Source organism: Sminthopsis crassicaudata, chromosome 6, assembly GCF_048593235.1.
Source record: "Sminthopsis crassicaudata isolate SCR6 chromosome 6, ASM4859323v1, whole genome shotgun sequence".
Taxonomy (NCBI): Eukaryota; Metazoa; Chordata; class Mammalia; order Dasyuromorphia; family Dasyuridae; genus Sminthopsis; species Sminthopsis crassicaudata.
The window spans coordinates 160,947,497-161,012,594 of NC_133622.1; the positions used below are offsets into that span (position 1 = coordinate 160,947,497).

Sequence of the window (65,098 nt, forward strand, 5' to 3'; positions counted from 1 at the left end):
TGGTATATGAATTAATGGAATATTATTGTTCTAAATAAAATTATGAGCAGGCTGATTTCAGAAAAGCCTGGAAAGAGTTATTATATGAACTGATGCTGAGTAAAGTGAACAGAACCAAGAAAACTTTTTTATATAATAACAACAAGATTATGTGATGATCAACTGTGATGGACTTGGCACTTCTCAACAAGAAGGTGATTCAAAGCAATTTCAATAGATTTAGATGGAAAATACCATCCTCACTCAGAGAAGAATGGAGACTGAATTTGGATTATTGTTTAGCCATTCTCCAATTGATAGGTATCTACTTGCAACTATGAAAATTAGTGTTATAAATAATTTGGTATATATGGAACCTTTCTTATCATCACTGACCTCTGTGCACTATCTAGGTCAAAATGTATAGATATTTTCTTCACTTTTTAAGCATAATTCCAAATTGCTTTCCAGAATTATTGAACTAATTCTCAGCTCTACCAGCAGTGTATCAGTGTGTTCATCTTTCTAAATAATCTCCCCAGCATTCCTATCTTTTATCATCTTTTCCAGTTTGATATGCATATAAAGTAAAACCCCAGAGTCATTATGATTACATTTATTATTAGTTATTTGGAACCTTGAGTATCTTAAGGATGCACCTTTCCCTCCTGTCTTAGGTTATCCAGACCCCATCTTCTTTTCAATGCTTCCCTGCCCCTTTCCATTCCTGGATGGCCATAAATATTCCTCCTGCTCCCCACCCCCACCCTTCTTCACTATCTATACACTTGTTAAATAGAAACTAGTGTCACCATTCTGTTATGATTCGAATGTTCATTCTCCCATTTTCAATGGTGATGGGCCAGTCCCATCCAGCTTTCTTGCCCTGAAGGACAGACATTTTAATGCATTCTATGGATTATCCAAATTGCAGCTGAACCTGTATAACTTTAGACTGTTTCTTCTGTTTCTTTCAATATGTATTATTTCCTTTAATTAGATTGTGAATTTTTTTGAAAAGACTGTAATGTAATGTAACCTTAGAACTCTTCATACATACTTTTCTTTCATCCTATCTTTCACTGAGTTTTTAAAGTTCTATTCCATTCTGTTTTTCAGGAAGTTTATAATTTGGCTACAGTTTCTATAGTCTGTTTTAATCTGCTTCTTGTCCTGAGAGCTATAATTTTTTTTTTTTTTTTTTTTTAATCTCATTCTGTTGGGATACAGGAGCCACCTGCCAGTGGCTGCTGGAGGTTTTACCTGACAAAACCAAGATAAATAGGTAGAAGTTGTAGAGAAGTTAGTCGAGGCTCCATGCCAAGAGAAACTTCCTAATACTGAATGCTATCTAAAAGGAGAAATGGGCTGCCTTGGAAGTCTGCAAGTAGACCCTGGATGACTTTTTCTCAGGGGATTCCTTTTGGATATGGGTTGTACTACGTGGCCATGAAGGTCCTATCTCATTCTCAGATTCTATGACCTGCATTCTTTCCCTTACAACCCCATCCAGAATGGTGAAAAGAAATAGAATGCAAATAACAGGATTCATGTAGATGCATTTCATCTAGGAATAAAGCAAAGATGAATGCCTGGTTCTTCTTATCCTCTCAATCTGAGACTGTCAAAGGGAGAAAGTCCCAGGGGGGGGGGCAGCTAGGTGGTGCAGTGAATAAAGCACCAGCCTTGAATTCAGGAGGACCCAGTTCAAATTTGATCTCAGACACTTAACACTTCCTAGCTGTGTGACCTTGGGCAAGTCACTTAACCCCAGCCTCAGGGGGGGAGGGGAATGGATAAAGGGAGAAAGTCCCAACAAATCTTCAAACACTTAGATAGCACTTAGACTCTGGTATCATTCTTTTTTTAAAAAAAAAAATAGTAGCTTTTTATTTTCAAAATAACATGCAAAGATAGTTTTCAGTATTCACCCTTGCAAAACCTTGTGTTCCAATTTTTTCTCCCTTCCTCCCCTAGACAGCAAATAATCCAATATATGTTAAATGTGCAGTTGTTCTATTCATATTTCCACAATTATCATGCTGCACATGAAAAATTAGATCAAAAAGGGTTATATGAGAAAGAAAAAAAAAAGCAAGCAAACACCAATAAAAAAGGTGAAAATTCCTTGTTATGATCCATATTCAGTTCCCATTGAATCTCTAGATGCAGATGGTTCTCTCCATCACAAGTCCATTGGAAATGGATTAAATCACCTCATTGTTGAAAAGAGCCATATCCATCACATTTGATTATCACATAATTTTCTTGTTAATGTGGACAATTTCCTGGTTCTGCTCATTTCACTCAGCATCAGTTCATGTAAGTCTCTCCAGGCCTTTCTGAAATTATCCAGCTGATCGTTTCTTATAGAACAATAATATTTCATTGGTATCATTCTTTCAACTTGTATTCACAGTGGTAGACTGCCCAGAGAAAAGCTGCTAAAAATACTTCTTCATTATACTAGGAGTAACCCTGAAGCATTCTGACACAGCCAAAGCTTGGAGATGTCGCAGGTTTGGTTTCAGGCCTCTGTAATAAAAGGAGTAACATGATTTTTTTGATTTTCCAGTCCATATAAAAGTTATAGTTACACTGTGCTATTAAGTATAGAGTAGCATTGTATCTTAAAAAAAAGAAACTGTATATAAATTAATTAAAAACACTCTATTGCTAAAAATGCTAACTAGCATTTGAGTTCTCATTCTTTTTACTGAGTCTTGTCTTCATGTTGATACTACTGACTGATCAGGGTAGTAGGTGCTGAAGATAGGGATGGCTATGATAATTTCTTAAAATAATAAAAAAAATAGTTTATCTTATCAATTGACTTGATATACTTAGAGGCCATTATAGAGTTATCAGTAAACTTAATCTCTTTTTAAAAAATTTTAAAGCTTTTTATTTTCAAAACATATGCACAGATAAATTTTCAACATTGACCCTTGCATAGTCTTGTGTTTCAGATTTTCTCCCCCTTCCCCTCACCTTCTCCCCTAGATGGCAAGCAATCCAATATATGTTAAGTATGTTAAAATATGTTAAATCCAATTATGTATAGGCATATTTATACAATTCTTTTGCTGCACAAGAAAAATAAGATAAAAAAGTAAATAAATAAGAAAACAAAATGCAAGTTAACAACAACAAAAAGAGTGAGAATATTATGTTGTGATCCACATTCAGTTCCCACAGTCCTCTCTCTGAATATAAATGGCTCTCTTTGTCACAAAATCATTAGAACTGGCCTGAACCATCTCATTGTTGGAAAGAGTCATGTCCATCAGAATTGATCATTGTATAGTCTTCTTGTTGTTGCCGTGTACAATGATCCCTTGTTTCTGGTCATTTCACTTAGCATCAGTTCATGTCAGTCTCTCCAGACTATTTGATCCTGATCATTTCTTATAGAACAATAATATTCCATAACATTCATATACCATAATTTATTCAGCCATTCTCCAATTGATGGACATTCACTCAGTTTCCAGTTTCTGGCCACCACAAAGAGGGCTGCCACAAACATTTTATGCACATGTGGATCTCTTTCGCTCCTTTAAAACCTCTTTGGGATATAAGCCCAGCAGCAACACTGCTGGATCAAAGGGTATGCCATTTGGACACAATTTGTGGCACTCCAAAACAATCATAATAGTGACAGCAAAGATCATAAGTCACAGATCACAATAACAATATAATAAGGAAAAAAATTTAAATATATGCCACCAAAATGTGGCATAGAGACTTATGAGCACATGCTATTAGCAATATGGCACTGATAGATTTGCTTGAAGCTTGAAACCTTGGAGTTGTAAAAAAAAATGCTGTATTCATGAAACACAATAAAATGAGGTATACCTGTATTGTTGCTTTGTGCCCCCAAACAATTAAAATTGCTTTTAATATCAATCACTGGCTAATATCTCCCAATATCAATTTGACAAGGTGATTTCTTGTTTTATTTTGGAGAAGATAAGAGGATTTAATTTTTATTTTAAAGAGTAACTGAAAATTATGTTGAGGTGACCTTATAATTGTGGTAAATCTAGTACATAATAAACTTTTTGACAACGGAAATTTAAAAATCAATGAGACTATTTCACAATGCTTTTTAAAAATGTAGACTTTCTAGGCTTATTATTTAAAACATATACTCGCTGTTAGCTTCTACCCTGATCAAATTAATCAACTTAGTTATGCAAATGCTTATTGGCAAATGAACATAGATATAATTAGGAGTTTATCTATGGCTTTTGGTGGAGAATCTTATTTGTGTGTGTGTGTGTGTGTGTGTGTGTGTGTGTGTGTGAATGGACTTTTTTATTTTCTGCACTTAATCTTGGAGAAATGTACCCAGTAGTAGGATCTCTCAATCAATGGTTTTGAACAATTGAGAATCTTATTTTGTTTAATAATAAATAATTCTCCAGGACAACTGGAAATTTCAACTAGGTATAATTGCCACCAATTTTTCTCCATTAGAACTTCATCAACCATTGACTTTTTTTTAAGTTTCTCAATTTAATTTCTTTTTTCTTATATTTTAAGTTCTATAACAAACTCTCTCCTTCCCTCTGATCCCACATTAGAAAAGTACACCATTTAACAATGCAATCACATAATACACCACAATTTGTATTAGCCATTCTCCAGTTGGATAAGGATTCTTTCAATTTCCAGTTCCTGCCAAGTGCTTTCTTTTCAATATCAATTTGCTAATTATCATCAATTAGCTTTTAAAAAAGGATATTTGCCAAGAAAATATAGCAAGACCAGAAGTACAAAAATCTCCCAAACTGGGAGTATACACATCCTTTTCTAGGAAGAGTAGAATAAATTTGAAACAGTTGCTTTCAAACATTCCTCTTACCATGTTCACCAGGACAGGAGATGAGAGGTGGGGGACAGGACAGGGAGGGATGGTGTGGCCAGTAGACAAGCTATTCCTTGCCTTGCAGGGCAAAGTGTTTCAGCTGTTAGGTCTATTCACTGCCGGGCTGGTTTGAACAGGTGGCTCCTCATGGCTGGCTCCTTATCATCTACAATGTCATTCTGTTGTGACTCCTGGCAGATTCTACTGTGGACTCCATTTGCTGTTCTAAGGGCTTTTCTGACCTTTAATAGTCCACAAGGTCTTAATCTTTCATCTCTGTTACTTGTTCACCTAAAATCAGGAGTAACAAATGCAATAGGGACAAAAATAGTGGTATCAGATGTCCACTGCCACAGGGCAGCTCAGGTGGGAGATAAGACAGCTGAAGCAGGACCTGCTGATGTCACTGCTGCAACTTATCTTCCCATAGCATTTCTTTTTTCTCTCACAAGCAGAGAAAGGGAATATTTTCATCCATTCAAGCCTTTTGTCTGAAGGTACTCTCAGTTCTGGCGCAGTAGTGAATGAAAAGGCTTTTCATTACCAAGCCATAAGCAGACAGAAAATGGTCATAGGATATCTAAGAAGGGAGGGAGGAAAATGGTTCCTTGATCACATCATGCCTTTACAGAAGCAGGCTCACCCATCTTCCTGGAGAATATGCAGTAGGCAAAGAATATTTCTCATGTTTGAAGGCCTGGGTTCTCATTGGCCAGTCCTGTCTATTCTGCTTTAAGACACTTATTCCAAATGAAGTCCTTTCAGGACTTTTTCAAGTATTGGTTCAGATCTTGACGTGGGTCTTTGTAGTATGTCCCTTTATGGATAAGAAGTATCTCATTCCTATTCCTCCTAGCTTATCTCTCCTATTTAATGCTCTTCTATTTCATTTGGGGTATTTTCCTATTGTTCCTGGGATAGTTCTTGAAGCAGTCAGGTGTGGCTAAAATTTTTTACATAGCCAATTTCATTGGAAGACCTTACTCTACCATCTAACCCCAAATTAAAATAATATAAATTTTTGAAGATTCTAAATTGCACCTTAGAGAGAACATTGACATCAATAAAATTACAGATTTATTTTAATCTAGATGCATCCTGTTTAAAATATTTGTATTTTTTGGTCATTATGATCTAATAAGGAGACTTCTAAAAGAACAGAGATTCCTTCTAAATTAGTAGCTCATCCAAAGAGGAAAGTAAATGTGAGGGAAAACGTAATCAACTCCTCCATGAAGTTTCAACTATGCAGAGAAAGAGGGGAGAAGATGAGCATGGAATAGAGAAATATAAGGAAAGGAAGTTTAAAGGAGAGAATAATACAGAATTCAGAAATTGATTATTACAAAAACTGGTGTTAGTGTAATGGGGATAGGACACTATCTCCCACTAGGAAGCCCTATCTTCTGCACTCATACAGACCAGATTGGATCTTGGGAAGCTCTTGCCTCTAAAGAGGGTGCATTCAGGCTCTTCATGCCCTCTCTAGGTCTTTATGCCTATTCCAAAGCCCCAGGGAATTTTTTTTTAAAGCTTAACTTAGGTTCATGTCTAGGGTCTCCTTAAAATGTAGTAGAAAATTATTCCATGTACACTTTAGATTACCTGTGAACAGTTGTGTAGAAGAAATGCTTAAAACTCAAAAAATTCATAAGTGTACAATGACAAAGAATTAAAATATGAACCAGCAACCCATAATTTCATTATATTCTGCAGTGAGACTAATATATATATATATAAAACATAAGATACTTTATAAGACTGCTAAACAGTATTTTCACCTTCACCTAGGCTCTGAATTGTCCAAGCATCCCTTTAGGGTCTATCTATATCTCTTAGCCAGAGTACACTTTCATGTCTGTGATCATCTGTTCCTAGAAATATGTAATTAGGAAATCCTTTTATTCCATGTCAGTTCTGACTGAGAAATTCGTAACTTCTCAAACTCAGGATGGTTGCTATCAAGGCTGGGAGCATCCATCTCTAGATTATTGTTCCTTATTTAGGGAAAGAAATGCAGAGCCAGCACCTTGAGATCCAGTCTCCAACCAGTACATGTGCTTGATGCCAAATATGATCCACTATCGTAGCTATTCCCAAATTGTGAAAAATCTGAGGCTCTCAGACTTCCCAGATGCTAAGTAAAAGAGAAGAAACACTAGAATCTCCTTTTAAGTTTTACTGAGTGGTCTTCTCTGCCTGGCTCCGTGTCTAAATTCCTTTGATGCAAATTCCTATCCTGGAACAAAGAAAGGTGCATGTCCTTTGGTAAGAGGCCAAAATCACAGTAGGGCTAAAGTGTATGGAAAGTTAGATCAACTGATGAATTTAGAAAACTATTATATCACAATCCACATGTAAATCTATACTTCTCTGGAAACAGGGCTTAAGTGGACACCATTTCAGGATTTGTTTGTTTTTTGTGGGGCAGGAGAACTTTTGTTACTTACACTTTTGCAAGTATAACTTATAACACACCCATTAAACAGATTTTGGAAGAGATAAAAGAGTGGGAAGAATTCAATTGCATTGGATAGTTTGAGTTCGATGCTTAAGTTCAAACATTCTCTTCCATGGAGAGGCCATTTGGACATGCCAGAATAGGATTTTGAAATAGGTTCTGGGATTTGTTCTTTATATTACAAATACTTTGCCTGTCTGCTGCTGAGATTTTTCCTCAGCTGATACACTACTTCGACCTGTGATTCTCAATCCCCTAGTGGATTAGGAACAACATCTTTTAACTGCCCTTCTCCAGGATTTTGTCTCATTCTTTTCCACAATGAGAAGGAACTAGAAGCTGAAGATGATCTATCCTTACGCGAATATCCAATAAACCTTACCCTTTATCCATCTCTTTGTTGTTTGTCCATTGTTATTGCTCAATTTCCCCTCATTTTCATATAAAAGAAAATGGATTGTCCATATATCTTTGTTGCTTGATACAGTGCAGGTATGTGTGTAGGGAGGTGTAAATCAGAGAAAACCAGAAAGTTATTGTTTTTCCTTCCATCTGGAAGAGGACCAATGACATCATGAGAATGAGGTCTTGACTTGCAAGTGAATTGGATTTAAGTGAGACAGGGCTTAGTTTGGAGATGACCAGAAAGAGGTAGGTCTTCAGCATGGGAAGGTAAGATGGTCATGGTTAACTTTCTAGGTCTTGAACTCATTAGAGGGGGACACTGATATCATTCTCCTAAGTCTAGACAACAGGAATATAAATTCTTGAGGCAAAAGGAAGCCAAACAAAGAACTGAAAATTGAGGGAATGCCCATCAATTGGGAGATGCCTGAATAAGTTGTGGTACATGAATGTAATAGACTACTGTTGTGCTACAAAAAAATGATCAGCAGGCTGATTTCAGGAGAAGCTGGAAAAACTTACATGAACAGAACCAAGAAAACATTGTACATAGTAACAGCAACAATGTTGAAAATTATCTTTACATGTAACTGAAAAAAACCAAACAAACAAACCACTTTTTACCAAAAAAAGAAGAAAAAAAGAAGCTAAACAAACTGGAGAAGGGGATTCATTACCATGTATCCATCTATTATGCAAAGGTCTCCTTCATCTCCTTTACAGATGTTCACACATGATTGGTTGCTTGAGATATTTCACCAAAGAATAAGGCATTACCTAACTGCCTCAACTTGACCCAAAGTGACCATTTTCCTGTGGGCAAAGTCTAAGGCACAGGTCAGATATAGTCTGTTTGTGCAATCACAAATAAATTTACATGAGAATCCTTCTTTATTAACGTACATGCCTCTCACAGACAGCCCCAGTTCATATGACTGATGTTTGGAAGAGGAAATGAATGATTCCCTTCTACTCTCTGCAAACTAAACCTAACCTAATTCTTTTTGTGGGCAGACCAGTGGACACTATGCTTTGCCCATTACTTTCTGTCTTTTTCTTGTAATTCTATTGTAATCCATGTTGTCATGGAGATACTGTCCCAGAATCCACCATCTAATTACAACATGCATTTCCATAATGCTCTTGGGATTGCTTTGTGGGAATTTATGAAAGAAAGAATGGGAACTGTCTTCTGCCTTTCTTTGTATCCTCAGTGTTTAGCATAGTTCCTACAACATAGTAGGCACTTCGTAGGTCTTGTTAACTTGACTTGATTTGAAAATATCTAAAGGAATTGAATCAGTTCAAAGTTGAGTTTGCTCTCCCTCTTGAGACCATGTGTGAACTTTGTGAACTCCAAACTCTGCTCTTCTCTCTTGGCTCCATTTTTCATGGAAAATCCTTTAAAAAGCAGCCAAGGAGAAGCACTATTTTCAGTGTCACCAGTTCTGGGGTCCTATCTCTATGGTAACACAGGTTATATGGATTAGTGTATATATAAGCAGGGATTTATTCTTTCAGTTTCAAGCCTTAATAATTTATTGCAATAGCTAAAAGTAACTCTACATCCACTTTCTCTGCAAAATAAAGCACTTGCCCTCTTTGCTAGAAGGAAGTCTTATAGTTTTAAATAAAAGAGGGCAGGTCAATGGAAATGAAATTCCAAATGAAAAATATAACAGGGAGCAAAGGTTTTCCTAAGTGATATTACAAGATGATGAGACCTATCATCATTTCTACAAAATCCAGACAATGTACTGACAGAATAAAATCTTTTAACTGATATATTTGTTTATCTTTTAAAATAAACCAAATAAATAAAAAGTTTTGGTGCAGCCAATATACAGTACAATATATCACCACATTAGAGGAACATTCTCTCTATGGCCCATTTTCCTGCCTCCCCAAAGGTAAATTGAGATTTTCTCAGGAAAATAGCAACAACAGCTTACTCTTATTATCCTAGGGGGTATCATTCACTGATTATTCCTAATAACACTATAACTCATGAACCCTCAATGTTGTATCTTACATGACTAAAAAGTAACTAATACTTGATTAAACATTATCCAAAACATTTACTGAAAATGCAAAGAAAATATATAATACTTATATGATATATGTCCACCTAAAAACTGGATCATTCTCTCCCATCAATACACATAATGGTTATGGACAGGATAAACACACACTTTCAGTACCAAGATAATAAGGAATACGTACTGTTCTTACTATGTGGCCACTTACTATGTGGTGAAAGCAACTAACTCATAACTAATGGACTATATATAGACTTTAATATCCTCTTTTTCCTCAGGAAGTGTCCATAAAAGTACTTTGATTAACATAACTTCAAGTGAACAAGTAATTCCACTAATAAACCAAACTGATTTACACTCTCCTTAATTACCAACTCACCTGGCATGATATCTTAGATGAATGGGTCATCTACCAGGGAGACTTCAGTTGATGATTTAAACTAGTCAAAGACTAGGCTCAGTTGAACTTACTTCCTAGATAGCAACTCTAGTACCAGTCACTTGTAGATTTAAGCTTAGCTAACATCCTGTACTAAAGTAGATTTGTTTTCTTTTAGGAAAAGGTTACTTCAGTAAAAGGGATCAGCTCATCCTGAATCTAGACATGACAAATACTCTTTTAGCAGGATTTTTCTTCTTCTCTAACTCTTAGCCATAAGTGCAGTAGAAAAATAGCTTCTGTTTTTCCTCCTCCTTTTTCTCCTTTTTATCAGAAGCAAATCAGAGTTGAGAACAAAGTATAGGGTTTCTAAACTGTAATAAGCAAATCAACAACTTCTGTCTTAGAACTCTCAGGAAATAACTTTTCTTCCCAAAAAAGCTGACATGTTCCAGTGAAGCTATCAATGACCATTCGCCTGATATCTATCTATCTATCTATCTATCTATCTATCTATCTATCTATCTATCTATCTATCTATTTATCTATCTATCTAGGTATAGATATATAGATATAGATATAATAGCTTTTTATTTGCAAGATATATGCATGAGTAATTTTTCAGCACTGACAATCGCAAAACCTTTTGTTCCAACTTTTCCCCTCTTTCCCCCCCACTCCTTCCCCTAATGGCAAGTTGACCAATACATGTTAAATAAGCTAAAGTATAAGTTAAACACAATATACGTATACTTGTCCTTAGAGTTATTTTGCTGCACAAAAAGATTGATATATTTTTTAAAGGAATCAAATATAGTCCTAATGACTTTGATTAATCCATATATGACAGGTTAATGTGCAGGGTAAGAAGCCACTAAAAGCCACTAGAATCTAACCTGCTAAACGACTAGTGAAGAAATAAAGGTAAGAATCATTATCAACCAAGAAATAGATTTGGGTAATGGCTGAGACCCAATAATTAGTTGTTTGGAGCTTTTAGGGGATTTTTTTTCCCCTGAGGCAATTAGGGCATACAGCTAAGAAGTATTAAGTCTGAGACCTGATTTGAACTCAGGTTCTCCTGACTTCAGGGTTGGTGCTCTATCCACTGTGCCATCTAGCTGCCCTGTTTTTAGGAGATTCTCTAACTAATACTCTGCAACTTCAGGAAAGTGTATTCTGAAGCAAGTCTAAGTGAAGCAAGTGTGCAATATACAAAAATCCCTGACCCTAAATATAGGAGTAATTTTTAAGTTATAGGCCTATGAAATGAAGAACCAAGAACCAAGCTTCCCTTCCCCACAAAAAACAAAAACAAAAACAAAAAACAGTGTTTGTGGAAATTGGGAATATTGTATGCTGGAAATATATTTTTCATGACTGCACATATATAACTAAATCAAATTGATTGCCCGAAATGAGGTCCCAGAATTGGACCGCTCAATGACAACAATGGTTCTTGATTACTTTTAGGATGCAGTGTAAGCATAACATTTGACATTTAAAACCCCTGAAAATCTGGCCTAAATTTACCCTTCCAGCCATTTTACATACTTCTTCCCTTCATTTAAACTAAGGTCCAGTCAGACTGTTTTTACTATTTTTCATTCACAGAACTCCATCTTCTGCTTCTGGGTTTTTGCCTTAGCTATTCCCTTATGCTAATAACAACTTGCTTGTCCTGCATGGCTCTTAATCTCTGTGTTTTAGAATCCTTCATTTCCTTCAAGGTTCAGCACAAGTGCAAGAAGCAAAGGTTTCTATATGATAGCTTCCCTGATCTCTACTGGTGGTAGAATGTCTTTCCCCCCAAATTATCTTGTATTAATTTCTATACTTATCTAGGTATAAGGTAGCTACATGGCTAAGTGGATAGACTTCTGGATCTGAGGAAGACCTGAACTCAAATCACTTACTATTTGTGTGACTTTGGATAAGTCACTTAACCTTTTCCAATTTAATTCATTGGAGAAGGAAATGGCAAACCCCAGGCACTTGCTCAATACTTGGCAAAGAGTAGTTGCTGAGTAAATGCTTGTGGATTGATTAATTTCTCTATATATTTAATTTAGTTATTGTGAAAAAAAAAGCAAAAATTAGCCTTAGGAAAAAAACAAACTTAAACTATGAGTTATTATTATTATATTTGGTATCAGGTTATTGTTCTTTGCCCTTTGTTCTTGAAGAGGACCAAGGACATCAGGAGGGTGATGTCTTAGCTTGTGAGTGAATTGGATTTAAGTGAAACAGAGCTGTTCAAAGTCCTCAGCCCCACTCTTTCCTCCAGAGTCCAGTGGCAAGACAAGAGTTAAGATGGCTCATGATGGCCCCATTTGGCATCAAGACATAGTAGAAAGGGTCTTAGCCTTAGAGTCAGAAGAGATAGAATTCAATCCCATTGCAGATACTTACCAGCTCTGTAACTATTGGTCACCTAACCTCTTGTGAAATGGAAATAACACCACAAATTTATATAGCACAATTAAGACTTGCAAACCACTTTCCTTCAGACTGGCTTGTTTTTAAGGTAGTAAAAAAGTGTGATTACTCTCATTTTTCAGAGGAAGAAATTCAGCTTCTGAGAGGTTATTTGCCTGTGGTCACCTCTCTGTCCCTGACCGAAAATTAGAACCAGGTTTCCTGACTTTTGATATTAAAGCCTCTCATAACTTGGTTCCAATTTTTCTTTCTATGAGTTACCTCCCTTCATGAAGGCAGTGTTCTGTCCTCTGAACTTCCCATATAAGACAATCCATGTCTCACTTTTAGAATCCCTGCTGTATGCAAGGATCAGCTTGAGAACCACCTCCTGTCCTAAAGAGACATTTCTTGGTCTCTCAATGGTCAGCACTTCCCTCAGCAAATGACTTTGTTTTACATTTAGTTATTTGTACACATGGATAGTACCTTCCAGAGAGGAATTGTTTTTTTGTTTTGGTTTTTAGTTTCTCTAGCCTCAGTTCCAAGTATAGTGCCTTGAATGGAGTCAATGCTCTTTGAATTAAAACCTCCCAGTCAAAGATTGTTCTGGTGCACAACTTACCTGGAGCCAGCCTTCAGTTTTTACAAGTCAACAAGCTACAGTGAAGGACTCGGAACGTGGAGAAATATAAAGACTAGGGAGTATACAATGGCACAAGGGGGCTAATAAGAGGTAGCATTGATTGTTGTTGAGCTGTTCCAGTCATGTTGATTCTCTCTGAACTCATTTGGGGATTTCTTAACAAAGATACCGGAGTGGTTTGTCCTTTCCTTCTCTGGCTCATTTTACTTATGAGGACACTGAGGTAAATAGGGTTAAGTGACTTGGCCAGATTTGAACTCTGGGAGATATCTTTTAAGTGCAATCCACTTCACCCTCTCACTGCCCCTTAGGTGATTTATTCATACTCAATTCAGTTTAAATGGATATGAATAAAATCATCTTCAAATGGAATCCTCCTAAAGCTCAATACTAAACTCAGGTAAGGGAGTGCAGGGACTTTGGCATCTGTAGCAAAGATGCCCCCTCTTCTCTGCATCTTCTCCTGCAGGTTTGCAGCAGGACTATCTGAAGGGATGCCTTTATTTTGTGGAGGAGAAACTTAGTCTCAAGGAGGTGAATTGATTTTAAAGGAAGACCAGCTACTCCCCTCAAATCATTGCAACCAAGGGGTTTGTCTTTTTGGTACCTTCACTCACTTTACTTCAACTGGAGTCTGGAGGCCAGGGGGACTTTTCATTGAGGATGTAGGATTCACACCTGGAAGGTCCAGACCCCCTTGACCAAAGGGCCTAAACAAATACAATGTGCGGGAGTCTGATTAATAAAAGGTGTTTCCAGGCCTGGGGTAATCTGACAAAAGAGCAAAAATGTGAGGAAGGGAAAAACTGCAGCGACAGATGGCAGGCCCGTTCCTATGGAAGGCAGGGAATGATCGTTTTGGAAGCAGAAAGAAGCATTGTGAATTTGGGATATTTGGGCGTGGGGGTTAGATGAACCTGAAAAGAAGCTGTCCATCATAATATTCCTTCCTTAGTAAAGAAAAGATGGACACTCATGAATATAATTTCTTCTACCAATATATATATGCTTTTTAAAAAATTATTAAAGCTTTTTATTTACAAAACATATGCATGGGTAATTTTTCAACACTGATCCTTGCAAAAATTTCCCCTCCTTCCCCCCACCCACTTTCCTAGATGGCAGGTAGTCCAATGCATTATATATACTTTCTTGATTTGGTAATTTATTGTCATATATTTTGAATCCTCCCTGATGCTTTGTTGAGTACGTGACAATGTTCTCTTTTGTTTTGCTTTATTTTGTTTTCTATTCCTTTTTATTTTTTGTTCTGTTTCTCAAAATAAATTTTACAATGCTCCTTCTTTAGAAACATGGGCTGCTAGATTTCCATTTGGCACTGTGGGTCAGTGTATGTGTGAAAGACTGTACTTCCTGGGTGGGGGGAATGGCCACTGGACTGGATATCAAACCCTGTCTCACTCTCAGAGGAGCTGTATGACCCTGACCAAGTCCCTTCACCTATCTGCCTTAAATTTTGTTGCCTATCGATTGGGGATGTGTGTATAATCAAATAGCAACATACTAGGTAGTATATACATGCTTATTTCCTTCTCTCCTATTTACTTTGCTACCCTGTCCTCCTCCTAAATCTGATTCACTTGCATATCATGGCATTAACCTCCCTGATGGCATGGTCCTCTGAGAATGAAGGACAAATGTAATATTTTGCTTCTTGATTTATGGTTCTTGCTTAGTCTGGTGTTAGAGAAGGTAGGTTTGATTGAGATTTGAGATAGTATTTTGATTACCTACAGCATATGAGACTGAAACAACAGTAAAAGATTAGTTGATTGGGATTCTTGTAACTTGTAAACATGCAATTGGCTGTTACAGGGTAAAGAGCCAGGCTTCCAGGTTCAGAGCTGGATGGATCATGATTCAAATCCCTCATTTTATTGATAAGAGGCCTAGTGAGATGGTTTCCACTAAGTGTCAGAACTATCTTTCCTACTCTACCCAAAGACCCCCATCCCTCTGGCCCTGAAGATATCTGCAACTGAAATGACACACCTATACCTTAGATGTCCCTCTTCCATTCATCTAATTTCAGGCCATGAAAAGGTCTCATTCACCACTAAATGGTAGGTTTTAATGACTTTTGCCCATCAATTCCCATTAATAGAGAAAAACCCAACTTGCTTGTGAGAACTTGCCAGTTCTCTGGATGTTAACACATTATTCCTCTTTGGAAAACAATCAAGAACCACTCTTTTTTCCCCAATGGTCCTATACCTACAAATACATGGTTATAACACTAGGGCAAAAAGCGTTCAATTGTTGCCAATTATGACTTTCTCCATTTCTGGTCATCTAATTTGCCAATACTACTGTTTAATTAATCTATGGTCCTAACATATGATATAAACCCTTAATTCCACCTTACTGCTTACTACCCCAGGGTTTAAGAGTTTGGACACTTCCAGTTGTAATGGTAGATCTGACAAAAAAATTAATATTGCCCTAAGTAATCCAATACAAGTCTGCCTTTAACCAAAACCTCAATTCAGAATTCAAATAACTTCAATCTCAAACAAGCACTCGTGGCTTTTGGGGAAAGGGAGGGAGGAGGAAGCATTTAGTTAGTTTGTTTTCCAAAGTACTTCCTTAAAATCAAATATAGCAAGACTTGAATGAAGAGTTAAGGATAAAAAACTTTTATTCATTTGTAGTTAGGGAAAGGACAATTTCAATGTCAACTTGTCACCTAATCAGAAAATTGTAAACTACTTACAGGAATCACTCCACTAAATACACTGAACCTATTGCCTTTGACAACACAAAACCAAATCATCTCCTTCGTTTCCTATGGTTCTAAACAGTTCCTGGTGAAATCCAATTTCATCACTGCTTTATAAGGCCAATTTACTAACAGCAATATGGGGACAAACCAAAGCCAGGAAAATATAAATTTGATAGCCCTTTGGAGAATGAGAAAGATTTACTCCAGAGGACAGAAAGGAGGGAAAAAAACACGCAGTGTGGACAAAACCAACACATCTTAGATTAGGTTTAACTTGATTGCATAAATTTTGGGGATGTAGGAATCAGTCCTCTCACATGACAAACTTGCTTCAAATAAGCCAAAAGAACAAACTTGACATTTTAGGTCTAATAAAGAGCATAATCTACAGGGGGAATGTATTTGTGGGCATATAAACATTTTAAAATGTCAAGCTGAATCTCTACTTGAGAGCTATAAAGGCCAGATACTATTAGGAAGCCCTTCTATAACTTACACAGAATGTGTCACATAAATACTGCTGTTACTAATTACTACATATACCTCCCCCCTTAACTGAATATGGTAATGCTTCACTACTCACAGCACATGCACTATTAATATCATTTAAAAATGGAAAAATAACCTTTATTTAGAATACAAAACAATACATGAGTTTATGGGATTTACTATTATGACTTTTCCTAAAAACTTGCACGACAAAAGCCGTTAACTACTAAAGCTTTCCAAGTATGTGTTCCAATAGGAAATAGCTATTTATGGTTTGGCAGTGGCAGTGACATAATGCACTATTTCAGAGTACAATTCATTTACTTATAACTCTATAGTGAAAATCTTGCCCAGATTAATCTTTGATCCAGTTTCAATGGACATAGAAATATGCAATTTGAATTACACTCACATTCAATGCAAGTGCCAAGTAATCATAATAGATGAGTGGATTTTTGTTTTGTTTTGTTATAAATAGGCTCAAAGCATCTTGTCAACTCATAAAAGCAGTTATTAATATTAAACGATGCCTTACTTGATGATGTTTAACAGAAAAGGTGTTCCTCTTGAAAATAAAAGTCAAGGGATTTATGGCCTGATAGAAACAATTTCAGCTATTCACAACATGCTGAATAACACTTCTCATCATACGGAAGATCCCAAGAATGCATGTGGGGGACAAACACTGTTTAATTGCATGGTAGCATCTATGGTTATTTCAAACATGGACATGAACCCTTAGCATAGACCACTCTCAAGGGAATTAGGAAACTAAGGCAAAGTTTGCTGCTCGCTATTTATAAAGGACCACTGTTTTTCCCCACTGTCCACAACTCCTAGAAAATAAACTGTGCCTCAATTATTGCTTATTTAAAATTACATATTTTTACAGAGCTATTTAGTACCTGACACAGAAAAACAATCACAAGTAATTTATTTTTGAGAATCATTTAACATGAAATTATACAAATAAAATTTGTATAAACACAAATCCACATTTGTCATAACACAGATGGCAAAGGACAAAGCAAAAACAAGAAAACTAAATCGGCCGCTATATACAATTGGACACAGTTGTGTCATGTACACTAAAAGTCTTTTACAAAATAGTCATCTCAGATCAATAGAAGACCACTCTCCATTCAATGTCGTCATCCTGCAAGATAGGCTGCTGTAAGCATCTGCACCTAAAATAAAACAGAAGACCCATCAGATTTGTGCAATTGCCACAAGTTTTAAAAGGTCCATTTTCATGAATTGCTTTAAAGTCCTCAATTTATTCTTTTCTTCAATAGTTAAAGATCATATGCATATGTACTGGAAAAAAGTTATTACAGTTTTAAATGCTGACCTGGGGTCTTGAATTTAATGTTACTTAAGTTGTTCTGATCCCAGGAACAAGAACTTTTGAAATTCACAAGCAGGATCAGTATGTAAGCTTTATTTAGAATCATCTCTAGTTAATAAAAATTTCAACAATGTTGGTTAAACATCTACATTTTCAGTAGACATATTAAAATTTGTTTGTGCATATGATCTTTAATTTTTTTCCCCAGATTTAAAAGTTGTTTTGGTTTGCAGATTTCACTATTAGCTATAAAAAGAAAAAGCAAGCATTAAATCTTAAAGAATACACACTTAAAATGAGGCTCCACAATTGAAATACAACACTAAACAGAAGACCAAAATGATTAAGCTGTAAAAAGGCATTTATGTACTTTAACTCCTGTAAAAAACCATTTAAGTTAAGAGACTTAATCTTCAAAAAGATTAAAAAAAGAAGCCAAAGTCTGAAGTTTTCCACTTTAATCTTTACGCTGGTACATGAAGTTGGAAGAGACCATACCACAGGACAGCGTTTTCTGGTGTGTGCCTTGCGCTCTGCCCGCAACGTGCGACCCCCAGAGAGAGACGTGGTCAGGGTGACACACGGCCTGCAATGAAGTTCCCGCTGGCGGGTACAAACAAGGTATAATGTCAGAGTTAGAAGACAACATTCCTGCTTTCCTTAAGTTGTACCCATTTCAGTACTTTACCTGTTAATAGCTCTAAAAAAGTTTAATTATTCCTTTAGACCACCTGGCACACAAAGCGAACAGAAAAACTCTTAAGTTTTTCTGAGTACTAAGGAAAGCGAGATCAAATTTTAAAGTTAAAGATCTATAGACATTTTAAAAAAATACAAGTATTTTTAAAAACAGTTTTAAGTTAAACAAAATTTAGTAAAAAGGCTACATAAAAACATACTTTCACCTATTTTTGTCTATTGATCTTTAAATTAACAATAAGCATTTTATCTTTCTTGCATTCTCACACGCACCTGTTTTCTCCAAGTCCTCCTTTAATATGGCTGGTAATTGTTTTGGTGATTACCACCTCCTCGGGATGCTTTGCCATACGTGCTTTGTTGACCTATTTTGAAAAGATCAAAAGAATTAGATGTGTACATAACTGTGTTGTACATTATTCTACTAACAATAACATTGCTGGAAAAAGTCATTTAAGCACCCTACAATTTTCATATCCAAACATTAATAAAGCAAAAAAGAAAAAAAAAAAAAAGAGAAAAAGTTTCATAGTTGTTGCAAACTAATCTTTCAAAATGTGCATTTTATTACATTTAGAGCCATTCACTGTCAATTAATGCATTCTAACATTCTACACACTGTCTTAAAAGCTCAGTTTTTAGTGGAGCCAAACACTTTGATAAAAGGACAAACCTATGCACCAAAACAATTTCAGAGGGGGATTGTACTTTAAACACTGAATTTTAATGCCAATGAAATTAAGTTAAATATTCTTACCACTGTAGTCTGCATATCCCTGTCCATATCCATAGTTCCCATAGTTATACCCAGTATAATCATATCCGCCATAGCCACTATAGTTTTGATCACCACCATAGGCACTATTGTAATTTCCATATCCTTGATCATAATAGTTATTAAATCCTTGGTTCCAGTTTTGGCCCTGACCTGAAACAATGCACAATGATTGTTAGGAAATAACTTCTGACCCCCAGGTCTAACATAAAATCGAGTGGATTGAATTTCTAGTAAAGATAAATTGTCCCTCATTCTACAAATCTTAAGTGGCAGAGAGGGCACCTTTGGTGCTATCTGCTTAAAAGTCATCTTTCTCATTCGACATAAAAGGGGGCAGAAAGTCCAATTGTGCCAGTATCATGCTTCCTAAATTTAATGGAAAACCAGGACAAAATATAGATGGTGGGCTGTTCCACTTAAGACTACAGGACTCCCCCCCTCCCAAGGAAATTTCAAACGCCATGGTGTACTTAATAACTTTTACCTTTATCCTACTAGTGATGACACTAAATTTCAGTGCAATTATTCCTTAAAAAAAGATCAGCTTTTCAAAAAGTAAAAATAAATAAATAAAAAAAGTTTAAATCACCCATGGAAACAAGCATTTTCTAGTCTCTTTTGGGCTTGCTCAGATTTGGCAATTCACAATGACTTTATATCAACTCCCAGGGTCTTACCTCGGCCACGACCCCTAGTCCCACCTCGTCCGCCAGCTGCAGCGCCCCTCCCTCCTTTCTGTTGTTGCTGTTGCTGCCTGTATACCTCTTTAGGTTGGGCAACTTTGATTTCACACTGCAGAATAAAGGCAAAAATATAAAATATTGAAGTAACATAGGCCCCGAATTATGCATTGTTGCTACCCAACTATCAGAAACCAATGAAAAAGTTTCACCAAAAAACTTCAAATTACAAAAGATGAAAATAGGTCATACCTTCCCAGAACCAATCTGATGATATCTGTTTTCTAATAATTTCTTTACTGGTTCTTCATCTGTATATGTGATAAAACAAAATCCTCTTCTTTCATTTGTTTTTGTGTCCATAGGAAGTTCAATATTTTCAATCTGAAATCAAAATATGTAGTAAGATAAACCCCTAAAACTACTAAGATCCCTAAGGAGCTACTAAATTTAATATGAAAATGCGTAAGTCCTTAAAAAGCTTTTACTTTTCTAAAGATTGATGTATCTTAACCGACTTATTTTCTCTGATAAACTTAACTTTTAGTAGTGGTTTGTGTTTTAATTCTATAAAATTTAATTTGGCACAAGCAGCACTATTTTAAACAACATAGGCTATAAAAATTATAATTAAACCCATCAATAAATGCCACTCCAGGTTGTTATTAACTATTCCAGAATATTTCTTCCTTTCTCAAAAAACGAACTCATAAGCACAGCGCATTAATTTAAAGTGCAATGGAATCTAGCCTAAATTTTTACTGTTAGGCGTCCCAAAATCTCCTGTAGTTTTTAAACACAGGATCCTGAAGCAAAGTAAATTCGCTGGCTAAAATTTTCAAGCCAGTTTGTTTCGATCACGCATCATTTTTAATACACAGGCTCCTGAAGAAAATGTGGCCATACCTCTCCAAATGCTCCAAAATATTCTTTGATTTGTTCTTCAGATGTATCTGGGCTCAGTCCGCCGACAAATACTTTTTTTGGGGGCTCCTTTCCCTTTAAAGCTTTAGCCCTTTTGGGGTCTATCAACTTGCCATCCAGCTTGTGTTCTTTAAGTTCCAAGACCTACAAGAACGGAAACGTTTATTCTTAGAACTCGGAGCTGCCCGAACATGCCCTAAGATCCCGAAGTACCGCACGAGACGCCCACGAACCTTATCAACACTGGCAGCATCTTTGAAAAGCACAAATCCGAATCCCCTCGATCTTCCCGTGACGGGATCTGTTTTAATTGTGCAGTCTACAACCTCTCCAAAACGAGACAGGTATTCAGTGAGATCTTTCTTGCTCGTATCCCAGCTTAGCCCTCCAATAAACATTTTACTGCAAACAAAGTTATTTGCTTCTTTTACAACACGGCCCAAAAGCCCAGCAGAGTCCTCCCTACGGCACTCCCGTCCAGGAGGCTCCGCATGCGGACACTCTATGCCCCGGCGGGGGCCGGGGGGAGACGTCCCCCTCCCCCGCTTGAAATTTACCTACTATCCCCGCCACTGTCCCCTTCCCCCGCCCCTCGAGGAAAGCCCCGCGGGGACGCACAAAGAGGCGGCGGCGGCTGCAGCATGCGGTGCAGCAAGGGCCCCTCCCCCTGTCGGCTCCGGCGGCGCCTGCGCACCAGGGCCCTCGGGCTCCCGCGCCCCTCCCCCACCGCGCGGGAAGGGGGAGGGGAGCAGGACGAGGTTTTACCCCCGCCCCCGCCCCCACTCCCGTGCCTGAGAAAGGACCGGAGGCCACGGCGCGCGGAGTGGGGCGCGCGGGCCGTAGAGGCACGCGCAAAACCAGGGACGCCGGGGCCCAGCGGGCAGGGACGGAGGCACAAGAGGAGGAAAGAAGCGTGCTGTACCCGTCGTCCTGTTGGTTCTTGCTCGCGTTGATTTTGGAGCCCTCGGCGAACTCCTCCATGTTGCTGTACTCATTCACATCCTCCATGGCGGCGGGGCTGTCGGCCGGGGGCAGGTGGCGCGGAGAGGGAGTCGCAGCGGCGGCGCGTTGTATGGAGCCGGATTTAAAATGGCGGCGGAAGAGATCCGGGCGCCGCCTGCGCCCTCCCTTTATAGACGCCCCGCCCGCCAATCGGGAGGGCTGGGGGGCGGTGACGTGGCGCGGCGCTCGGCGCGCCCCCTGCCGGGCGGAGCCGGAACTCAGCGACGGCAGCAGCGGGGCGAGCAGCCGGGGAGCCCGGGGCCGCCAATGGGAGAGGCTGCGGGGGGCCAGAGCGGAGGGAGGCGAGGGGAACAATGGCGGCGGCACCTGCGAGAGCCGGGGCGGGACCTCCATAACGGCCAACCCTCCCGAGAGAGGCCGCGCTGCACGGGGAGGCGGCGGGAGTGTCGATTAAAACAAAAACAAACCACCGAGCCGAACCGCCGCACTTAGCGCTCCCGATCCCCGCCGGGGGCGGGCAGCGGCCGCGGGTACCTGGGTCTGCGCGGCGGCGTCCTGTCCAGCCCACTCCCAGCGCGGCGCCGCACCAGCCCCGCCTCTCCTCCTCCTCCCGCGGTCCCCCAGCGCGCGGCCGCTCCCGCCGCCTGGGGCTCAGCTAGGGCCGCTGCGGAGGCCAGGAGGACTGCGCCAGGGGCCCGCTCGCTGCGGCCGGCGCTAGCCGGCGAGCGCGCACGCGTGCTGGGTCCTCCCTCAGGCGGGTTGGAACTAGCGGCACAGGAAGCGTGCGCGCCCGGGAGCGCCTTTCGGCGGTGGCGCGGCCCGGGAGGCGCTTCCGCTCCCACCTCCCCTCCCCCGGCACGCCAACGCGGCAAACCCCCCTTCCCCGAAAAAGTCCCTAGCCCGGACTGCGGGACCGGGAGGCCTCGCGGGGGCTTTTGACGGGTACGGGGGATTAGCGGGGAGGGGGCCGGTCTGAGAACATGAGAAAGGGGAAGGAGGCGCTAGGCGGGAGGGTCTAGGGAGCGTCAGAACGAGGGGAGGGGGGAAAGCTTCTCTCAGCACGTGCTCCCAGATAGCTCCCGCAGTCCCGCGGCATGCCGCGCTCAGCGCCGGCGTGCTCTTTGTTCCCTCCCCCCAGGACTGCTCTGGGTCGGTCCTCGCCTGCCAATCGGCGTTCCCTCCAGCTTCTCTGTGAGGGCACGCCTCCTAGTCCCACGTGGTCCTGGCCGCCCCGCCCCCTTGCGTTTCACTGCGCCGGCGCAAAGAGCTCTTCAAGCGTCCCTGCTGGACTTCCCGGGCTCCTCCCGCGTACCCCTTCCCTGCCGCAGCCGCCGGGGCGGAGCCATGGTAGTGCTTTCGGTGCCCCCGGAGGTGACCGTAATCCTGTTGGATATCGAAGGTACCACTACCCCGATTGCTTTCGTGAAGGTGAGGGGCGGCCGGGAGCGGGCAGCGCGGCCAGCATCTAGGAAGCGCCTGCTGTGTACCGAGGGTGGGGGGAGGCATCTAGAAGTCCCTCCTGTTTTTCGTGGCGCGGATGGCGGCGCCGGTGTCTAGGAAGCGTTTGCTGTGTACCGGGCGTCCTAGGAGAGGCGCTGACTTCTAGGAAGCGCCGTTGGAGCCCCGGGGGAAGGGCCTAACATCTGGGGAGTGCCTGCTGTGTACCGTGAGCCAGGAGAGGAGGCGCCAGCTGTCGGAAGAGTTTGCTATGTAGTGGGGCCTTAGGGGAAGGGGCGTTCATCTAGGAAACGCTTGCGGTCTCCTGGGCTAGACCACTCCCAGTGCACCTTTCTCCTTCCCGACCGGGAGCGACCTCCCCCATGGACGGCGGGGTGCGGGGTCTGGCATAGAGCGGGAACTTAATAAATACTTACTGATTATTTCCGAATTTGGGGGTTAGTTGATGCCTGCGACGGACCCCTCCCCTCAGCTTTCCTTCCCCCGCCCAAGAAAACCGATGGATGCTTCAGCCCGGGTGCCCAAAAGAAATGTTCTCTCCTTTCCCTGGTGCGAGTTCTTGGTAGCAAAGGTCCCGTGCCTCCTGTGTGCCGGATCTGTGCTGGGGTCAGGGGAGGAGCTCCCAGCCGTGTGCCAGAAAGGGGTGCCTGGCGGCTGGAGATGGCCGCAAAGGAGCAAGGGGCGGGGGGAGGAAGAGCCAAGAGGCCGCTGTCGCCGAAGGCAGAATCGCAACCCTTGGCGGTGGTTTTCGTGGTTCTCATCCCTGTCCCGGTGTCCCCTCGTGCCTTTTTACTTGGGCTGAACTGTGGAAATTGTAATAGACGCTCTTGGGCCCTGGCCGGGCACCACTGGACCGGGAAGCGACTCTCTGTAACCTGGCTGTGACTGGGGGGCAAGCCTGGTCCAGCACTCTCTGGAAGTGGAGGGATCGGACACAGTGGCTTCCTGGATCCCTACGGCTGTAGTTATTTATTATCTGCTGATTATTGAAGAAGAAATCATGTCATTCACTCTACAGAAAACTAAGACAAAGCCTTTGATACGCTTTGACTCCACCACCCACAGTTTTAGTTTTAATGAAGAACAAAAGTACAATTAATTAGCTGCTTGTTATGTGCAGAGCTCTGGTTAGCTGTGTGACCCTGGGCAAGTCACTTACCCTATTTGCCCTCCTTTCCTTACCTGTAAAATGAGCCTGAGAAGGAAAGGTCTTGTCTCTGCCAAATGGGTCATGGAAAGTTGGACACAACAACAAATATGCAGATTACGGGGAAATTCTTCTCACACAAATGAATAGTCTATGTTCCTTACACATAGTAGGTACTTAATAAATGGTGATATGCATTCTTGAACCATGCAGTAGAAGCAAGTTTTCTTTAACTGTTTTATTGAAGTTTGGACATAAGATCAGACATCTCCCATACGATTTGTCCTCATATGTGAGAAAAGTTAAACCAAACTACTCAACATAGTTGAAAAAGTGTATGTTACTTACTGTTTTTCTCATTTACCTAGAATTTTTTAAAAAATTGTATTTTGACTTGAATAACTTGGGACCACTTATCCCTTAGGGTTGTCTTTACTTAAAGATTGAGTATATTTTTTTGATTGAGAGTGGGTTATTTTTATCATGAGATCAAGATATTAATGTGATAACTTACCTAATTAAGCAAAATCCAGGTGAATATGATTTGTAACTACATGACCGAGGCCTCAACTCAAGTTTAAAAGGACAATCTTCCTGGTCTGTGGTGATAGATGACCTGATCCGACCTCTCATTTTAAAGAGGAGAAAACTAAGGGTTTTTTAAATGCATGGTTTGCTTTCACAAACACATACACTAAAGAGAATTGTTAGATAGGCACCTGTGTGCTAAATGTTTCCTTTTAAAAGACCTGACCCATTACAATGATGATGAATTAAATTATCTTTGTTTCAGAAACTAGTAGATAGTCTGCTCTTTTTTTCTTTAATAAGTTTCTCAGGACTAGGAATACAAATTTTTATGAATGGTTTTTGGCATTCTGGTGAGACCTATGGACCTCCTTTTCAGAATAATATTTTTAAACAGTTGAAGAAAATGCCACAGTTCAACTAGTCAATAAACATTTATTTTGTGCTGTGTTAAGACCAAGGGGAATGATGAAAAGGGTAGTAATCATGACTTAGCCCCAGATCACTACTCTAACCACTTTAAGTTGTTCCATTCTCTAAATAACCCTGTTGTGTAGCTAGTTTTGACCAGAAAATCTGTGAATTTGTCATCCTCTTTTTTGTGTATGTAATTTGTGTGTAAAATGTTGGCCTGAGTGAACACTGAGGTACCCTGTAATTCAATTTCTGAGCTTATTCCTTGTTCAGTCTTACTCCAAGGAAGAAGCAGTGGATGGATGAAGCAGAGAAGTTAAATGTGGGGAGAAAAGTCTTAATTGTTAGAGGTATTCAGAAGTATGACAGGCCCAGTTTGGAATGCTAGTGGCTTCTTTTTTCTTCTTGGAGGTCATCCAGCAAAGGTTGGATAGCTGAGTTAAGGATGCTGTCATAAAGATAGATCCTTGTTCATACACAGCCTTTTTGGGCTCTGACAAAGATTTGCTGAGGTCCAGTCTAGGAAGGGCAGGGCCCCACCAGCATAGCACGAAACTATGCTTTATTAGCTTCTGAAGGGTTGTATCAGAACTATAACAGAACATTTCTAAAGCCTAGAAATGCTTGGGAAGGAGACACTGGTGCAGGGAAAAGAAACAGTTGGAGATGGAATTTGCCATGATAAGAAAAGGCAAAGAGGTAACACTCCCTAGAAGCAGCTTTTTTTTTTTTTTTGTATCATGGACCCTCTGGCAATCTGCTAAAATCTATGGACCTCTTCTGGTGATACTTTAAATTGGTGGTTGGACATCCTGAATTTCAGTTAGAATATAGTAAAACATTACTTCTTTTCTATTTGCTCACAGAAAGGCTCCCCTACCTCTCCAACTCTTTGTGATAGACCAAAGGAAATCTATAGATTTTACCTCAAGTACATGGGGAAACGGGCTTAGGAAAAAACCAAGAGTCACCCAGTCTAGAGCTAGGATTCTGATTCAGGTCTCCAGACTCAGGAGCAGCTGGATTTGAAGGGGACACCAGAGGGAGCAGGCTTTTCCTTCTGTTTATTCTGGTCCTGTTAGCCACAATTTTTCATCACCAATGAACTGTTTGGGATTATGCTTTTTGAAAAATAACTTGCAGATACAGAAACAGCAAAGCCTTATAGCCCTTCCCCTCCCAAGAAGCTCATTTCCCTCCCTCCTTCCCCCCAAAGAGAGGAAGTCTAGTTGCCAATCAGGTGGAAAGACCTGGCTGTCTAGAGGGCTGGGGCTAAGGAGTCTGAGTTCATCTCCTTCAGTGGCCTCTCTGTTGATAAAACCATCTGTCTTGGGATGTTCTAACCATCTGTCAAGGTTGAGGGAATTTTCTTTGGCTTTATTGGATGCGACTGCTGAGGAAGTGGGGACTACGATAGCCTGAGGGCTGCTCCCCTACATTGGGGGGGGTGAAGAAGCGGGTTGGTAGGCTTTCCTGTCTATGGTGGAACCCATTGCACAATAAAATGCAATCTTTATTTAGTAGGCAGCTGGATGGTACAGTAGACAGAACTCCAGACCTGGAGTCAAGAATCCCTGATTTCAAATTCAAATCTAGATTTTCTAGCTGGATGACTCCCAGCAAACCATGCTACCTCTGCCTTCAACTATCACATGGAGATAACAGTAGCTGCCTCCTAAGACTCTTGTGATGCTCAAATAAGATATTTGTAAAATGTTTAGCACATGGTGGGTGCTGTAGAAATGCTTGTTTCTTTGGATTTCTGGAGAAGGACAAGCAGAGTAGCAGGATGAACCATGGAGGCCCCGAGAGGGCAGGAAAGCATAAGGGCTAGTTCTTGGGGCCAATGACTAGACCAGTCTGATGGAGAGTAGATTTCAGAGAGGGAAATCTTGAAAGCTTGGGGCAGGGCTTCTTTCTTTATAATAGGCAGATAACCATTTCAGCATAATTGGTTTCCCTGGTGATTCTATGTACTTAATTTGATTGAATGTAAAGCTATGATGCTAAGGAGTCCCAGGGCCTTCTCAGGTACCCAAAGAACTAAGGACCCAGCCAGAGAGGGCTTTAAATGCTGGGCCACTCAGTTTGGATGTGGTTTAGTAAGAAGCCTCCCATGTGGAGCTGGCCATTCTTTTGTAGTGGTAAAGAATTAGGAACATCAATTGGTTCTGTGTCCTCAAATTCTCAAGACTCCCTTTGAAACGCTGCCATTTCCAAGCCCATTTTCAAGAATGCTATGTGTGGTTCTAGCATGAAGAAAATAGTTACCACTCCCCTCCTCCTCTTCCTTTTTTCCCCTTGGAGGTTTTTGGTCAGTCAACAAGTATTTTATCCTTCTTGCTCTGTGCCCCAGTCACTGTGCAAAGGGCTGGGAACATGAAGAAAGATGAATGCACAGCCCTGTTCTTGAGGTCCAGTGACATGTTCACAGCTTCCTTGACCATACCATTCTGCAAAATCAAGCCTCCCCTCCCCCTATCTCTGGACCTCAGCAGAAAAAGTTCCTCCCTTCTACCTATCATTCCCTCCTCCTCCCCCCCAGCTTCTAAACTGGAGGGCTTTGCCCCTCAGTAAAGAAAAGCAATGTGTAAATGAAATTCAGTTCAACAAATTACTCTGCTAGATGTGGCAAGATTCTGTTGCCCTTTATTTAGGAAAAAAAATGTTTTTGGCTGAAAACTCCTTAGCTTCTTAGTTACTTTGGGCCTCTAGAAAGAGTTCTGGAATCAGAAGGCTATAGGGTGTGTTGACAATTTTTAGAGGAAGTACTGACCCAGAGAGGGTATGATTCTTTTTTTCCTCATCCCACCTCCTCAAAGTCCACATTACTATGATAGCTATAATCAATAGATAACACTTGTAAAGCACCTGCAATGAGCCGGGCACTGAAGTGCTCCACAAGGATTATTTCACTTGACCCTGTGATCCACATTTTATAGGTAAGGAAATGGAGGCAACCCGAGATGAAGTGACTTGCCTACGGTCTTATGGCAAGTAGTACATGTCTTGCCAAATACAAACTCAGGCTCCAACAAACTATCTGCTCCATCAGCTGCCTTCATTATACTTTCTATTTCTATCCTCCCTCTCCTTCCATTTTGATGGATAATATCCAGGTGGCTATATTTGGCACATGAAAAAAATTTAGCTCTTTCAAATTGAAATGCTAAAATGTTATATTTTTGCAGCAAGGCTATACATTTAGAAAAGTTCAAGGAGCCACGTGGTTTAGAATCTGCAGTAGAAATCAGAATATATATTTTGGGGTTTTACTTTCCTTGATCTGCATTGTTTCATATAGACTCCATATGTGTTCATACTTGGGGGGGAGTGACATTGAATAAAATTTATTTCAATTATTTCCTGGGCTAAAAGACCACAACTATAACACTACACATTGGGCAGATGATGCCATGCTTTGTAAAATTATTCTTTTTAGAATTGCCTAAAATTTAGAATTGCAAAATGAATTGAGACATGAACCATGTGTGGGAGGAATCTTGTCCAGATGTGTGGTTACCTCCAAACCTCTGATTTGCCCTGTGAAGTAAGTACTTTGGAAGGCTGGGCCATGAGCTGGCCAACATGTTACAGCAAGTGACTGCTTTTAGACTTAGCTCTGGGAGAGAGACTCCAGGTGTATTGGAAGCACAAATGTTTTATTTCTGAAAGGTTTTTTATTTGGTGCTACAAACACCTTTCTCCTTTATCCCTCTTACAAGCACTGTTTTTATCATGGATTAGCTTGAAAAGTATCTGTTTATTTTTAAGGATATAGTTAAGTTCAGCCTTACTTAGGTTGTCTGAGTGCTTTTTTTTTTTTCCCCAAGGAAAAAATGATCAGGAAAAACTGGTATTTGAGAATGCCAGGAAGGGCACAAGCCTAGATCTTGTGGAATTTATTTATTCTTTTCCCATGTGTCCCAGTGACGATAACCAAGCTCCTTCATTCCAGATTACTGGTGTCTGCCCCTGACACAAAGCTTTTGTTTCTGTTAGGTGCTCCAAGGTAGAAGAACTTTTCCTTTGGGGGGAACTGCTTCCAGGTCAGAATTTCGGTGTCCAAAGCATCCCATTCTCTTGGATGTCTTTCAAAAACATGTTTCATCCTATTCTAAGTGCCCAGTGCTTTTATCTTCAGGTAAATTCCTATAACCTCCAAAATATATTAACTTTTCTTATACTGCCAGACACTCATCTCTTGATAGATGGGGAATTCCTTGCCATTTAAGTCTGAACTCTGGCTGATTGTAGAGCCACTTGAGAAATGTCCTTCAAATAAGAGTGCCTGACCTACTTCCATAGCCCAGCAATCCATGTAGAAGGGGCAGCAGCATCTTAAAGGCTTTCTTACATTTTTTAGACTTTATTTCACAGAGCCCTACTTCATCTGTAGGCAAGTAAAAGATCCTAAAATTTTCAGACTCCATTCCTATCCCCCCACTCTTTTCAGGAGATGATTGGCACATTCTTTCTGTCTTCACTTTGCCTTCCAGTTTTGTCACATCAGGACAGATTATATATGATTTCTTGAGCTATAGTGGACAAAAAAATTTTATGATTTCACAAAATTCAGAAATTCTATTTCTTTGACCTTTCCCTAGATATTTAATATTTTCTTCTATTTTTTAATCTTTCAATTTTTTTATTCTCATCGGAATTCTCTGACTTCTGTTTGATTTAGATTAGTTTTGAGAATTATCATTTTCTTTTCTAAGCTGTTCCCCCCCTTCTGTTCTTTCCTCAAGAGCTTTCATTTTTCCTTCCCTTTCTCTTCTTCCTTTATTTAATGCCCTCATTTCTCCTAGTTATTTATATCCTTGAGAAAAATGTTATGTTTTTTGTTTTTTTGTTTTTTTTTTTCTTTGAAAATCTAGTCAGTTTTCCTAGGTATTCTCTCCTTTCCTTCAGGAAATCTCTGATTTTTCCCCAAATTTTTTATACTGATCTCTGGCATTTTCTCTAGCCCACTTATCTCCAGTTTTTGTTTCTGAACTGGGGCTTTGTTCTAGGGCCAACCTCTGTCCTTTGTTGGTCATGCCTTGGATTTGGATTCTGACTTCTGGGATTGGATCCCCTGCATCTTTGGAGTCGGTGATCTTCAGGGCCCTCTATGGCTCTCAGGACATTGGAGTGCCTCGTCCTGTGCCATCTTGGTCTAAGCATTGCCAGGTAGCTCTGGTCTCTTGGCCTCTGCTTTCTCCATGGAGAATCCTTAACTCTTGCTGCTTGTAAATCCAGAGCCCTGCAAGCTACCCCTGTATCTAGATGAGAGGGTAAGCTGCTGACTTGCTAAGTGCCTCCCTTTCTGTTATAGCCTTTGGACTTAGGATTGTCTTGGAATGAATTCGATTCTGGGTGGGAGAAGTTGCTGTAGCTTTTCATTGCATTGCTTAGTCAGGATCCATAGGGGGTGAATTTCAGGTTTTTGCTCTAGTAGGTTTGTAGATACTAGGCCTCTAGAAGGTTTGGGTGAAAGTGATTTTGTACAATTTTTTCCAATAACATAATTATTTGAACAAATGAAACATTTGACATTATTTTTGTGATTGAAAATTAATAAATAATAAATGATTAATAAATGTTATCCTAGATCAGTTTAGGAAACCAAAAATATCATGTGATGCAGATGTTTTAGGCTTTACCTTCCCCTTTTTGGTGGGCTTTATGTTATTCCCAGGGACTTCTCTTAGCAGAACTCTCCTATGCATTACAGAAGTAGAATTAAGGAAATAAAGCAACATCTTGGCCATGTCTGAAGATGTAAATATACTTAATTTTTTTTAATCATGTGTGCATCATTTTCACTATAACAATCACTTGATCATAAAATCAAATCCTACTTGGATTTCTCAACCTATATGAGATAATAGTGCTTAATTTGCTCACCAGAAATCATTTGTTATTTGTCTTTCGTTGTTCTCAGTCCTGTCTAATTCTTTGTGGCTCCATTTGGGGGTTTTGTAGCAAAGATACTGGAGTAGTCTGCCATTTCTTTTTCCACATCATTTTACAGATGAGGAATCTGAAGCAAATAGGAATTAAGTAACTTGTCTAGGGTCACGACAACTAGTAAGTAGCTGAGCCATATTTGAACTTGAGTCCTTCTGACTTTCCATTGTGCTATAAATCCCTAACAGAACTCATTCTGAGTTATTTTTCTCTTCTGTCCCATAAATGGCTATTTATGGGAGGCCCTTTCTTCTTAAGGCTGTTGAATTGTAGTTTTGTGAAAAAGCAATACTCCAGCCACTTGGCCCAATAGCCAAGGCTTACTTAGCTCTGATTTCTCCCTGGAAGATCTGTATCTCTTGATTTCATTAGTATGAGTGCTTCCTTCACTGGCACAGACTGTGTGCAGTCTCTGCTGACTATTCAGCTGGCTGGTGAGGAACCTTCAGGCTGGTTCTGGATTCCTGTGGTCAATGCTCTGCCAGTGTGATTTCTTAGAATTGTATTCCCTCCATGCCCTGAGGAGTTCAGTACTTGTAGTTAGTAGTGAGTCCAATTCTTACATCCTAGGGAAATGTCAAGTATTAGGACAGTTTTGTGCTATATATCTATATCTCTATATCTATATCTATCTGTTTATGGCACAAAACTGTCCTAATACTTGACATTAGATAAAACAAAACTTGCCATACTCAAGTGTGAGGACAAGGTAGACTTTTAGATATATTTAAAAATCCTAGTAATATAGAGAGATCTCAGAACGTGTGGATGACCCCATTTCAGGTCTGCTTGGGAAAGATACTAGAGTGACTTGCTTTTTCCTTTTCCTACTCATTGTACAGATGAAGAAACTGAGGCAAATGGGGTTAAGTGACTTCCCAGGGTTAAGTAACTAAGCTAGGAAGTGTCAGAGGCCAGATATGAAGTTAGGTCCTCCTGATTCCAATGCTCTATCCACTGAGCTTACCTAGCATTTTAGTAGACATGGTATTAAAATTTTTAAAATTATATTCATTTTTTTCTGACAGAAAGTTTAATATGTAACCTTCCTACTAAGAAATAACTTCTTTGATCCTTGTTGTTTAATATTTGTATTCAAGTGGCCATCATTCCTTCTATAAATGGAACCCTAGTCACATTTTTGGTAAATGGTTTCAGTGCTAAACTGAGAGGGTGGAAGAAAAACGTGACTTCACTCCTAAGCGTGAATGCCATCTTTTTGTGATCTTTTTTTCTCTCCATGATTATTTTTGTCCAGGACACGTTATTTTCCTACATTCGGGAGAATGTTAAAGACTATCTGCACACTCACTGGGGAGAAGAAGAGTGTCAACAGGATGTGAGTCTACTGAGAAAACAGGTTGGAAACATGTCACCCTCTCCCCTTCTTGGCTTCCTCCCAACCAGCCAGGTGTCCCACCCCAGGGGGTATAGCCTGCACCAGGCTTGCCTGACAGCACCTTCTATTCCTGCTTGTGCCCCTTCATTTTAGTGAATGGCTTTACCTTATATAGCACATGGTCACCCTGTTTCTCCTCTCCTGCTTGAGACATATGCTTTTTTTGTTGCGGTCCCCATTGGACCCTCTGGACCCAAACTTTGGACCCCCTTTGTCTTTATCTAGAACTTTTATGTTCATATTCTCATCTGCCCCCTAAAAACATCCTCTTTTTCCCTTGTCTCCCATCTATTACTCTGTTCTTTCTAATCCTCTGGGGAATTCGTGCTTTATTATAAACAAAGTTCATTTTCTCTTCCCCTCTCTCTCCCTTTATCTCTCCTCTTTCCCTCCATCTCTGTCTTCCTTTTTCCTTTTCCCTTTGTCTTTTCCTCCTTCCCTCTTCTTTTCTCACTCTCTTTTTCTTCTTTTGCATCTTCCTCTTTTCCTCTCTTTTTTTTCCCCCCTTTTTATCTCTGTGATTTTATATTTTGTACCTTTCCTAAAATAAGGGAGAAAATGAAGAATAACTGTTCTGTTTCCACTTGGAGTTTCCCAACTCCTGTCCTTCTCTTGAAGGGCAGTATCCTCTGATAGAAAGACAGTGCTCTCGATGGAGAGTTGGAACACTAAAAAAATGAAGAGTTTAAGTAGACGTTTTAAAGTCTCCTTTCAACTTACAAGGCCTTCTGATTCCAATAGAAAGTGATATATTTCCATTTGGGATATGAGACTGAAAGTATATTTTTAAAATGCCTGCTTTGGTTTTCAGGTTTCATTTTGAAAGAAGTTTAACAAAATAAATCATTTTTTAAAATGACTTAAAGGCAGAAGAGGATTCTCACTTGGATGGAGCTGTACCAATTCCTGTCAGATCTGAGCATGGTGTCGATGACACAGAACAGATCATCCAGGCTGTGGTGGACAATGTCTACTGGCAGATGTCTCTGGACAGGAAGACCCCAGCCCTGAAACAGCTCCAGGGCCACATATGGCGGGCTGCCTTTGCAGCTGGGACGGTGAAGGCCGAGTAAGTGACTACACGAAGAGTTTTGTATTTTGTTAGCCTTTTCTTTCCACCAGAGGCCACTTTAAATTACTCCAATATCCTCCCTATAGCAATGAACATTTTAGCCCTCGATTTCTCCATGGTCCTTGAAGAATTGTGGGCAAAGCGTCCACATTTGGTTTTGTCCATTGCCAGCCTTGGGTTTCAGTCTGGTCAGTACTGCTCCACCCCCCACCCCCTATACCCTCTACCCCCCACAGTCCCCCAGCCTTTACTGAGTCTCAGGATCTCCTGAGACTGTGAGTAGGCTTCCTCCCCTGCTATCTATGCTGCAGCCCCGAGCTGAACCTGGGGCATTTGCTCTAGCCCTTCTAAGGCTGGATTCAAGGATTTTAGCAAGGTTGATGCCTTGATCTTGGACATAACCAGTCATATTAGTTTTGTTTTAAAATCTTTTCCTTCTGGGGGATAGATCTTTCCAGATAATCAGCAGTGATGCTATTTCTCTCTGTTTTTGTCCAGCATTGAAGTGAAGTGGTCCCTTTGGCCTGCTGTCTCCATTTAATTCAGATACAAGAGGCATACCTAACTAGGCCTCTAGGGAGTTTGGGTATTAAAACCACACTCACATCCGGATTCTGTAGATAAAGAGATTGCAGCCTCTGAGGACCATCTAGGGAAGGTGGAGCCGCTCCTGGACACAGGCTGTTTTGCAAGTATTGTAATCTCTGGAAGGAGAGTAAATTCTGCATTGGAAAAGGGAGTGCGGTGGAGGCAGGAGGGGAGCTCTTTTATGGCAGAACTCCATAAACTTTTAAACTAACACTGGAAATAAACTCTAGGATTTCAGTTCTCTCCTGTCTTTAAGAGAGAGAGAGAGAGAGAGAGAGCTGGAGTTAGAGTCAGTCCTGGCTTTGACTCTTGCTTTAAGCCTGTATAACCTTGAGCAATTTAAGGTCTCTCGAACCCCTATTTCTTCATTTGTAAAATAGAGATAATAATTCTGATATAACAGGGTTGTTGTAAGGCTCAAATGAAATAATGTTGATAAAGCACTTTTAATACTTTTTGTTGCCCTTCTCCTGGCAGCTTTGCCTAGAGTAGTGAGGTGGGGGAGGTGGTGGGTGACCCCTGGGGTGCTATAATGGTGGCAGTGGGGACCCCTGCATCTCTGCAGACTCAGAAAGGAGAGAAGTACTTGCAGACTCTGGTGCTTCGGCCAGATGTGAGCTGCTGCTGTTATTGTTGTCACTGGCTCTTTTTCTCCTTGAATCACATGAGTCTGCAGTGTTAGAAAGGGAAAAGAACAGGAAAAGACTTAGCTCCTGATAAGTGAAACATCTATTATGTAGGCCCTCCATCTTGATACCAGCGCTGCTTCTCCTTTTTCCACTCACGAACCCTTTTCGCCTAAGAAATTTTTATGTGATTGTAGGTATGTAAACTAGGTATACAAATCAAACATTTACTGGTAATAAATTGTGAGGAAATTTATTTTGAAACATCTCTTCAGTGTACATATGATTTAACCATTTCTTAAAATTGGTAGCAAATTTGCATACAAATGAGATGGATGTACTTGGTTATTTTCACATAAAGAATTAAATCTTGGTGGAATATTTGATACCTTTTACTGTTGCCAAATTTTTCATGACTCCCACATTCAGTTAAGCCGCTCATGAGGTTGCGAGGCACAGTTTAAAAAGCTGTTCTCTATTAATATCACCAAACCCAAATAGAAGGATCACTGTGGACCTTTATATTGACTTAGAAAACCATATAGGAACATAGTCTGTTGTATTTATTTTGTTACATTTTCCGCTTGCATTTTAATCTGGTTCTGGGGTTGTTTGGGAACCACATGTTTGACAGAAGTTGTTCAATGCTGATGACCTTTCATAAGATGTTATCAGTCATTTCCTCCCATTGTACTGTTTTCTCTTGTCCTTTGGGTCACCTGTAATACTGATTCTACTTCGACTTAGTATTCAGAATTTAAACAGAGCACCACAAAGTGAATGTGTTAAAAATAAGCTCGAGGACCTAAGAGCAGCTTGAGATTGTTGAAAATTGTATCTGCCAAACATAAGCCAGGATAATTAGCTTGGTGTCACCTGTAATTATTTTTCTGGCGATCTGTACTCTGGGTTTCTTGCGAAATCTCCAGAATTTAGGAATGGCTGATGTGATGTCTGTGCAAGTCAGATTTCTGAAGGACTGAATAATTCTGGACTAAATCTGAGGAAACTCTCTTCTAGGTCCAGCCCTACTGAGATCTGATTATATGATCTCAGGCATTTCTCTTTACCTCATGGTTTATAACATGAAGACTTAGATGAGATGATTTCAAAAGTGTTTTCTTCCCTTCTCCTGATCCATCTCTTTAAAAGTTCTGTGATCATTCAGTAGAAGAAATATGTTAAGTAAACATGGCTAGGAATCATGCCTAAGGAGAGGGAATCTACTAGTCTTCACAGTAACCATATTTCCTCTGACTGCTACCCCACCTACACCCTCCAAACTGGACTACTAGAGACCATGTTTGGAAGGCATTAAGCTACTAGTCCTTGAGATCCATGGGTCTCTCAGACCATCAGTCCTGACTTTTTTCCACCTGTCCGCAGCTGTGACAGTGGACTGTTCTATTTTTATATTCATCATCTTGGTTACTCCCTGTACCATAACTCCCTTCCCTGTCATGTATAGGTTGTCTTCCTCATTACAGGTTTTTTCCCCCCTTCTAAATTTGAATGCTTTTGACATACCGAAACTGTCCTTCCTAATGGTATCTGTAGAGACAGTAATATATTTTTTCACTCCAGTTGGAAATGCAAATTTTGGAAATGGGAGAGAAAGAATGTTTATTGTGTTGAATGCTTAAATAACATCATATGATCAGGATAGGAACTATTTGGGGTGTGGGATAAAAGAAGGCTGCAAAACTTTCTGAAATTAACTAGTATTAATTTAATTTTGCCTAGTCATAAAATCTCAGAGTTGGAAAGAATATCAGAAGCCATTTAATTCAACCTATCTAAATTGAAACCATAATCTTTTAAGGGACATAGAAAGTAAGTGGTTATTTATTTTTTTTTAATAGCTTTTTATTTACAAGATGTTATGCGTGGGTAATTTTTCAGCATTGACAATTACAAAACCTTCTGTTCCAACTTTTCCCCTTCTTCCCCCCACCCCTTCCCCCAGATGGCAAATTGACCAATACATGTTAAATATATTAAAGTATAAGTTAAGTACAATATATGTAAACATATCCATACAGTTATTTTTCTGTACAAAAAGAATCGGTTAAGTGGTTATTCTACCCTTTCTTGAGGATCTTAAGTGAAGGCACTCAGAATTCTTCAAAGGCAGCTTTTCTACTTTTCAGTAGCTCTAATTATTTTAAATTTGACCCTACCATTTCTATTTATGGCTTTTAGTTCTGCTCTCTGAAGGCAAGTACAATCAATCTAATCTCTTTGGATATTTAGAGAGTTGTGATGTCCTCTCTCATTCCCCCTTCTCCCTCTTTTTTTTTTCCCTCCAGTCCAAACATGTCCCATTTTCTTCTTCATCTGATCTCATTTCATTATCCTGATTCCATCCTTTACAGTCCTTGTTACTCTCCTCTAGATGGATCCCAGTGTATCAGTGTCTTTTCTCATGGTAGAATTATTTTGTTTCTTATCCAGGTGCATTTGATCTGCAAATAGGTTCCCTTTTTTATCCCTAATTTAAACAAACCAGTTTGCTGTCACCAGATTTTCTCTTTTCCCATGCTTCTCTCAGCACTCTCAGTAATTTGGTTTAAAAAAGGATCAACACCAAACCAGTTTGATTTGTGGAATGGAATAAATGAATTGAAGAAACAAGGCACATAGAAGTATTCACAGAGAGACCGCCTCATTAAAATAGACTATGTGGTCATAAAGAAGTCCTAACATTAAAACAGGCCATGCTTCTATCTTCTGTATTCCAGGTTACTGGGTTTTTTGTTTGTTGGTGGGTTTTTTCTTAATGTATTTGTGACCTTTGCTTTCTGGAACATTATCTTCCAAGTTCTTCATCCCTTTATGTGGGATGCTGCTAAATCTTCTGTGATCTTGATTGTGGCTCCTGGATATCTATCTATCTATCTATCTATCTATCTATCTATCTATCTATCTATCTATCTATCTATTCATTCATTCATTTATTTATTTGTTTGTTTGTTTTTGGGTGCCTAAAGTGATTGGTCTTTTGGTGTCCCGTCCCGTGAGACTCAGTCATTCGTGGGGAATAGAGGAGGATCCAGCCTGGAGGAGAATGGGCGAGAAAGAAGAGGGAGACCAAGCAGATCTTGTCAAGGTCTCATTTATTGATGGAAACAGCTCAAGTTATATAGGGTAGAGCTAGGTGCAATACATGAGGACAAAGTTGGGAGGGGAAAGGGGGCAGGGGAGAGTAAAAGTATGTGCTACCTGCGAGAAAGGGTATGGGGGGGGGGGGGACTGCAGGAAGGAGCAGACATTCTAGGAGGAGGAGGGGAAAGAGCATCCTGTGGTTACAATTCTTATCTGAGTCTCTAGGGTCGTTAAGCCCTGAGACATCTCTGTGGTTAATACAATACCATGGCTATGTGTTTACAAGTGTGGGGGTCGTTCCGCTTCTCTAGCCACCTGGTTGCCATTTATTGCTAGATGCAGAGTTTATGGTCTGGTAATATTCCATGACTATAGTTCCCGTCACCGACATTTTGGAAATCTGGATTTTGGCTATAATATTCCTGGGAGTTTTCATTTTAGAATTTCTTTTTTTTATATACATATATTATTTATTAAAAACAGAAAAGGAATACAAAACAGAATAAAACATTGTGGGGCACTTAGATGGTGCAATCAATGGGTAGAGCACCAGCCCTGAAATCAAGAGGACTGAGCTCAAATGTGGCCTTAGACACTTAATACTTCCTAGCTATGTGACCCTGGGCAAGTCGCTTAATCCCAATTGACAGCAAAAAAAACAAACAAAACCCAAAAACAGAACATTGTTGTGTGCCCAGCAGAACATCAGGGAATATTCAAAATATATACCATTGAATTATCAATTCAAAAAAGTATTAATATTATTAGAAGCAATTGTATTCACCAATGTGTCTTTTTTTTTTTTTTTTTTTACTTCCTTGGAAATTGTTCTTTTGTTCTGTGCTGTGCAAATTTTTTGCTTTTTTCTTTTTTTCCCCTCCTTTCATTTCCCCCACCTTCCCCCAGCAAGCTGTAGTTAAGAAAGGATATATTTATGTGTGTGTGTGTATGTATGTATGTATATGTGTATGTATGTGTATATGTATATATATATATACACACATATACAATATATATACATGCACATATATATGCGCACACACCCATATATATATACAAACACACATATCAAAGGGAAGAGGGGGAAAGGCTATATCCCCCTTTTTTTTTTTTTAGCAGGGCCTTGTTCCTGGAACTATGAGGCAGTGTAGGAGTCAGGAATTGGGGAATTAAAGGTGCCATGGTTAGGAAGTGCTAACCATGTAGCCTAACTTCCACTCCATCCCTACCTTCCCAAACTGGACTGTGGAAGTGTTTGGGCAAGATTGTGTGGAGTCCCCATGGAGATTGCTGCTTTCCCCATTTCTACAGGTAGAATTTGAGTTTCCTTACAGTTCTTTAGCATTCTCTTTTCTTAATCTGATCTGAGATAAGAGAACTTGGCAAATAGAGGAACTTGGGCTATATTGATCTTGTTAGCAATCCCACAACTGAGATACACTCAGGACTCCAGGGAGTGGAGTATGCTGAGTGATCAGGGTTATGGAGAGAGTCCCTTAATGAAGAGGTGCTCTCCCAATGGAGCAAAAGGGGACTCCCAGACAAGATAGGAGTCAAGGAAGGGTTAGCAAAAAAGTTGTGATTTACCTCGTTTGTTCTTTTGTTTTTTACTGCCTGCTTTCAGAATGGGGTACATTCCTGGAACTATCCCCAATGTCTTGCAGTCTTAAAATGATCAAATGCCAAACTCTCCAATCATTACTCTCAAAACTTTGGGAATCCACCAAGATGTCATTTTAGCAGTTCTATAATTTTAATTATCTAACTTTATTTTTGTACCCCCCAACTTGACCAGAGCTGGGGTCCACAGGAAAAAGTTAGGCTTTTAAAAAGTTAGGGTGTTAAGAAATCTTTCCCAGTGTTCTAACTGTAGTATAAAAGTTTTTCTTCTTGCTAGCTGCATTTTAATTCTTTCCAGGTAACAAAATCCACAGAACAGATATGACACAAGACATTCTTTACAGACATAGGCAAAAATGACTTATAAGATTTGACCCATCCTCTCACAAAACAGATTATTTCCTTTTTATCTTTCTCTCTATACTCTGGTAATTCATGTTTCAGATTTTTGCTCTGAAGATTTGAGTTTGGACTGCACCTTCCCCTCCCTCTGGGGAGAGCAGCTCCAATCTCATGGCTTGAAATCCTGTAACACATAGCGCCGACCTCTTGACTCAGATCCCAAAGCCCAGAGGGGTAGCCCCAATCCAGGAGTCACCCAGAGCCCCCCTGCTCTGTGGCATTTATCAGGACTTCCTTCTGGCTTACTAGATGTCATCCCTTTCCTTGTATCACCAAGCCTGATCCCAGGATCCCCTTCAGCCCAAGGGCACAGGCAGTGCTCACAAATAGCCCTGGATTATGGGCACACAGGTTACCCGACTGTTCTTGTGTCCTCGGGCTTCTTCGGAGACTTTACTCCTGCTTTCTGTTTTTATTTGTGCCTCCGCCTCAGGCCCATAGTTCACAGAGGGAGGCTGGGAGTCCGATCTTGAGGGTTGGAGAAAAATCTCAACTGGTGCCTGCCTTGGATCAGACCCCCAGCCCTCTCTCCAGGAAGTCCCATGTTCCTGGACGAGCCCTCATAAGTTGGGTGGTGCTAGACCTCTCTTACCCAAATTGACTACTCAGAGGACTACTATAAACAGAAAACATTTTTTAAGTTCTTGCAAGAAGTGGGCCAAGCATACCAACTGGACAGTCCAGCATGGTGGGTGACACATGACAGAAGCAGAAAATGAATTATATAGCTGAAAAGTTGGGGCTATTGCCTCCCTCCCCCCATCCTGTTGACTTTTTAATTCATTGGATGGATTGAAAAGAAAGTAACTTCCAATGGTCAACAATGCTGTCTACTTCCTAGGGCTTACAGACTTCTGAAACTTAGACCTAAGGTTTGACCTTTTCTGTCCTGCAGTCCTCTGGGAATAGAGATCACGTGACTTCCTGAAACTTAGCCCTAAAATCCAATTCTATCCTATAGTCTTCAGAAAATTCTTCACTTGGCCCATTCAGTAGCTTTTTATTTTTAAAATAAAATACTTTGTTTTCAACATTCATCCCTGCAAAACCTTGTCTTCCAAATTTTTCTCCCTCCCTTTCCCCTAGACAGCAAGTACTCTAATATAAGTTAAACCAGTTCTAATTTTCAAAGAGTTATTTTCATCTTTGAAACTATATCTCCTTTTCTAGTTGGTTAACTTTATTCATAATCTTCTTGGTTTTTATTTTATTTTTTGTTTTCAGTTTTTCCTTCAGTATCTTAACTTTTTTGAGTTCTCCTATAAATTCTGTCTGGGCAGGGAGCCATTTCACATTACGCTTTGGGGTAGAAGCTCTTTTTACTTCATTGTCCTCCTCTGAAGATGAACCCTGATCCTCCTTGTTCCTATAGTAAGTTTCTGTGGTAGGGTTGAGGTGGGAGGATGGGCACCTCTGGCTTCACTTTAGCTCTCTCCTCTGATATGGAACTCCAGACCAAGAGCCCCCCTCCCCCCCTGCTCTTGCAAGTGCTGGCAGCCAATAGCATCCTTGACCCTCACTTGTGCATTCACTGGGTGCTGGTTCCTTCTTTTCCAGGGCCAAGTCTCTGTAGCACAGCTGGACTGGGCCTTCCTAATCAGCTGAGGTTCACTCTTTTCCTGAACTCAGACTTGATGCAGGAGGGTGAAAGGGTGGTAGGGTTTGAGGGAAAAGTCTCTGTGGTTCCTCCTAAGGCTCCAGACACTCCCTACTCACCCCAAGGTTCCCCACTTGGTATTTCTTCAGAGTTAGCCTGGAATTGTTTACACTTCCCATGGGTTAATCCCTGGCTTGGAGGTCTTTCTTAGATCTTCTTGGCTTATATCTGGAGGATCCTTGTTCTTCCTCAAGTCTTCTTGATTTTTAACCGATGTTCACCCTGAGGTGCAATTTTTTTCTATTTGTGGAAGAAATCTGGAGAACTTGAAATTTAGCAACCTACTCTGCCATCTTCTCAGAATCCTTCTAGAATTTCTTTCAGAATATGACTGGAACACTTTTTAAATTTCTACTCTCCTTTCTGCTCCTTTCTGATTCTAAGATATTTGGACAATTTTTTTTTTTTTTTAAGATTTCTTAAGAATATTGTATCTAGGCTTTTTTGTGTGTGTTCATGGTTTTCAGTATTTCAATGATTCTTAGTTTCTTTCTCTTTGATCTGTTTTTCAGGTCAGTTATTTTTCTTATAAGATATTTCACTTTTTTTTTTTTTTTCCAGTTTTTCAACTTTTAACATTTCTTGATGTCTCATGGAGACATTAAACTTTTGCCTTGCCAATTCAAATTTTTAGAGTTTTTTTTAACTTCAGGAAAGTTTGTACCCTGTTTTCAAGTTGTTAATTCTATTTTCATATATTTCTTACATAGTTTTCATGTGAATTGTAAAATCTTTTTTTAGCTTTCTTTTTTTTTAAACTATGGCCTTTTGGAATTCTTATTGGGCTTATGTCTAGGCTACATTTTTCTTTGAGAATTTGCATATAGACATTTTAGAGTCATTGTTGTCTTCTATATATCTTGAGTTTTCCTGTTATCTTAATAGCTCTTTATGGTTGGCTTCTTTTTTTGTTTGTTCATTCTTCTAGCCTGTATGTTGAATTGATCATCACATAATCTTGCTGTTGTCATGCACAGTGTTCTCTTGGTTCTACTCACTTTACTTAGCATCATCATGCAATTCTCTACAGGCCTCTCTGAAATCATCTTGTTGATTATTTCTTATAGAACAATAATGTTCCATAACATTTTTGTACCATAATTTATTTAGCCATTCCCCAACTGATGGGCATCCGCTTGGTTTCCAGTTCCTTTTGGCTCATTTTCTAACACTGGGTAGTGGAAGGTTCTGTGGCCTATGCTCCTGGGCAGTTACCCTGGCCAGACATTTATGTCTGTCTCCCTAAGCTGCCTGACCTGGAAAAATGACTCATGATTTTTTTCCCCTTGTTTTTACTAATCAGAATTCAGAATAATACATTTTCTAAATTGTTTTGGAGATGAGTTAGTGTGAAATAAGGTTCAGTTGCTTACTCATTCTTTCACCTTGAGTCATTACCTTTTGTGAGATGATGATATACCCCTTCAAAATCAAGGCTAGTCATTTCATTGATCCAAATTCTCAACTTTTTCAGTTATTTGTCTTTATACTTTTGTTGTTATTGTATATATCATTCTCATTTTCACTTCATATAGAATTACTTAATTCAAGGCTTCCCAAGTTTCTCTTCTCCCAGGATTTCATTTTATCATTTCATAACTATATCAAAAAATGTTTTTTTCCACGTTCATTTCTTTCTTTGATCTCTTTGGGGCTTATTGATGCTATAGCTGGATCTAAGGGTAGTGTAGTGTAGTGATTTCCAGTATGTCGTTCCAAATTTCATTCTACAATACCTAGTACAACTCATAGCTCTGCCAATTGTGTTTTAATATGTATTTTTGGTAGCCTTCCAACATGTTATTATCCTTTTTTGATATATTTGCCTATCTTGATTAGTATGAGGTGTAGAATATGGCTGTTGATAGCATGAATTTCTTCCTGTGAAAACTTCATATTCATATTCTTTGTCCATGTATCAATGGGAGAATGGCTCTTATTCCTTTAAGTTTGGTTTTATTTCTTATGTATATTATGTAGTGCTTGCTACAAAAAATTTTTCCTCTCAAGTAGCAAACTTGCAATGTTTTGTTTATGTAAAAAACTTGTTAATTTTATGCAATCAAAATTATCCATTTTATTTTCTGTGAGCTTTTCTTTCCATTGTTTGGTCATGAAGTCTCTAAATCCAAAAGGAAAATTTCATCCTTTTTTCCATAGTTTGTTTATGATATAATTTTTTATATTGAAGTCAGGTGTCCATTTGGAACTGATGTTTGTCATGAGATGTTGGCTATACTTAATTTTGATCTGTTGTTGGAGTTGGAGGCTGAAGTTTTGTCGAACACTAGACTACTAGGTTTAATATGCTTCTGTATGTTTTGTGTCTGAGGCAGATAGGTGGAGCAATGGTGTAAAGTATGGACTAGCTCCCTGGAGGGCCTCAGGGTCAGCCAGAGTCAGGATAAATCAAAGTCCTTGGTCTTTAGGGGGAGAAGTGAAGGAGGCAGGCAAGCTTCCACGAGGCTTGCCAAAGATATATTCTGGATTCTGGAGTCCAGAGTCTCCAGCCTTTCTCCTCTTTGTCCTGCCTCCAAGAGACTCTGACTCTCTCCTTCCATCCTCCAATCCTTGCCTAAGATTACTTCACTACCAAATTTTCAGCAAGAACCAATGGAGAGTAGAGCCATCATTCAAAAATATGCTAATAGAGCCATTGTCCCAATTCGAATAGGTAGTCTTAAGTGCTTTCTTGTCTGATTCAGAATTTCAGACCTCTACATAGTGAGTAGAGAAATCTACTTGGAATCAGGAAGACTTAATTGACTTAAAATCTGGACTCGGACATTTAATAGCTATGTGACCCTGTTTGCCTCAGGTTTCTCATCTGTCAAATGAGATGACAACCACTCCAGTATCTTTGCCAAGAAAACTTCAAATGAGGTCACAGAGACAGACACTAAACAACAACAAAATTGTATTCCTAGTTTATTCTGTTGATCAACTTCTGTTTTATAACTAGTATCATATTGTTTTGATGATTATTGTTTTGTAGTATAGTGTGAGTTCTGGTACTTTTTTTACATTCTTTCCCTTGAATTTCTCAACTTTTTGTTTCTCTAGGTGAATTTTGTTATTGTTTTTAGCTGAACAATTGAATTCTTATAGTTTGTTTTGATATGATACTGAATAATTAAGTTTGGCGCATTGTCATTTTTATTATAATTGGTGTGGCTTACACATGAACAATTAATCTTCCTGGATTTATTTAGAGCTTTTATGTGTAAAGTGGCTTTATAATTAGTCAGAGAGTTCCTCTGTGTGCTTTGAGACTGTCAAGTATTTCTTACATTCATTCTGTAGTTATCTCAAATGGAATTTCTCTTTCATCTCTTTTTTTTTTTTTTTTTAATGGATGGGGAAATGGTCAAAGGATAAATGGATAGATAAACAAAAGATAAATTATAAATAATCACTTCCACATCTCCAAGTTAAAGAAATGTGAAATTAAAATAATTTTGGTCTTACACCCACCCACTTGGAGAAAATATACAAAATTCCATGGTCATGACTTTGTGGAGAAACACATTTCTGTTGAAACAAAATTTATGGATTTATTTTGCAGGAGAGTCTGGCATACTTATTTGACAAATATTTTTAAGTGTCTCTAGAACATTTTGCTAAGTCTTAGAAGACTTAAAAATTTAGAAAAACAACTGTTCCTATTATGCAGTTTACTATAATATACTGCATAACTTTAAAATAATCATAATTTTTGACCCATTAATCTGATTATTGTAAAAATGCTCTTTGTTAATTGAAATAACCACATAATTTTTAATGGCCCCAAGCTATAAGCAACCATCATTTGTGGAATGAGTCAATCAACTCATCAATCTAATGGCATATTGTAATGCTATTAAAAATAAGTATGTGAAATGTGAAGGAAACAAGTTTACATTTATTGTAGGAAAAGTGAATAAAAGAGGACTGCAAGATAGTGTATATGTTGACTAAGAGAACATTAAGTACACAGAGAGGAATGAATCCAAGAAAAATGAAGCAAGGGGACATAGAGCAAAGTGGGTTACTACTAGTTGTTAACAGATGTCTGCAGTGAGGTTATATAAATTCTTTGGCCTGTCACCTAAAGCCTTCCTTGACATTACCCTCCTTAGTCCACCTTATATGCTTTCCATTGACTAGAAGCTACACTTCAGTATTTTCTGAACTTGGCCTCTTTCCCCTTTATTCCCACCCATGTCCAGATGGTCCCCCAGCCTTAGCTTAGGGGTCACCTATTTTAGAAGCCTTCCTTTCATCCCACTCTATTCCCCCAGTTATTAGGATTCTCTTCTTTTCAAGTTACCTTGTATATACTTATCTGTATATGTGCAGCTCAGAAGAATGGAAATTTCTGGCCTTAGGTACTCCAGGTTTTTATCTTTGGGGACTCCATATCCACCACAAGGCCTTCCATTTAAGGAACATTTATTGAATTGATCTCTAAACTCTCGAGTGAGGTGATAATATGTAACATTATTCTTCCCTCTCCTCTCCCCAAAAAAGACAATATACAAATATAATATTATTATACTAAAATCTTGAAGAATGAGTTGTTTTTAGAATTTTCTGACTAATGAAAGTTTGCCTCTTTATAGTGACTGTTTACTATGGAAATTTTTTCTGGCTTGTAATTCATATTTTCTCACTTTCTTAAATAAAATGTGCTGAATGTTGTTGTACCTTTCCTTGATTACGCCAGTCATCTTTGGGAACATTAGTAATTGCACCATGTTGCCTTTAGGTACTCTTGAGTAAATGGGGCTGTTTGGCTCTATGTTGAATGAATGGTCCTTGTTGCTCTGCTTGTTAGTTCATTTGCTTTAATTAAATTACATATTTTTCCTTCACTCTTTCCTTGTTCACAGAATTTTCAAATTGTAGGGAGCACTTATATTCTGCCATATATATCCAGCAAGTGGTCAACTATCTTTAGTAGTGGATTCTGATGAACTATCTATAGTCGTGGATTCATCCCCTCTCCATTCCAGGGTAGAAGTCTAGTTTTTCTGAAATATTTTTCATGTGGTGACTCCAAGTTTGTCTCTCTGCAGCATCACAATTATGCCTTTTGGCTCCAGATGGAGCTTAGGCTAATCCTTCATATGGCATGAACTAAAGGCCTCTTCTCAGCTATTACTCTCTTTGCTGTCCATCTGGATGGTTGTAGTGGCTACTTTCCCTCTTTTAATTGACTGATTTAAATCTGCTGTCAACCTGGAAAACATGATTATCAGAGTTGGGTAAAGAGTAAATATGATCTGAATAAGAGACAAAGGAGCTCTCTTAGAGTAAAGAGTATCAGCTTTAGTCTTCAGGTTTAGTTGTGAGGGTTAGGTAAGTGGAGCTAGGTAAGAGAGTCAGCAACTCCCTCATGGTGGAGAGAGGAGAGAGAAAATAGAATAGAATGGAGAGGGGAAGAGAAAGATTATATATAAAGAGACTTACTTCTGACACATAGGGACCCTGGGCAAGATTTGGCTATAAGGGGCTATCCTGCTCTTTGTTACCGTGAGACCCCTTGTACTCTGGTTCAGATTGAGAAATAAGATGGGTAGAGACATTCTCAATTGTCTCTTTTTTCTAGATTTTTTGAAGATGTGGTTCCTGCAATCAGAAAATGGAGACAAGCAGGCATGAAGGTATACATTTATTCTTCAGGGAGTGTTGAGGCACAAAAGCTGCTCTTTGGCTATTCGACAGAAGGAGACATTCTCGAGGTGAGCCACATAACTGCTTTTTTCCTTTGAACTACCAAGTTGTGGATGATTGCATGGCGTAAGGCAGCACTGCAAGACTCGCCATAATTTGGAGAGCTGCCTTTACAGCCTCTCTGCAGGTTTGGAAAAGAAAGAGTGGCAAACTGGTTATGCTTGGCATTCATGGCAAGGAGAGGAGCAAGAATGGGTTTCTGTGGTACCAACATTTTAAATGCAGTCTTCATTTCATTCTGACACAGTGCAAAATTACATAAGAAAGATCACAGATATTAAGCCAGCATATAATAACCACCTGTAGGTAGTGGACAGAGCAATCAAGTCAGAAAGACCTGATTCGAGGTCATTTGATTAGCTTTCTCTGGGTCTCTATCTGCTCATCTTTATTTTATTTTTGCTGAGGCAGTTGGAGTTAAGTGACTTGTCTAGGATCACACAGCTAGGAAATGTTAAATGTCTGAAGCCAGAGTTGAACTCAGGTCCTCTTGACTTCAGGGTTAGTATTTATTTTATTTTAAAGAAATTTTAATAATTGCTTTTTTTATTTTCAAAATACATTGCAAAAACTATCTTTGCAATGTGTTTTGAAAATAAAAAAGCAATTATTAAAACTTTTCATTCACCCTTGCAAAATTTTGTATTCCAAATTTTTCTTCCTCTCTTCCCTGAACTCCCCTCCCCTAGATACATAACAAATAATCCAACATAGGTTAAACTTGTGTAGTTCTTCTAAACATATTTCCACATTTATCATGCTGTGCAAGAAAAAAATCTATCTGTTCATTTTAAAAATAGTATTTATTGAGGGGATAGTACCTGGAACCGGGATGATGGAGTAAAGATAGGGACTTGTCTGCACTTATTCATATTCTCCTCCCCCAAAATTTAAAATAACACCTCAAAATAGATTCTGGAGCAGTAGTAGAACCAAGAAAAAGATGGGGTGAAACAATTCTCCAGCCCATGACAACTTAGAAGGCAGCAGAAAAGGTCTGTCTCACTTAGGGTGAGAATAGAATGCAGTCCAGGCCAGGCTGCCCGGGCTGGGGGTAGGGGATGGAGATGGCAAGGAAATCAGCAGCCGGCTTCTGGAATTCTGGGCTCACAGACAGCCAGGGATTAGCCATCTGGTCAGAAGGGACCTTTACTGGCAGTCAAACTGATATGTTATTCTGGATTGCACTCCCAGATAATAGTGAGATGGAGTAGATCAGACCACTTTTTAATGAGTTGTCTTCAATGGATTTTTATGCCTCTTTTAATATTCGGCTTATTCTGTTTTTTAAAGTGTTGCTTTTTTCAGTAATTTTTTGTTTTGTTAACCAAGCAGTTGACTCTTTCATGATTTTCTTGTATCACTCTTATTTCTTTTCCCAGTTTTCCCTCCACTTCTCTTATTTGACTTTTAAAATCTCTTTTTAATTCTTCTAGGAATTCTTTTTGGGTCCAAGACCAAATCACATCTTTCTTTGAGGCTTTGGGTGGAGCAGTTTTGACTTTTTTGTCTTCTTCTGAGTTTGTGTTTTGATCTCCCCTGTTACCATAAATAACTTTCTGTGGTTAGGTTCTTTTTTTTTTATTTGCTCATTTTCCCAGACTATTTCTTGACTTTTAAACTTTATGTTAAAGTTGGGCTCTATTCCTGAACTATAAAGTTTAAAGTTGGGCTCTATTCCTGAGCTAGAGGGAGTATTATTCTAAGTTTCAGGTTTTTGTGTAGCTAGTTCTGGACTGTCTGTGGGCTTGCAGTATGATCTATTCCATCACACTGTCATATGACTTGAGAATTCACTTATCCCCCATTTATCTTGGTTTTTTAATGTTTTCTCCATTTCTGTTTTTCCATCTAGCTTTTTGATGGCCATTTTGATACTAAGATTGGACATAAAATTGAGAGTGAAAGTTATAGGAGAATTGCAACGAGCATTGGTTGTTCCCCCAACAACATCCTGTTTCTGACAGACGTCACTCGAGGTAACTCTTCTCCTTTTTAGATTCTAGGCAACAATATTGTGTCCTGTGTGGGACATTGTGAATGTCAAATACTTGCAAAGGAGTTTCACCTTGTAGGGGTCTTAGAAAATTAATGCAAATATGTCCAAAGAAATTTAAAAACCTAATCTGTTTAACCACTGAGGTTAGTTCCCATATTTTACAGTTATGGAATATTGGCATTTTTTATTCTTGATTTCAACTCTCAACCATCTTTCCCCTATTAACTTTCAGGAAAGAAATAGCAAATCTAGGGAGGAAAAAAAAGAACTTAAAAGTATGGTATATGAGGACTGGGTGGGAAGTTGCCAGGGATCTTCAATGAAAGTTTAGAAAGAATCTTACCCAAATTCATTTACTTTTGGAATTCTTAATGAAAATAATCTGGGAGTGGGAGTAAATTCTTGGTTCTAATTTTGGTATGTTCCTATACTTCTCTGCTCTAAAGAAAATCTTTTAGGCTTTATTTCTGTGGGGGGGGGGAAAGAGGATCACAAATTTTTTTTTTAAATTATGTATTTTTTTCCAATTATATGTAAAGACTTTTTAACATTCATTAAAAAAAACAAAACAAAAAAAAAAAAAAAAACTGAGTACTTTCCTACTGAGGACTCTGAAGCTTCCAAGGTTTTTCTGATGCCTTGCTCTAGCTAACATTCTTGAGTGTCATGGATATTTGGGCAATCTCAAACTTTTTTTTTTTTTTTTTTTTTTTTCAATTCCCACCCTGAGCTATCTAGTACTTCCATGTTTATTTTGTATCAAAAACATTTGATACAAAATAAACTAGCTAGGGTTTCTGTGTCTGTAGAGGCAATTTTATTATGTATGCATTGGTGCCAGAATTTTTGTTGGGTTAAAGCAATTCACAAATTCATTTGTAATTTTTAGTTTTGATTAGCTTTTCTCCTTGCATACTGTAGCATGCATCATCTTCAAGGCCCAAGGACTACGCCCCAGCAAATCATCAACATATTGCTTTCCCCTTGACCATACTTTTCACCCTTTTGATGGCTTGGCACAAACAAGACCTTTCTCTGCTTAGCAGGGAAGCTATTCAAATTCATTTCTCACAGAGGAGCATGGTGGGGGTGTGTGGAATTCACCTTTTTTCATATACTTATGAGGGAAATAAGATGAGTCAGGAAACAAATGGGCTTTAGTGAAGTGTTAAAAGTGAGGAGAATAGAGGAGGATTGGAGGATACATTCAGCTTTCTAATCAGAGTGCACAGCCTGGGAAATTAGGGAAGAAGAGAAGGATTTTGGGGGAAAGAGTATAAATGCATTTTTCCATGCAATACAAGGACATACACAAATGTCTGCCTGGGGAGTCCTTGAGAGAAATGCTCCTATCCTTTACTGAAAAGACAAATGGTAAATTTCAGTTTTTGAGAAAACCTGTTCTACTAGTTGGCACATAACAATAGATTTCTTTCTTCAGCATAAAATGGGTCAAATATGTTTCTGGTTTTATACACTATGTGCATTCATAAGTATGGTCAACATATAAGGTAGAGCAATAAGTAGAAAAGCAGGTTAAGTGGGTTTTAGGTACAGGTAAAGAATTCTCTTTCTACTACTTGAATAAATTTCTGATGTGGAAGTGTGGAGTGGCTCAAAGCCTTGAAATTTATTGTATGGTGACTTGGGGAAAATGGTGCTTTTTTGAAGACATAATTTTTTCTTAGTCATTCCCATAAGCCTATTAGTTTAACATTTGTTTCTCTAAAAATATATGTATTTTCCATTAGCAAGAATCTTCCTTCTCCCACCACTACTTGAGTACAAAAGAAAAATAAAAGCAAAACAAATATCCATCTTGGCTACATCCAATAAATATGTCCCTTTCTGTACACTGAGTGCTTCACCTCTCTATCAAAAGGTGAGTAGCATGTCTGATCATTAGTCTTTTGGAATCATAGTTGTTCATGGCAGTGATCAGAGTTTTTAATTCTTTCAAAGTTGTTTGTTTTTACATTATTGTTTTCCTTGTTCACTTTGTTCACTCTGCATCAGTACATTCAAATCTTACAGAATTTCTTCAAAATCATCCTCTTCATATAATTTCTCACAACACAATAGTATTCTATTGCATAATATACCATAATTTGCTCATTCATTCTCCAACTGGACATCTCCTAATTTTTTTTTTTTTTTAACCACCTCATAAAGAGCCATAAATATTTTTGTCTACCTTTAGTTAGACTTTGTTTTGCTATCCCTTAGTCTAATTTTATTCTTGATTCCAACTCCCAACTATCTTTCCCAAATTTCTTTTCAGGAAAGGAGTAGCAAATCTAAGGGAAATAAAAGAACTTAAAAGTATGAAATGGGGAGTGGATGGCAAGCTGCCAAGGGTCTGCAAAGTAATTCAATGAAAATGTGGAAAGATTCCTTTCTAAATTCATCTACTCCCTCTTAATTTTCCTTTCTCCTTGTCCCTTTCCCCTTTTAGTTCCCTGTTGATTCTGATTTATATTTGTACCCAACTCTGTATCTCATTGTCTATGTCTATTCTCTCCTGTGACGAGTTCTAAGAAAAGTGAGGCTCAAGAGTTAGATGTTCCTCCCATCCCCTTCTGCTTGTCTCTACAGGTATATGTACTTGTGCATGCTGATTATGTGAGATCATATTTCCTAATCTTCCTTCTTTTCCTCCCCTCCCCAATGTATTCCTCTTCCCTTCTCTATTCTTTTCCTAATAATATCAAGACATAACAGAACCATTCCCAGAACCACTCCCAGGCCTTGGACTCTCTGATTTCCAGTCATCATAGGAATCAGAGGAGACACGGGATCATCTTCTTATATTAGAACATAAGCAGTTTTACCTGATCTAATACTTTATCACTTTGTTCATATTTACTTTTTAAAATTTCTCTTAACTTGTGGATTTGAACTTCAGAGTCTCTTTATAGCTCTGGTCTTTTCATCACGAATGTTTGGAGATCCTTCTTCTTTCATAAAAAGTTCATCTTTCCTCTGTAGTCTTATCATTTTGGCTAAGTTATTTTTGACTGTCTGTCCCTCTCCTTTGCCTTCTGAAATATCATATTCCATATTCTCTGTTAATTTATAGTAGTGGCTGTTTTATAATGTGTGATGCTAACTATGACTCCTCAGTATTTTAATTCTTTCTTTCTGGCTGCTTTTGCAGTATTTTGTCTCTAACTGTTATGTTCCTCAGAGTTTTCATTTTGAGATTTCTTTCAGGAGACACCTAGTGTATTCTTTTTACCTTTCCCTCTGGTTCTAAAAGGTTTGTACAATTTTCAGATTTCTTGAAGTATGTATCAAGCTGTTAATTCCCTTTCTAATTCTTTCTTCCCCAGCTCTCATTTCTTTCAAAATTTTGTCTTTAATACTCTCATTTATTTAAATATTTTCAAACTCTTCTTTAAATACTTACTTCACATCTTCCAGAAATTCCAGTCGAATTTGCATACCCAAGCCATGTTTTTCTTTTTCTTTGTTTTTAAATTAAATTAATTTTTTTTCCTGTTACACTTTGTTTCAACTGTCTTCCTCCTTCCCTCCCACTTCTCAGTAGAGAAGGCCACCATTTGACCCAGAGGGGTGTGTGTGTGTGTGTGTGTGTGTAAAACCATATTATGCATAATTCTTTATCACTTCTTTCTCTGGAGGTAGATAGCATCTTCCTTCATATAGGGTCTTTGTACTTGATTTGAGTATTTATGATACTTAGAATAACTTAGTCGTTCACAATTACTCTTTGAGCAATATTGCCATTATTGTATACAGCATTCTCTTGGTTTTGCTTATTTCCTTCATAATTTCAATGAAATTCTTTCCATGTTTTTCTAAAAATCAACATGCTCATCATTTCTTAGAGCATATTAGTCACATCACAATAATATGCCACAATTTGTTCAGCCATTCCCCAATTGATAAGCCTCTCCTTGTTTTTCAATACTTTGCCTCTACAAAAAGAAATGCTACAAATATTTTAGAATATATAGGTTCTTTTCCTCTTTTCAGTGATCACCTTGAGAATCAGACTTAATAGTGATATTGCTAGGCCAAATGGTATCCACAGTTTATAACTCTTTTGACCATAATTCTAGATTGCTTTCCAAAATCTTTGGATCAGTTCACAGTTCCATCAGCAGTATACAAGTTCCACTTTTTCTACATATTCCATCATTTGTCATTTTTCTCTTTTATCATTTTAGCTAATCTGATAGGGGTAAGATGGTATCTGTTATTTTAATTTTCATTTCTCTATGATTTATAGCATTTTTATATGACTATATATAGTTTGATTTCTTCATACAAAAATTGTGTGTTCATATCTTTTGACCATTTATCAATAGGAGAATAATTCATTACCTTATAGATTTGACAATGTTCTTTATGTATTTGAGATATGATACCTTTGTTTAAGAAACTGTATAAATTTTTGCGCCCATATTCTGCTTTCTTTCTAATCTTGGCAATATTGGTTTTATTTGTGCAAAAAAAAATTAATTTAATGTACTTAAAATTATCCATTTTAGCACCACACAATTCTATTTCTTGTTTATAAATTCTTCTATCTGTAAGTCCAATTGGCAGTATGTCCCATGTTCTTTTAATTTATATCTAGGTCATGCATCAATTTTGATTTTAGCTTAGGTAATTGATCTATGCCCAGTTTCTGTCACATTGGTTTCCAGTTTTCCCAACAGTTTCTGCCAGATATTTAGTTCCCCCCCCCATAAACTTAAATCTTTCTATTTGTCAAAGGGTTGTAATCATTTACTACTGTGTATTATATGTCTTCACTGATCCATGTTTCTATTTCTTAGCTAGTCCCAGATAGTTTTGACAATTACCACTTTATATACAGTTTAAAATCTGATACTGCTAAACCTCCTTCCTTTATATTTTTTCATTAATCCCTTTGATATTCATGACCTTTTGTTCTTCTAGATAAATTTTATTATTTTTCTAAATCAATAAAATAATTTTTGGTAATTTAATTGGAAAGGTATTGAATAAGTAGATTGGGTAGAATTGTCATTTTTATTTTATTGATCTGTGCCCACTCATGAACAATTTCTATTTCTCCAATTATTTAAATATAACTTTATTTGTGTAAAATGTTTTCTAATTAGGTGTGTGTAGTCCCTGGGTTTGTTTTGACATGTATACCGCCATGCATTATATGGTGGTGGTTTGCTTTTGTTCTTTGTTCTTAAAGAGGATCATGATATCAGGGAGATGCTGCCATGACATGCAAGTTCCAGGCCCAGCTGGAGAACGCTGCTAGCCTAGAGGGGCAGAACTGTAGGCTCCCCTTTCATCTGGGATTTCTGGCCCATTTATTCCTCTGCTGGCTTAGACTAAACAAAAAGCTGAACTTAAGATCCTATTCCAGTTGCTTCTGAATTACTTTCTAGATCAGTACATCTCGCCAGACCTGCCACTTACCCTTTGCACCAAAATGCCAGCTCTGGGTGGGAGTCCCTTTCTCAGTGTGTCCTGGGTCTGTGACCTTGAGCTGGATAGTGAGGCTTAGAGCTGCCAGTTGGCCCATGTTGCTATCTTCTCTTCACCTTATCCTGCAGTGGGCTGACCTGAATAGTGTACTCCTGGAAGGTCCCCTGACTTCTCTTCTCCCCATTCAGACCTCAGTAGCAAAAGTAATAATAATAATTTTGGGTGTTTTTTTTCTTGTAATTTCCCATCAGGAGTCAATCTTGTGATATTCTAGATCGGAGGTTTTCAAACTACAGCCCGTGGGCCAGATGCGGCCGCTGAGGACGTTTATGCTGCCCGGCGGGTTATGGCAAATGGGCTGAGGGGCAGAGACAGAGTGTGAGGTTTTGTTTTTACTATAGTCAGGCCCTCCAACAGTCAGAGGGACAGTGAACTGGCCCCCTATTTAAAAAGTTTGAGGACCACTGTTCTAGATCTTTCTTGGAGCAGAGATTTTGAAAGACGAGGGTTCTCACTGCCATCTTGTTTCCACCTTCAGCACTGACTTTTTGATTGCACTTTGCCTACAAATGTTTAACTTATCTTCTTATAATCTTTCACTGATACATAGCTGCCTGAATGTTCTATGTGCTTGGGGTGGGAAAAATCTTGATTTTTAAAAAAAAAAAAAATTCTATGTTGGATTTGGAGAATTGGAGTGGTTAATTCAGGGAATGGTCATTTAAAGGCCCTAACTTTTTCACTTTTCTTAAGAAAAGGAAGGGGTGGGGCAGCTAGGTGGCACAGTGGTTAGAGCATCAGCCCTGAAGTCAGGAGGGCCTGAGTTCAAATTTGGTCTCAGATACTTAATATTTTCTAGCTGGGTGATCCTGGGCAAGTCAATTAACTCAGTTGCCTCAGCAAAGGAAGGAAAGTGGGAAGAAGGAAGAGAGGAAGGGAAGGAGGGAGGGAGGGAAAAAGAAAAAGGAAAAAAAGCAAGGTGTTCCTCCCCAAATGGGAAATTCAGTAGGCTTGGTTGGCTGATGTTGCTTTTAATCACTTTACTTGTACAATGAGATAGTTAAGACTAGCTGACCCCTAAGGTCACTTCAGCTCTAATTCTATCAACTTGTAAGCCCTTTTTGGATAGAAATCAGAAAAGACTTTTTAAAAAAGTAAATGACCACATTTCCCAAGCTTCAATTACCAGCTTCTTTAAAAGTGATTTGGTTCAGATCCTTTGCAAATTTAGGGCAAATGAACTTTAGATAAAGGAACCTCAGGCTTTTGGGAGACTCTCCTAAAAGTTAGATTTGCCCTAGGACAGGACTGGTTCTGTCTGTTCTCTACATTGAGACCCTCTTTTTCTTCACTTAGACCACAATGCCCTGTCCCTGCAGCTGGCCAGAATCCTTGTCCATTAGGGATAGACAAGTAGGGCAAATAACAGTTTAAACCAATAAATATTTGTTACCTCAGAGCCTTATTCTATGCTCTTGAAATGATGAAGATGCCCAGCAGCCTACTGTTCTCTCTTACTCCAAGTAAGATTAGATAACACGAGAGAGAGAAATCCTCCTGTCATACGTGGCTTGTAGGAGCTTAGACACTCTCTGTGTTGTTGGTTACACTTGTCCCAAGAGCTACAAGCCAATCCTTTGTCTATATCACTTTTCTGCCTTAGACTTCTTTCTCTTATTAAATTGTAATGTCCTTTTAGACATGTGCTGTGTACTTTACCTTTGTTTATCCATCACTTAGCAGGTGTATTTAACATTTGTTGAACTGAATTAAAAATGTGTTTGTGTTATATGACCATTGAGTGACTTGCCTTCTTTATTTCCATGAGCATTTCTCTTTCCTGGCCTCTTTTTTTCTTACAAATCTTACAAATATTTTAGGTGAACACTTTTCAAAGGTCACAAGATTTAGATTTTGTTGAAAACAATGAAATCTATAGATTGCAGAAAAACATCTAAGGCAACTCCTTGTCCTAGTATGATGGTGAAAGTATTAACACCAGTCTAGATTCTATCAGAACCTGTTAGGAAACCTGTTAAGATCAAGTCCCAAAGTTTTGTCTCATGTGAGGGAAAATCTGATAGTGGGCTTCTGAATTTCCATGATCCATAGTGACTGGTGCATTCATTGACTATTTTACTCTTTATCTCTTTAGTACTTCTTTCTGGGAGGAGGGAGAGGTGTGATTCATTGAGATCTTAATTAGGTCAGGCTCCACCTTTCTATCCCAGTCCAAAGCTTTCTTGATTTCTGCCACACTGCCCAGAAGCTTTTCAAAATTTTGCTGTGGTTGACCCAAGCTAGGAGCTTGGAAGGAAGAAGTCATAAGTGATGAGTATGAAGCAGATCCTGCTTCCAATATTGTAGTGCCAGGCCTGAGAATATGTGTCTGGCTCTTATTAGCCAGGAAGTGTTTTTTGTTCTTAATTTTTGATTGAGGGGAGGAGGAGAGGAGAGACCAGTGGGTAATTTGAAATCTTCGAAGCCCATTCATTTGTGGGAGAATGACATTAGAAGAAGTAGCAGAAGAACACGGTTTAATGCTAAATTTCCTCCACTTCAAGCCATGGTTCCCCTGAGCGTTTTTCCCTTTTTGTCCTGAAATCCATTCATTTTTGTATTTGAAATAAGCTGAGAAGGGCAGAAACATCTTGTTTTTATTTGTCAAGATGATGAGGACCCCTTTTCACTTCTTTACGATTGTCTAATATGCTAATTAATATCATCTAAATTGTGACATTACTCAGGCACAGCTGATTCCTAATGTTCACTCCTCAGTTTTAAGGAAGATATGGTTCTGTTTTATTTCCCCAGAGGCTAATGCTGCAGAAGAGGCAGATGTCCATGTGGCGGTGGTAGTGAGACCTGGAAATGCAGGATTAACAGATGATGAAAAGTCTTATTTCAACCTCATCACTTCTTTCAATGAACTGTTCTTGCCTTCATCAACTTAGAGGAAGAGGTTTTCTTGTTTTTTGAAGAGAGATCAAAACTATTTCTCAGAATTGTACCTCTGCTTTTGTTTTCTGGATTTATTCTACTGATTAAATCACACATCTAAGGAAACTTATATATTCAAATCACCTTCCCCAGGGGTCCTGAAGGGAAAGAGAAAAGGGAATTTTAATTCAATGAAATGAAGGCCTATTTTTAAAAAATTATGAGGATTAGGAGTTGTTGAGGGGCTGTATCACTAAAGTATTTGCTCTGCTGTTGGGGTGTTAAGTGCAATAGATATAATTACTGAAAAAAGGGAGAATATTTGTCTGCCTGCTTTAGCTGGTTCCTTACCAAGCAGAATGCTAATTTGGAAACATCATATGGAAAATCTCACTATTCCAAAACCACTCCTTGAAAATGTGCTACAATTTTAGAATCTTTCTACAGTGTCCTGTTTATGGTGATGGGAGCAAATATTTAGGTGACCAAAGTCTATCTATCCATTATCACATACAAGAAGGCCAAAAGTCTGTTGTTAGCTTGTAGTGAAGAAGAAAATTAAGAATGAAAATCTCTCAGGGCTTGCATAACCAAGTGTTGATGTTGTCATTAGGATGTAGCTTGTAATTTCCATGGATCTGACAGTGGCCCTGAATAATCTTATCTGTTATTAAGGTGCAAAATAAAAATGTGGTTTTAACCTTTAACTCTTAAGAAATCTTAATGCTACTTGTCAGTATCATCCTAGGCTTTAGTACTTGGCATGTCATCCCTGAGATCAAGAATACCTTGTAAAGGAATTGCTTCCCTCAGAATTGTTAGCGAAGAAATGCACATTGTAGAAGTACTATTTATCCAGTTTGGTTCTGATATGTGCATTCATGTAATATTTCATGTTGTGATTAATTAAAAAATTTTTTTAAAATTAATAAAAAATGTGAAAAAATAAAGAACCAGTTTCCCCTGCTCATTTATTTATTATGATCCTAATTGCTGATTGATTGGCGTTGTCATTTACAATCCAAATGTTCATCATGCTAGGCAGTATGTACAGATACCCTCCTGTGGCCAATGGAACAAAGGGGAAGCCAGAGTAGATTGGCAGCAGGGGCTGAGGACAGAGCTGCTCCAGCAGTCAGAGGGAGTCATATCCTGCTGGCTTGTAGCACTGGGTAAGTCATCTTTCGAAGTGCAGTTTGCCTATGTGAATCTTTCAATACTCTTTTATGTTATGGATGAATATTTTATTTTTGCTTTGTTGGAGAGAATTTCTCTGAAGAAACTTGCCCACAGTAATTAAATTATAGGTCTGGACCAAAAAGAAAAATTCCCCATTTTTTAAAATCAGAAAGCTTTATATATTTAGACCCTTTGAAGATGAAGGATTTCACTGGTTCAGATTCTTAACACCAAAAGTTGTTTAGGAGTTATGACAGGAAAATTGCTCAGCCTATGGTCAGTGTGCTGATGACCCTCTTCCAAGTGAAGCATCCTCAGGAGACCTTCCGCTGGAGTTGTTCTGGCCTGTGGAGCTGCCAGAATATATAACTTGAGGGTCACCACCATCCCACAGTAGAACTTTTGTGGATGACCTTCATACTAAGGTATGTTCCATTCCTTAATATGGCAATTAAGCCAAAGCAAATACTATAAGAAAAGGAGCTGTGAGTTCAGGATGAACATTTCCTAATATCTCTAAATATGAAGGTTGGGTGGGGTGAGAAGTATATGATTAAGAAAGAAGATAATGACATTAAAGAAAAAAAGCTAGTGGCCAGCATCAACAAGAGAATGGACAAGGAAAAGGCCAATTTTTACTAAGCACTTCCAAAAAGACAATTGAATTTTTATAGCACCCCTCTAACTCTTTCCCCCCTTTTTTTAAAAACGATTACACCAAATAAGTTCATATTCAAACACCAGTTAAAGTGGATAACTTTGAGAAACAAATCCCACAGAAAAGCATCCTTCCAAAAATGGGACCAAGACCATTCAAACTATAAGCTAATGTCTCCTACCAGCAGTAGCACTCAAGATTCATTTAAACAATCACCATTTTCAAATAGTTCTTGCCTGACTTTGGGGGTTGAGAGTGGGATGGCAGAATGACATGGGAATCTGATGGCTCCCTGTGGTATTGGATATTAAAGTCTCACTGGTGTTTACCTTAAGATTGCGTGTTGTAAAGGTTACTTTTGGAACCAGATTTCTAATAACTACCTCCATATGGGAAGCCACTGTTTCTGCAACAAATTGCCTTATTGAGAGATCTAGGTAGTAGCATTAGGAGAAAGGAGAGGAAGAAACTTAAGCATAATTCATTTATCTAAAAATTCCCATTTTTACAAAATTATGGCTATTGTAAGTCTGCCCAGGAAAACGTTCATAATGTAATGCCAAATTAGCACATTTTGGCATTATATTAAACACAATTCTTTACCAACACAACTACTCTTCCCCTCTTATCCCATCTTCCCCCTAGCACCTTCATGATTATTTTTGGATGTCCTTTATTTACAGAGATAGAAAATGTTTTCCATTTCCTTGAGCAAAATTAAAAATTGGTCAATGCTTTTAATCTACTTATTTGTAGATATGGTATTGGTTACAGTCTTACAAATTGGTAAAGAATAATATATTAGCCTCCACCACCACATGAAGTGACACTTGCTAAAATGTCCAATCCAATCTTTCCTGTTGAGTCACCCAAACCTTGTCCCTCATGTTTGAATTCTCTGCACCATTGTTAACCAAAATGGAAAACATTGCAGGGGACCCTAGGACTTTATTTTGATACCATTCCATGAGTATCTCAGCAAATCACATACTGCTTTGGGGTTCACAAATCAGTTGTCAATGTTAACAGCTTTCTGGTCAATCAACAGTGATTGTCTCGCTCTGTACAGTTAGCAAAATTCTGGCTGGACTCCTGAAGAAACCGCAAGAGTGGATAGTCATGGAACTGAAAAGGTGCTTTAGATCACAATGCAATTCTGCAAACATAGTCTTTGAGTACTTAGATATAGCAAATATATAGAAAACTCAGGATTTTTATATTTGGGCCACAGACTTCTCCCCCCCCTGGGATCAGGGTGGGGAAGAAAAAAGAGTTTGTCTCGTGGTGAGGAGACAAATGCTTTGTATGGTCTGGTTTTGTTCTGTCTTCCCTGAAAATATTCTTTGGTAAAAACTAATTGGTGTTGGTTAAATGATATTAAGGTGCTAATCAAAAGTATAGATGATGCTGAGATAATAAATAGTGCTGGTTAGACGATATTAAAGACTGGAGACATTACACCAATAGCACTTCAGACTTACAAAGTACCCACAGATTCTCTGGGATACCTGTAAAACCTTGAGAGGATGTAGCCAGCCAGCCTCCGGTTATCTAACTCATTGGGGTAGAATTTGGAATAAGTATCTAGTGATTGGGTTTTTTGGATCCATTAGAAAAAAAATTGGGAACTATTTATCCACATTTGTATGTGCCTATAGGCATCTATATATTATATGTGGTGTCCCAAAGGCCCTAGTGTCATTTTCTGTTATTAAAAGTTATTAAAACTGCACCCAGTGTGTGTATGTGCATGTGAACTCACACTTTGTTGTACAAGATCGACAAGCTCCTTTTCCAGGAAACAATAACTCGATTACTTCAGGACTGATTTCTCTTGTGATCCTTGACAAAGATTAATATCGTTGCCAACATGAGAAGTGTGGGTTTTATATTCCTAAAGTGCAGATTTCCTTGCATCTGCTCAAGGTAGAAGAGAGCTTGGTCTCAGGGATTGCTTTTTGAATGCACAGATGCTGATGCTTCTCTGAAAGATGGGGCTGGGGTTATAACGTTCTCTAGCAGGTAAGCTCTTTGAAGCAGAGATGGTTTATCCTCCATCTTAGTCTTCACAACTATCCTGAGAAGTAGGAGCCATTTTCAATCCTCACCTTACAGAAGAGAAAACTGAGGCAAACAGGTTACTTGAGTTGCCCAAGATCTCATAGCTATTAAATATCTGAGGAAAGATTTGAATCTAGGTCTTCCTCATTTTTTATTTTCACATGCTGCCCATTGCACTCCCTGACTATTATTGAAACAATTCTGAACATTTCCCTCTAATACCATTATCTATTAGGAGTCCTTTGCATGTTTCTTATTTATTAGATGTATGTTCTACAATTACTGAAATTGAATTTCTTAAGATATTATTAGATAAGCAAAGCGCTCCTATTTTGAAAATATTTCAATATGTCCAATTTCTTACTTGAAAAGGGTAATTTTTTTCCCTTCTCAAAGGGGAAGAAATATACCAGAAGGAAATAATAAATATGAGTAATGATAGGAAACCAAGGCAACTAATGGATGGTTAGGCCATGGATTTAGACCTGGGCTTAAAGTCAGGAAGACCTGAGCTATTCTCTACTTTCAGACACGTTATTGAGCTGCATGACGCTGGATAAGTGACTTAATCTTTCTGCCTCTGTTTCCTTATTAGTACAATGTATATTAGGTTTATAATACCTAACTCTCAGGAGGGGTAAGGACCAAATGAGAGAATGTTTACAAAGTGGTTGACAAACCTTAGGAAACTATATTAATGGTAGCTATTATTATAAATTATATATATATGTATTATAAATGAATTTGAACATGCTGCCTAAGATCGTAGTAAGGTAGTGCTCTGAAAAAAGGGAAGTCTTATTTTGACTTAGATAGTAAGGCAAACTCCTAGTTTCCTATGCCCTCAAAAAGACTCCTGACAGAGTTTGGTAAGGACCTCATTGCTCTACCTTTCCCAAATCTAAATTAGTTTGGTATAGTCCATGTCTCTCCCATGTGTATGTCAGAATGCTCTGGAGATATTTTGCTCCTAAGGCAGTTCCAGCTCATTGGATTTTCCCCTAATTGGACAAAACCAATAATTAGAGACCCAGGTGCCAGCACTGGCTTTTGGGTAGAGGTTAGTTGGTTTTTGCTTGGTGTTGGTTAGACAGTGTATAAGTAATGTTATTAAAGAAAACTTCCCCTCCTACATCCGTTATCACACAGAGAATACTTCTGAAATATGGCTAAATTACCATATTTTCAGAATACTATGAGCAGGCAGTATTAAGGATGTAAGAGAAACTCTTTCAGGTCTAAGTGATAGTACAACTGTTTATTTCCCTCATCTTGACTTTGTTGATGATGATCAACCTTAAATGCCATTTTTATTTATGCTTTTCATCAATTGAAGAAAGGGAAACAGACTTACTTCGGAGTTCTCCTTCCTTTGCTGTGGAGATGAGTGACACTTGATAATGAAATATATCCTGTTGTACCAGAGAATCTGTTAATGGTTAAAACTTACAATAATTTAAAAATACCTAATATTTATTAACTTACCAATGATTCTCTTTCTGTGGTTCATAATTCTGCATATTTAATAGAAAATCACGAGATGGAATTGTCTTTAGAAATTCTCTATTGCAACCCTCATTTTATAAATGTAAGATATTTTCTTGTGCGGCAAGATAACTGTATAAATATGTATACATATATTGTATTTAACATATACTTTAACATATTTAACATATATTGGACTACCTGCCATCTAGGGGAAGAGGTGGAGGGGAAAAGTTGAAACAGAAGGTTTTGCAAGGGTCAATGTTGAAAAATTACTTATGCATATGTTTTGTAAATAAAAAGCTAAAATAAACAAATAGACAGATAGACTGATGTAAGATGTGCTTTTGTGTGTATGTTTTAAGTTTTTGGCTCTGAGAGTTCCAAATTGCCATCAAAAGTTGGTGTATAGTTTCCTTCTGCTGGTATCTCTCAAAATTCCTGGAAACATCTGAAGTTCTTATGCAGGTGTGCATTATTTCGGCTTAGCATTCTCACAGCTAATCTGGAGTCAAGGTCATAAGTTTTTCCTTCATGGCACTACCATCCACCCAGTGAGTAGAGGGATCACATAGGGAAGGAAAATAAGACAGCAATAAAGTGATTTTTAGTCCACCTTTCTTATTTTATTGATAAATAAGCGGATGCCCAGGGAGGTTACTTGCTTTAAGATTACACAAGCACTGAAGGACCAGAACCGGAATTCGTAAATTTAGTTCCAGGATGCTTTCTGATATCCCATAGTTCATTATGGCCATGGTTTTATTGTGTTACTCACTCTTTCAGCAAAAACAATGACCTCAAGGCAAGATGACTATCAGGAGATTAATGGCAAGAGGTTATTTTTCCATTCATGAACAGTTCATCACTGATCTGGAGGGAAAACACGCAACAGTGCAGAGTGCTCCAAAACCTGGAGACTATTTATGGGCCAAAATCTTCAGTACTTCTCACACGCTCAGTGCTGATGGAACCATGCTGAACAGTGATAAACGACAGGATCCTGAAGAGATGGGCTGAATGCCTTCCTAGTGTTCTCAATGGATCATTATCGACCAAAGCTGAGACTGCTGGTTGTTTACCTCAGGTTGTGCTGTCTCTGGCCAACTGAAGAACAGGTATTGAATGCCATTAGGCTCCTCTTGTGTGGCAAAGTGCTTGATGGTGATTCCCTCCTAGCAAAGATCTCATACAGAAGCTACTGAAATTTTCCAGATTAAATAATAAAAAAAATTTCCTCAGATCAAAAATGGCTCCGTTGTCCATCTCTATAAAGGAAAAGAAAATAAGCTCTCCTATGCTACTCACAGGAGGAGATCTCTCAGTTATTGCCAGCAAAATAATTTCCAGAGACCTTCTTTACAGGCTGATTCTTCACCTGGAAGATGGTCATCTACTTCAGAGCCGTTATGGTTTCAGAATGGGTCAATAAAGGGTAGATGGACTCTGTGAAGAGCTTAATTATCAATTGTGGGACATGGAGACACTGGCATAGGACTGCCCAGAATAGTATTAAAGGAAATTCTGTATTCTTTAAACAAAGAAAGAATGACAGCACAAAAAAAGTATGAATTGTGAAAATCCAAAGGCATCTCCATCCCAAATGTTCTAAGCAACTATTTTTGCCTGATCTGTAATAGGGCCTTCCAAGCTCATATTGGTCTGATCAGCCACAGCCAAAAACATTGTACCCCAATATTGTGATATCACTGAAAAATGAAGGACAAAAAAAAGAAAATGAAGAATAAACAGCTTCAATTTAATTATTGCCATAGTTTTATTGTTATTCACTTCTTGACTATATAGAGTAGTAAAAAACTT

At 38.8% G+C, this 65,098-nt stretch overlaps 2 protein-coding genes across 7 annotated transcripts; one reads left to right on the plus strand and one right to left on the minus strand.

Moving 5' to 3' along the window:
* Nucleotides 1–16,548: 16,548 nt before the first annotated feature.
* On the minus strand, nt 16,549–22,469 carry HNRNPDL (heterogeneous nuclear ribonucleoprotein D like). 4 transcript variants are annotated; one of them, XR_012483101.1, is made up of 9 exons: nt 21,787–22,469; nt 21,098–21,266; nt 20,847–21,008; nt 20,193–20,324; nt 19,938–20,052; nt 19,240–19,410; nt 18,756–18,847; nt 18,282–18,386; nt 17,353–17,622 (listed from the first exon to the last, which is right to left on the minus strand). XR_012483101.1 is itself a non-coding variant. In XM_074272806.1 (8 exons), the coding sequence occupies exons 1-7, from the start codon at nt 22,218–22,220 to the stop codon at nt 18,777–18,779; spliced, it is 1,254 nt and encodes a 417-aa protein (XP_074128907.1). In that variant the 5' UTR covers nt 22,221–22,469; the 3' UTR covers nt 16,549–17,622; nt 18,756–18,776. The 4 variants fall into 4 exon arrangements, 2 of the variants coding, with proteins under 2 accessions (XP_074128907.1, XP_074128908.1); XM_074272806.1 differs by lacking the exon at nt 18,282–18,386 and having other exon boundaries at nt 16,549–17,622; XR_012483102.1 differs by lacking the exon at nt 19,240–19,410 and having other exon boundaries at nt 17,484–17,622; nt 21,787–22,463.
* A 541-nt stretch (nt 22,470–23,010) lies between these two features.
* On the plus strand, nt 23,011–58,844 carry ENOPH1 (enolase-phosphatase 1). Of its 3 annotated transcripts, none has more exons than XM_074272811.1 (7): nt 23,011–23,255; nt 32,588–32,689; nt 33,595–33,797; nt 47,389–47,521; nt 49,369–49,492; nt 51,264–51,417; nt 55,855–55,978. In XM_074272811.1, the coding sequence occupies exons 1-7, from the start codon at nt 23,172–23,174 to the stop codon at nt 55,961–55,963; spliced, it is 909 nt and encodes a 302-aa protein (XP_074128912.1). In that variant the 5' UTR covers nt 23,011–23,171; the 3' UTR covers nt 55,964–55,978. The 3 variants fall into 3 exon arrangements, with proteins under 3 accessions (XP_074128912.1, XP_074128909.1, XP_074128911.1); XM_074272808.1 differs by lacking the exon at nt 55,855–55,978 and adding an exon at nt 57,769–58,844 and having other exon boundaries at nt 23,073–23,255; nt 51,264–51,394; XM_074272810.1 differs by lacking the exons at nt 51,264–51,417; nt 55,855–55,978 and adding an exon at nt 57,769–58,844 and having other exon boundaries at nt 23,076–23,255.
* The last annotated feature ends 6,254 nt before the right edge of the window (nt 58,845–65,098 follow it).

Coding starts and splice junctions, on each gene's coding strand:
- HNRNPDL (XM_074272806.1), bottom strand. CDS start 22,220: ATGGAGGTCCCGCCCCGGCTCTCGCAGGTGCCGCCGCCATTGTTCCCC. Junction 21,267..21,786: donor AAGAACCAACAGGACGACGG/GTACAGCACGCT, acceptor CTTTGTTTGCAG/TAAAATGTTTATTGGAGGGC. Junction 19,411..19,937: donor GACTAGGGGTCGTGGCCGAG/GTAAGACCCTGG, acceptor GCATTGTTTCAG/GTCAGGGCCAAAACTGGAAC.
- ENOPH1 (XM_074272811.1), top strand. CDS start 23,172: ATGGTAGTGCTTTCGGTGCCCCCGGAGGTGACCGTAATCCTGTTGGAT. Junction 33,798..47,388: donor GCTGGGACGGTGAAGGCCGA/GTAAGTGACTAC, acceptor TCTTTTTTCTAG/ATTTTTTGAAGATGTGGTTC. Junction 51,418..55,854: donor AGTAGCATGTCTGATCATTA/GTCTTTTGGAAT, acceptor CAGTTGCCTCAG/CAAAGGAAGGAAAGTGGGAA.